The following is a 72,089-nucleotide window of genomic DNA, read 5'->3' as shown; positions in this document are numbered from 1 at the left end:
TGTTGGGAGACATCAAGAGCTTCTGTTTGTGCTAGAAAATCAGCCAGTTCCAGGTTCAGGATTTGTTTCTAAAATCTTTGCCAGATATGGGAGTAGTGCTATTGGCCGTAAATTACTCAGGTCCTGACTATCACCATCTGGCTTTTTTTAAGGGGTACCAATTGAGTTTCCTTCCATGAGGGGGGGTACTTCCCAGATATTAGAACCTCTTGGTAGATGGGAGCTAACTCTTGAGCCATCAGGTCAGGAGCTAAATGCAATATAGAGGGAGGACATGGGTCAAGAGAGGAACCAGACTTAATTTCAAGACTCCTCTTTCTAATACTGTCAAGGGTAGGGATATGAAATTACGATAGTACTTTGCCCCTTGCGTTAGAGTCAGTAGGTGTTGTGAAGGGAGGCACTCCGAGGATATCCTGTGGAGCAAAATTAACGTGTATTTATAAAATCTTCTTCTCAAAGTGCATGGCAACCTTGTCGCAGAAATCCTGAGAGTTTTCCAAATCAGCAGGCTTAAGGAGCGTAGATAACGCCTTTATCGTCTTAAAGAGTTCCCTGGGGACATTTAATGCCTCCTTCAATTTAATGGTATAAAAATTAGATTTGGCCTTAAATTGCACCGCTTTATAAGCCTTAAGAGTGGACTTTAGTACCGCCTTTTCCTCTGGGGCTGGATTAAGTTTCCACCGGCGTTCCTGTTGTCGATACTTTCTTTGGAGGAGTTTAAGCTCCTTCGTAAACCAGGGGTGACCAGGTTTCTTCCGGCTGCAGAGTCCCCGAGTTATAGGGGGCATCAGTTTAGCCATGGTCATTTCCACCCCTTGCTGAAAGCTATCAAGCGGGGGCAGAGCTAATTTCTTAGCCTTTTCCCAGCCGTCTTCTAATGCCGGGACTAACTCCTCCACTTTAACCTGCTTCCATAGCCTGATAACTTTGCTCACTTCCTCATTAAAATCAAGGGAATTCATAGAGGCAAATTCAAAATTCAACAGATAATGATCTGTCCAGCTCATCTGGACGATGGTTAAGACCAGCTGTAGAGAGGCTCGGACAAAAACCCCATCTAATATATGTCCTGCCCTATGGGGTGCTGCTGAGACTCTGAGGGTCCAATACAGGGCCTCCATAAAGTCTAAGAACTCCCGGACCACGGGAGTACATGTCTCATCAAAATGGATGTTAAAGTCACCCAGTATAATTGCCTTAGGGGACAGGACCATATGTTCTATCAACTTAGCCCAAGATTGTACAAAATTTGTAGGAGGACCTGGTGGACGATAAATCAAAAGGCCCCCCAACAGTACCTCACTGTTCTGAGAGATCTTGAAGACAATAGCCTCACAAGTTTCAGTGGTGGGGCTAGACCAAGTGCACACAAGCGCAGTCCTACAAATAATAGCCAGACTTCCCCCCCTATCCTGGGGTCTATCTAGTCTATGATAGGTATATCCTGTTGGGGAGGCAGCAATAAAATCAGGATCAGATTCTATCTTACCCCAGGTTTCTGTGATAAATAAACAATCAATCTGCCAGGTTTCAATCATTTCACTAACTTCAAGTTTATGCTTGGGAAGAGAACAAGCATTTATTAAAGCGTACCGGATAGGCTGATTATAGGCTACCTTCTGTTCCTGTACTGCCACCCCCGGCCTCTACGGCTGCCTGTCCTGGGCTCTGACCTCTTTTAGCATTTGAGGAGCTTGAGCAGCCCAATTACATATTTCACAGGCCCAAACAGCCCCACATTCGATTATTGGCTTGGGATTACCTATAGAAGTAAGCTTAAAAATAAACTTACTATAATCTTTCTCTCCCCGAGAGACTGCACAATTATGAAATGGGGCAAAATCTCGCAGTACAAGCCGGAAGGAGGGCTCTTACTGACCCTCACTTCTGGAAAATGCCAAACAGAGAAAGAAAATCCCCCCCAAAAAGCAAGAAGCAAGGTAATCACCACTCCCCCGTTTCCCCCTCCTATAAAAATATAATATCAGCAGATAAAATATATAAGAGTATAAAAATCAGAAATGCGTTTTCAAAGTTTTAAAAGGCACAATATAAAAAAAGGCAAATTACCTTATACCGAGTCAGCCAAAACACGCTCTCCTTTTCTGTGCGGCTGCTCGATACGGCTACGGATAATAGAAGAAAAATCCCGACCAACTTAGAAAATTTTTTGAAAAATGTATTAACTCATTTGAGACCAAAACAACAAAACTACAATCAGTAGAACTGGAGTTAAACAATTAAAGATTAGATAAAACTAGCACAAAAAGGCACAAAGCGCCATCTGAGGGTATTTGGTCATGCTGGACAGGGACAGAGTCAGAAGTTCAGGCTGACTGGGAGGAAGTGCAGGTTAGGCACAGGACTAAGTTTGTCCTGCTGAGGATTGGACCTTATGTCATAAGTGTGCGCTCTGCGTGGCTTAACTTTGATTTGGCTGGCATCAGCTCTGAGGAAGCTGTGTGCAGAGGCTTTGTGGGGCTTTGCACCGCTCTGCATTAGTTGCAATGAGCTGTGCGATGAGCATTGTGGGGCTTTGCGGCACTCTGTCGATTACTATGAAGCTGCCAGCTGTGCACTGAGGCATTGTAAGACTTTCCAATGTTCAGCATGGATTCAGTTGAGGTTGGAATCTGTGTGGTGAGGCTTTGCAGGGGGTTTTATTGCTTAGTGTTGGTTCTGAGAAAGCTTGCAGCAGCGTGGTGATGCTTTGCAAGGCTTCACATTGCTTCATTGCAGAGTTGGTGGAACATTGCTTTAGTCCAGACGGAGCTCTCTCTGATGGCAATAAAGGGCTCAGGACCTGGAAAGGCACCACTTGGGGATCAGGAACTCACTCCAGCGGAGGCCAGTAGGGCTCAGGCAGATCCAGTTGAAAGTCCAGGGAGGTTCAGTGCAGCATGTCAGCTGGGCAGTTGCAGGGAGGCCTCTGGAGCTTATTGTGTCTCTATAGCTCAGTACAGGAGGTCAGTCAGCTGTCCCTTGGAGTCACTTGGGTAGCCTGGGATGAATGGAGTGTGTTCAGTCTTCCTTCTCAGTCAGCAGGGAAATATTCAGACAACAGAGTAGTCCTCTGTCAGCAGGGCAGTCCTTAGTCTGTAGTATCTATACGTCCAGTAATGTACTGAATAGATGGTCAGTATGTCCTATTTTTATAGATTCTGCACCCTTTGAAGCAGGAGAAGCTTTTGGCCTCCCCCACACAGAAATGTTGGTAATGTCCTGCCTCCCTGGGACTGTCTGGGTCTGTCTGGGGCTGGGAACATAATAGGCGAGTGTGAAGTTCCTTATGGGTGTGCTAGGATAGTGCCTTTAAAGGGCAAGTGTTAGGTAATAGCTCTACCCCCTCATCCTGCCAATACTCTGTTGTGTAACTGTCGAAGAGGAATACACAAAGGCCATCTGCCAACTACGCCTAGTTGTGTGGCCCAGGAACAGGCTGTAGGCAACAATGATTAGGCTAAGAAAAAAATTGAGCTTTGCAAAAGAGCTAGTTTCAGAATTGTGACCTAAAATATGACTTTAGCATTAAAGAGAGTTTGAATTATAATTCTTTAAATACCAAATTTGAAATTCCTACCTACACCTACCCAAAGGTTATGACTTATTAAATGTAATAAGGTAGCCAAATGTTATCCTATGAGAGGGGTAGGTAATACACTAAAGAAAAAATGAACTTAAGAGTTTTCCACTATCAGGATATGCAGAACTTAAAAGTATATCTCCAACTTTTAAGTACAGTGCACCCTGTCCTAGAAAAGTTTAGTCCTGGCAAAAGGTTTATCTTGCAAGGTCTAGATGGCAGTTTAACATGGCATGCAGTTTGCAATGGAAGGCATGGGATTTGTTTTAAGGGGCTATTTAAGTAAGGGTCACAAAAATGCTGCAGGACCTGTAGTACTACTTTACTAGGGACCTCTAAGAAAATTACATGTGCCAGTTGGGTGTAAGCCAATTTTACCATGTTTAAAGGAGAGAACACAATGACTTTAGCAATAGCTAGTGGTCCTAAAGCCAACAAAAACAAATTCCACAAAACTTGAAGGGTGAAGGTGCCATATGAGGCATGAATCACTAGGCAGGGCAGAGTATTTTACAGATAGCTGAGTGAAAAGTTAGGTAAAACAGTATGGTAAGCAGAGGCCAAGGCACCCATTCCTGAGAGAGCCCCTATACCTACCTTAGTCTCACAGCAAGGACTCCTCCAACAGCAGGGGGATCCACCTGTATACACTCAAGAAGAGCCCCACTTTTCTCCCAATGTTCTCTGTGGCAGGGACACCTGATCCCACTATTGCTGGGACCTGCCACTGCTGCCTTGGTAGGGGTTGCAATCATCTAGATGAGGCAGGAGATCAGATAGCTATACACCACTGATGCATGGAATATGGATCGGGATACCTTCCTCCCAGGTACAGAAAGTCCTCTAGCTGCATGGGCAATCACTGCTGGGGACCAATGATCCGTGCTTCATGGCCTGCATCCAAATTGTCTCTGCTTCATTCTTGGGAAAGGCGGTATGTCTCTGCACCACAACTATCTTCTTCTACTGTGTATGCCTTTCAGCACCCCAGGCATCCAATACAATGAGAAATTCAGGACCACAACCACACATCTCATGGTTCATTGGCTGCCCTTCATACAGATGTCATCTTGCAACCCATCGCAATTCCATACCAGCATCAGTAACAGTCGCTTTGGGCTGCACCTCATGCTCACCCTCCTCCCTTCTGCCTGACCTGCTGTGACCCCTGCTAAACAGGGCTAAAGTGCTTGTGCTCACTCCCTTAAATCATGGTAGTACTACCTTAACCCCAACTGGCATATTTAATTTACTTATCAGTCCCTAGTAAAGAGTAGTACATGTGCCCGGGGCCTGTAAGCTAAATATGACTAGTGGGCCTAGAGCACTTGATTTGCCACCCACATAAGTAGCCCCCTAACCATGGCTGAGGCCTGCCACTGCACAGCCTGTCTGTGCAGTTTACACTGCACTTCAACCTGGCAAGATAAACATCTTGCCAGACATAAACCTTCTATTTCTATACATATAAGTAACCCCCAAGGTATTTAGTACATGGTATAAGTGTAATTCACAATCTGTAAGAGATCATGGGGGTCATTCTGACCTCGGCGGTAAAAGCCGCTTACCGCCGGTCAGAAGGCCGCCACAATACCGCCGCGGCCAGCCGCCACGGACATTCTGACCCACAACTGCAAAACCTCCAAAAATCCGCCCTCCACTGCAGTCCGCCACATCAGCGGCCAGCGGTAAACTGGAGAAGACCAAACCTCCACCGCCACGCCAACAGAAATACGCCCATCCCATTATGACCCGCAAATCCACGCGGCGGTCATTCAACCGCGGTATTCCATTGGCGGTACACACCGCCGCGGTCAAAATACACACACCTTTACAAACCCCTACCACATTGGACAATTTGAAAGGCACACACCTGAAACACATACACACACCACTCCCACACATCCAATACCATATAAAACACACACCCACATCACCCACAAACCCCTACCAACAAAAACCAGAGACGAAGGAGAGAGAGACACATCAGAGAATAGATAGCCAGACACACAGAGGCACACCACAACATCACACACACCACATAGAAGCACAAAGCACCACACACCAAAACACACATCATCACATACACCACCCCACACCTCATACACACCACCCCATGGCACCACAAAGGCACCCACGCTTTTCGGACCAAGAACTCCGGGTCATGGTGGAGGAAATCATAAGAGTGGAACCCCAGCTCTTCGGCTCACAGGTTCAGCACACCACCATAGCAAGGAAGGCGGAGCTCTGGCAGCGGATCGTGGACAGGGTCAACGCGGTGGGACAGCATCCCAGAAATCGAGAGGACATCCGCAAACGATGGAACGACCTACGGGGGAGGGTGCGCTCGATGGTCTCATGACACAACATCGCAGTGCAGAAGACTGGCGGGGGACCCCCACCCACTCCACCAGAATTCACAACATGGGAGCAAGAGGTACTAAACATCCTGCATCCTGATGGCCTCGCTGGAGTACACGGAGGAATGGACTCTGGTAAGTACAAGGCCAACCACTCCACCCCCCCCAGCATGCTAACCCCCACCCTCAACCCCAACCCCCCAGCACACATCCTCCCTGAGAATGTCTCTCCAGCACAACCCACCCAACACCAACCCCTGCATGCCATCCCCAAACTATGGACACCCATCACCTAAGCATGACCACTGCACATACCCATCCCCCCCCACAAAACACCCTCACAACACCTCCCCCAAGGGAATGCCAGCACTGGGGGACAAGGGCATCCATAAAACGCAAGCTAATGCACACACAGAAACAATAACCATACCCTCTTACCCCATGCAGGACCCGAACGACAACACACCGGTCAGGAGGGACCAGAAATGTCCATCCCACCCCCGGAACAGGCCCCTAGTGATGACAGCAGCTCTGTCGACCTGGAACCTGACGACCAGCCCGGACCATCGGGGACCTCTGGGCAGTCGGTTCCCCTCACCCAGACACAGGCCACTGCAGACCCAACCCCCTCTGGGAACAACAGCACAGCTCCCACCCAGCGGGCCCATGCCTCTGTCTCTAGGACAGGTCAAGCAGCGGTGTGTCTACCACTACAGGGCCCCCAGGGTAACCCACCAACCCAACAACAACAGGGACCTGGGGGCAGTGGGAGTGGGCACACCGTCCAGGGGACAGAGGCCCAGGGAAACAGGGCAACTCGGAGGGCTGCTGTGCGACAGGGGGGGGAGGAGAGGCCCAGGGAACCCACTCTCCAAGAGGCCCTCACCACCATCATGGCAGCCTACCACCACTCACAAGAGACGATGGCGACACTACTGGCCAGGTTCCAGGAGATCCAGGCACAGCAGGAGCAATGCTACATGGGGTTCAGCGACCAACTCACCAACATCTCAACCGCTATGGGGAGCATAGTCCAGGCCCTGAACCTTATAGAGGACACGTTTCGGGACCATGTGGCATCACACAGGGCCCCTGTCACTAGCCAGGAACAGGAACAGCCAACCACCTCCACCGGCGCTAGTGGACAGGAGGCCCCACCACAACGACAGCCCACCAGAACCCCACCTCCTGCTGAACAACAACCACCCCGCAAAAGGAGCCTGAGATCAAAAAAACCGACAGAGTAGGATGTCAAGACCCCCGCCAGCATCACATACCCCCTGAAGTCCTCCCACTGTTCCACATTGCCACCCTGTCAAACCTTGAACTGCCCCTGCTCCATCCTGCCACAGGCATATGGACAATGCACCTGTGAGACTGAGAACTGGACTCTGCCATGGACATTACTCCACCCCCACCCATCACTGTTTCACTATCATGTACAAATATCTATGCACTAATAATAAATCACACATTGCACTGAAATCAATCAGGACTCAGCCTGTCTTATTTACAAATGTATGACACATTACATATCAATTACGTATTTTTAACATTGTGAATTACACATACCTAGGTAACTTAGCATTAGTCCATGGGCCAACCAAGCCGAGGTCACGCAGTGGCTCATACAGCACAGAAAAGGGAAGGGAAAATCAAACATCATGTTTATAGTTCTGGGGGGAAATCGACAAAGTTGAGATGCAGGAGGCTTTCAGGAAATGTAAAATGGCATGGGTGATTATTACCTGTGTGCTACTGGAAATACTGTTCTATTACTCTGTCCCTGTTGTCTGTGTCGTCCTCTGAGTCTTCCTCCTCTTCACTCACCGCAGGCTCCACAGCTGCTTCAACACCACCATCTGCACCATCCTCCTGCAGGAAAGGAACCTGACGTCGCAATGCCAGATTGTGAAGCATACAGCAGGCCACGATGATGTGGCACACCTTCTTTGGTGAGTACATCAGGGATCCCCCTGTCATATGCAGGCACCTAAACCTGGCCTTCAGGAGGCCAAAGGTCCTTTCGATGATCCTCCTAGTTCACCCATGGGCCTCATTGTACCGTTCCTCTGCCCTGGTCCGGGGATTCCTCACTGGGGTCAGTAGCCAAGGCAGGTTGGGGTAACCAGAGTCACCTATTAGCCACACACGTTGTCTCTGTAGCTGCTCCATCACATAGGGGATGCTGCTATTTCGCATAACATACGCGTCATGCACTGACCCTGGGAACTTGGCATTTACATGGGAGATGTACTGGTCAGCCAAACAGGCCACCTGGACATTCATCGAATGATAACTTTTTCTGTTTCTGTACACCTGCTCATCGTCTTTTGGGGGTACCAAAGCCACATGGGTCCCATCAATGGCACCAATGATGTTGGGGATATGTCCAAGGGCATAGAAATCACCCTTCACTGTAGGCAAGTCACCCTCCTCTGGGAAAATGATGTAGCTCCGCATGAGTTTCATCAGGGCAGACAACACTCTGCTCAAAATCTTAGAAAACATAGGCTGAGACATTCCAGATGACATGGCCACTGTTGTCTGGAATGACCCACTTGCCAAAAAATGGAGGACTGACAAAACCTGCACCAGAGGGGGAATCTCTGTGGGTTGGTGGATGGGGGACATCAGGGCTGGCTCCAGCTGGGCACACAGTTCATGGATAGTGGCACGGTCAAGTCTGTATCGAAGTATTATATGGCGTTCTTCCATTGTCGACAGGTCCACCAGCGGTCGGTACACGCGAGGATTCGTCCTTCTCCTCGCAAGTCCCAGCGGACGGTGCCTAGGAAGGACAACATGGAGCAAAGAGTCAGGCAAACCACAGGTACGTACAGACAGCTTGCACAGTTAAAGAATGGCAATGGGTTGAAAGGCGTGTTTGTGTGGCAATGCAAGGCCTAGGCCTGTGTGTCGCAGTCAAAATTAAGCCATGTAGGCCCTTGAAATGGCGGCTGCCTGACCTGTGAAGTGGGACAATGGGATGTGAGGTCAATGCGCTGGCGGGGCACACCGTGGCGGTAGGCGGTCGAAGACCGCGGCGCAAACGCGCATTGGTTAACATTGAACCCTATGGGTTTCAGGAGCCAATGACGATGTGCGCCGGCGGTCGCGGTACGCACTGCCGCAGTACGCACCGCCGCGGGCGTGACCGCCATTTCCTAGCTGATTGATCACTCGAGACCTGATCATCCACAGGAGAGGACCTATACTGCAAGTGCTGCTGTGACCTCGGTCTGGAAGTGACAATGGCTGCTGCGACTGGGGAAAGGGCCCCTGCCTTCACGTCTGAAGAGTTGGAGAAGCTCGTGGATGGGGTCCTCCCCCAGTATGCGCTACTCTACGGTCCTCCAGACCAACAAGTGAGTACACCGGGTGCACATGGAATGGGCTATGCCTGTGTGGATTGGGGTGGATGTAAGTTGGTGGGGTGGGGGGCGAATGAGGGGTGCAACGCACGACAGATGAGAGCATGTGCCATATGGCAAAGTTGGTGGGGGGGGGGCAATCACATCTAACATGCAGGTCATTGATGATTTCCTCCTTTCCACCCTGTACATGTCAAATAGGTCAGCGCCCATCAGAAGATCGAGATTTGGCATGCCATCGCCAAGGAAGTCCGGAACTTGGGGGTCCACAACAGACGGGGCACCCACTGCCGCAAGAGGTGGGAGGACATCCGCCGCGGAACAAGGAAGACCGCAGAAACACTGCTGGGGATGGCCTCCCAACCTAGGAGGGGTGCCAGTCGCACCATGACCCCCCTGATGTCCCGGATCCTGGCGGTGGCCTACCCTGAATTGGATGGGCGCTTTAAGACATCACAGCAGACACAAGGGGGTGAGTATCAGCACATTCTCCTATCTTTCTGCGCAGTGGAGGCGTCTGGGTGGGGGAGGAGGGCTGTGGGTGACATTAGGCCAGGGCGCTTTCTGTAGTGTAGTCCTCTCCCTTAGGCATGGCCCTGTGCCCCCGGCCCCCACCTCTGTAGGGTGACAAGTACAGCCATTGATGGTCCAGCATCACCCATGTGCGCGTTTGACGTCTCTTGGCCTGTTGTCCTAGTCAGTAGTACTGAGTAGTGTACCCCGAAGGCTCCTGTGTCTGTCCTCTCCGCCAACGGTGTTGACATTGCATGCACTCAACCTGGTCTTCTTTTTTCTCCCCCCACCCTTTCTCTTCATCTTCTTGTGCATGTGTGCATTAGCATCATCAGGCGGAGGAGATTTGGCATCGGAGCACGAGGGAGCTGCAGGACACAAGGCCCCGGTGGGCCCAGGAACAGACACCGAGGGCACCAGTGATCCGGAGGGCGAGGGGAGCACCACGACGGGGACCGCTGGTGAGAGCAGCGACAGCGACACGTCCTCGGATGGGAGCTCCCTAGCGGTGGCGGCAAAACATCCGGGCCCCCCGCCTCTACAGGTACAGCCGCCACCCAGCGCACCAGCACCGCCCTCCCAGCAGCCCCTCAGCCTACGCTCCGTGCCCGCTCGCCCAGGAAGGCGCGCGTCTCCTTGGCCCAGGCACCTCAGCCCCTGCCCCTGTTGCCCCTGCTGCCCTCAGTGCGGAGCTCATTGACCTGGTGAGGACGCTCATTGTTGGGCAAACGACCCTTTTGAATGCCATCCAGGGTGTGCAAAGGGAGGTGCAACAGAGCAATGCGTACCTGGAGGGCATTCATTCGGGTCAGGCTGCCCATCAACGAGCGTTCACTGCTCTGGCCTCAGCACTGACGGCAGCCATTGTCCCTGTTTCCAGCCTCCCTCTTCTTACTGCCTCCAGCCTGTCTCTGTCTCCTGTTCCTCAGCCTATCCCATCCACACCATCAGACCAGCCTGCACACACCTCAACACCCAAGAGCAGCTCATCCAGACACAAGCACCACAGATCCCACAAACACTCACCCAAGCAACACCCAGATGCAGACATTCCAGCAGTCACAACCACCTCTGTGTCCCCCTCCTCCTCGTCTCCCTCCTCCCTCCCTGTGACGTCTACACTCACACCTGCATGCACCCCAACATCAGCCAGTGCTTCCATCACCACCTCACCCTCCAGTACAGTCCACACTTGTGCAGTCACCACCCCCACTGCCATTTACACGTCCCCTGTGTCCTCTCCCACTGTGTCTGTCACCCCCTCTTCCAAGACACACAAACGAAGGCAGACACCCACCCAACAGCCATCCACCTCACGTCAGCCTACAGCACCAGCACCTTCACTTCAATGACAGCACACCTGACTCTCCTACAACCACATCCTCTTCCTCCACTCCCATCACCACTTCTCCTACCCTTTACCTTGGACCTAAAAAGCTTTTCCTGGCTAATCTTGACCTCTTTCCCTCCGATGAGCTCCCCCCTCCATCTGCAAAGAGTCCCAAGAGCACCGCAGCCACCACCAGCCCAGCTTCGAGTGTCACTGTTGTGCATGGGTTCTGGAGTCCACCCTTTGCCAGCAGTGACACATCGATCAGCAGCAAGGACACGTCCAGCCCCCCCCCCCGGCAAGAGGACCCGCAAAAACAAGGGCCGCCGTGCGAGGACTGACAGGGCTGCCCCCAAGGAGCAATGTGCGGCCACTTCACCAGCCACACCATCTAGGGGAGGCAAGGGCCCGAGAGCCCCATCAAAGGAGCGGAAGGGCAGCAGGAGCGCGGAGAAGGTGGACCCCACATGTCACATCCCAGCTGGGAAGGAGGACACTAAAGAGGCCAGGAGTCCGTCCCGAAGGGTCCAGAAACGTCACAGTCCAAGGGCGACTGAGCAGGGAGTCCAGGCCAGGTCTGGCTCCGTTGACCTGCTGGATGATCACCGCTGAACAGGGCCCGCCGTGGAGAAGAGCACCGCTGAACAGGGCCCGCAGTGCAGAAGAGCACCGCTGAACAGGGCCCGCCATGGAGAAGAGCACCGCTGAACAGGGCCCGCCGTGGAGAAGAGCACCGCTGAACAGGGCCCGCCATGGAGAAGAGCCCCGCTGAACAGGGCCCGCGGTGCAGAAGAGCACCGCTGAACAGGGCCCCGCCGTGAAGATAGGCACCGCTGAACAGGGCCCGCCGTGGAGAAGAGCACCGCTGAACAGGGCCCGCGGTGCAGAAGAGCACCGCTGAACAGGGCCCGCCGTGGAGAAGAGCACCGCTGAACAGGGCCCGCCGTGGAGAAGAGCACAGCTGAACAGGGCCCGCGGTGCAGAAGAGCACCGCTGAACAGGGCCCCGCCGTGAAGATAGGCACCGCTGAACAGGGCCCGCCGTGGAGAAGAGCACCGCTGAACAGGGCCCGCGGTGCAGAAGAGCACCGCTGAACAGGGCCCGCCTTGGAGAAGAGCACAGCGGAACAGGGCCCCGCCGTGAAGATAGGCACCGCTGAACAGGGCCCCGCCGTGAAGATAGGCACCGCTGAAGAGGGCCCCGCCGTGCAGAAGAGCACCGCTGAAGAGGGCCCCGCCGTGAAGATAGGCACCGCTGAAGAGGGCCCCGCCGTGAAGATAGGCACCGCTGAAGAGGGCCCCGCCGTGAAGATAGGCACCGCTGAAGAGGGCCCCGCCATCTCAAGCACTGCTCCGCTGGGCACCGCCGTCTCAAGCACCGCTCCGCTGGGCACCGCCGTCTCAAGCACCGCTCCGCTGGGCCCTTCATCTCAAGCACCGCTCCGCTGGGCCCTTCTTCTCAAGCACCGCTCCGCTGGGCACCGCCGTCTCAAGCACCGCTCCGCTGGGCCCTTCATCTCAAGCACCGCTCCGCTGGGCACCGCCGTCTCAAGCACCACTCCGCTGGGCCCTTCTTCTCAAGCACCGCTCCGCTAGGCCCTTCTTCTCAAGCACCGCTCCGCTGGGCCCTTCATCTCAAGCACCGCTCCGCTGGGCCCTTCTTCTCATGCACCGCTCCGCTGGGCCCTTCATCTCAAGCACCGCTCCGCTGGGCCCTTCATCTCAAGCACCGCTCCGCTGGGCCCTTCTTCTCAAGCACCGCTCCGCTGGGCCCTTCATCTCAAGCACCGCTCCGCTGGGCACCGCCGTCTCAAGCACCGCTCCGCTGGGCCCTTCTTCTCAAGCACCGCTCCGCTGGGCCCTTCATCTCAAGCACCGCTCCGCTGGGCACCGCCGTCTCAAGCACCGCTCCGCTGGGCCCTTCTTCTCAAGCACCGCTCCGCTGGGCCCTTCATCTCAAGCACCGCTCCGCTGGGCCCCGCCGTCTCAAGCACCGCTCCGCTGGGCCCTTCATCTCAAGCACCGCTCCGCTGGGCACCGCCGTCTCAAGCACCGCTCCGCTGGGCCCTTCTTCTCAAGCAGCGCTCCGCTGGGCCCTTCTTCTCAAGCACCGCTCCGCTGGGCCCTTCATCTCAAGCACCGCTCAGCTGGGCCCTTCTTTTCAAGCACCGCTCCGCTGGGCCCTTCATCTCAAGCACCGCTCCGCTGGGCACCGCCGTCTCAAGCACCGCTCCGCTGGGCCCTTCATCTCAAGCACCGCTCCGCTGGGCACCGCCGTCTCAAGCACCGCTCCGCTGGGCCCTTCATCTCAAGCACCGCTCCACTGGGCCCTTCATCTCAAGCACCGCTCTGCTGGGCCCCGCCGTCTCAAGCACCGCTCCGCTGGGCCCTTCATCTCAAGCACCGCTCCGCTGGGCACCGCCGTCTCAAGCACCGCTCCGCTGGGCCCTTCTTCTCAAGCACCGCTCCGCTGGGCCCTTCTTCTCAAGTACCGCTCCGCTGGGCACCGCCGTCTCAATCACTGTTTATGGTTCACTGTGCCCACCATGCCTCCTCCTTGACCAGTGGAGACTGTCATCCACCTGATGGACTGTGGCTTTGCACTCCCCAGGATGGTACAGTGGGCAGCCCACCCACTGTAGAGACATTGAGAGACTGTGGCTTTGCACTCCCCAGGATGGTACAGTGGGCAGCCCACCCACTGTAGAGACATTGAGAGACTGTGGCTTTGCACTCCCCAGGATGGTACAGTGGGCATGGTGGCTCCTCGTGGATCTGGCGTCGTGGACTCATGTGGCTGTGGTGCCCCCCCCTTCCCTTCCCCCTGAGGTGCCTGTAGTTTTTACATCTGATGCCCCTGCAGTGTTCTCTCCAAAGGACTCAGGTCTCCTGTGTGGGCTTTGCCCTTGTTTCTCAAAACTTTGGCCCACGGACATGATGAATTCGTAGGATGTGCAGGACTTGTTACTTCAGTTATACACTGATGTGTATATCATTTGTTTATCTTTCATGGTTGTACGATAATTTTCAGGAGCTTTTTGGTACATAAATATTTATTCCAAATTTGATTATGTCATAGCATTTTTCAGGGGTGTTTTGGTGGTGTCACTGTGACTTGTTGCTCTGCATTGGTGTGTACATAGTTGGGGGGGGGTCGCATATGTGTGTGCCCGTAACCTTTCGTCCTCCCCCCTCCCGTGTGTCGTAGGTGCAGTACTCACCGTTGTCTTCTGCGCCGGACTTCGTGCTCGTGGTAGATGAGAAGGTAGACGAGAGCAGGTAGGATGTTTAATTCGGGTTCCATGCTGTCCTCCTTCCTCCTGGAGTGCGTAGTGGTGTGCGTTTTCCCGTTCGTAATCTGTTTCCGCCGTGTTTTTATCGGCGGTGCTCCCGCCCCGGAAAAGGTGGCGGATAGGTGAGTTGTGATAGTGTGGGCGGTACATTGTCTGGCGCCTGGCTGTTGGCGGTGACCGCCGCGCTGTTTGTTTGTACCGCCGTGGCGGTCGGAGTGTTAAAGTGGCTGTCTGTGTTGGCGGTTCCCGCCAGGGTCAGAATTCCATTGTTTTGACCGCCAGCCTTTTGGCGGGTTGGCCGCCGCTTTAACACCGACCGCCAGGGTTAGAATCACCCCCCATGTTTGTCAAGTTTGTGTCTCTGGACTCACAGTTTAAAATCACACATAATTAAATTGCAGTTCTGAAAGCTGGCATTTTTTACTTTAGCCTTTTGATGCCTGCTGACTGCCTCCAATACACATCTGGGGTTGGGTGACAGCTGGGCTTATGCCTTCCCTCTAGACAGCCACAAACAGAGGGACTTTAGGTGTGACTGATGGGCCATCCTAAGCAGGATGGGAGTGAGGTGCTGACACTTCCAGCTGAATGAACAGTGTGCTGCCCCAAACAAATGGCTGCACCCCCCTGTATTGAGTATGGAACCAGTGCAGGGAGGGAGGACCTACGTGCAGTTCAAATACCTTTCCTTGAAGTTTCCCCCACTTCAAAGGCACAACTGGGTATAATTACTGGACCTTTGACACCACCAACTCAGTACACGCCTGGGCCTGTGGAAACTCTGGCAGGAAGAAGGACTGCTGTGCTGCTACAAGGACTTCCTCTCTGCTGAGCTGCTACTCTGCTGGACTCCTGCTTTGCTGAGCTGACCTGCTGCCCACTTGACTGGACTTGCATCTCTACATCCCAGAACCAAAGACTTTATTACTTTTTTAATTGACGGCTCCCTTGAGCCACGGCTTGAGGTGGTGACCAATGGGTATATATTCTAGGAGCTGAAAACTCTGCAATCCATTGAGCATTAGGCCACTTTCCAAGTATTCCCAAATTATGCTGTAAGAATTATCTGGAATTATCACCCCATTAGCCATAAATGGGGAGATGCATCTGCTGTCAATAGCTTTGCACTACAGTCACGTAACACGGTTCAATACTGGTGTCTTGGCCCTTGTTTTTTTAAGTCCATAGCATTGACATAGGTAGCATTGAGACTAATAAATATAACAGGATTTTTAGTGTGACTTCAATGTAAATACGGTATAATTTTTTTAAATAAAAGTCAAATAGACAGCCTTGCAGTCACTGTCCCTGGAATTCTGCAGCATTTATGGGAGTTCCCAAGAAAATGTTTAGCCATATTTGAGAAGCATTCTTTGTAGAACCTGGAAGAACGTGAAGAGAATGGATAAAAGTTGGAGAAGTGAAAGATCATGAAAAAACGGTGGGATGATACGACCAATAAGAGAGAACCAAAAGATGATTAGAACGAAGGTGAAGACTCAATGATAAAAGAGAAACATGTCCGTGGAGAAAAGGGAAATGAAAGGAGAGTGAGAATAATGTTAGGTGGTTTCTACTTTGGTAATAGGACTGCATGTTTAGAGCAGCTGATTGTGGGAAGCTGAGTGCAATCCACACTTTTAGTCACTCCAGGTTAGCTCACATTGCCTCACCCAGGAGGGGCAAGTGAAGCAACAAACTAGAATAGAGCAGGAGAGACAGTGAACAGCATAAACACCAGCACCTGTGCCAAATGTTTACCAAGATGGAAACAACAGTGGAAGTGGCACTAGTACCAAGGATGAGGGATGCTATATTCCTCAATGTATTTGATATGAGCTGTGTTCATTGTACTTTTCAAGTTCATCTCCACTACTGTACTGATAGTTACTCATACTTTGCAGTATTATCATAATTCTTGGGCAGACCTCTTAGGTGGAATCTCTCATTTTGCCGGTGTACCTCTCTTTTGTTTTCTCTTGCAGGTAAAATGGACTGATGCAGATAGCGGTTTTGTCAGAAGTGGAAAACTGAACCAGACCCCATGGGAGGTGTTAGGGTTCCACTCAAGTGGTGGCAGCGGACAGCTAGCAATATGAAGACTGCTGTGGCAATGGCACTGATGCTGCTTCCCCTTTGGATATTGTGCCATTATGACAGTTGCATTGTGCATGTTGTTTTATTCATACAGTGTTTTATTTAGGTCCATATTGTACTTGGTGTGCCAAATGTCTACCTAGCCTGCTGACAAATGGAATTAACATCATAGATACTTTTGAGTTTTCACAGTGAATGTTCATGTAGTTCCATACCCTGGTTTGCCAAACAAAGGGACAGGATTGTTGATTCTAACTGCTAAATAAGACACAGGGAAGTGCTAAGGTTCTACGTGAAAAAGTGAATGTGTCTAACCTGGTCTCGTCTCTTTCTCTTTTCTTTGCTTCTTGTGGCTTTGGGGCAGATGAACAGGAAGATGTGCTGTAGAAAGTGCACTGAAGAATGCATGGAGGTGGAAGGATGTGCAAAAAGAGGAAAGACAAAGCCAGTGAATGTCTCCACCTGTATTAATGTATGCCTGCTTTCATTGCCTTGAAGGGACTGTTAGTCAGGCTGCTTGATACCAGGTGACAGTTCTGCATCAAAGAGTGTGAGTGGTTAGTGGCACCCTATGTCAAGGCATTTTACTTAGTTTATATGGTTTGTCACTTTAGGGCTTTCCATCATGTTACTTAACAGTTGTAATCTAAACATTTTAAATTCCTTCTGGATTTATTCATGTTATGTGCTAACACTTTGGCCCCCACTATGAGTTTGGAGGGCGGCGGTACTCATACCGCCGAGAGGCTGCCTGTGCGGTCCAAACACCACCGGCCCTGCGGTGAATAGGGCCTTAACATTGCAGCTGGCTTGTAATCGAGCACGGGGCAATGTGACGTTACAGCGGGTGCAGCAGCACATGACGTGCATTTCACTGCCCGTAATTCGGGCAGTGGAAGCCATGAAGGGGCTGTGCATGGGTGCCCCTGCACTGCCCATGCCAGGTGGCCCCCGATGCTAAAGTTGGCGCTGTTCTAGAACACAAGTTTATTTGCTTAAAAATTGTTCCATGTATATGCCATTTTAAATCAAGTGACGACATGTTGATTATATTTATTGATGCACACTTTGAAGAAATCATGTATACCTTGCTTGGTCCTAGAGAGACTGCCTATTTCTCAGAATCTTGCTGATTTCAAGCGGATGAGGCATACGCAGAGAGCCAGCATTGAATTATTAATACTGGTATATGTTATGTTTTTGGGATGACGCCTGTGGTGGCATTGCCAGCGGTCCAGAGCTGAGCTTGTTTCACAACTAGTTACTGGAGATGGGGCTGAGAGTCACCAAAGAGGGCTAAGTACATTGAAGGGGGCCAATGCGTATGTAAATGACAAATGTAAAATAGGTGTTTTTGAGGTGCTGATGCTGCAAGACTAAACCTTTATTCAAAGTTGTGCAGAATGGTGTGGGATGTTTACAACATTCGGTAAATGGCATTAGCCTGGGAGAGGCATTTATTGTGTTAGGTAAACACCCCCTATTCCAAATGTTCAACTCGAAAATAAGGCAGAACCTTCATGATTGGTATTTAACAGATAATATTCTACATAGTTTGCCATTTTCTTCACCATTTTCCCTGATAAATTGTGGAATTTTTGACTTCTTAGAATCTATCAAGGCAAGACTGTGAGGATGCGAAAACTATCTCACAACTTTGTGATGATGATACTTGACCAATCTCCTGCTAGCACAGGGATCATAAAAAAAGGCCAGAAACGGAAAGAGGGTCAAAGCAGGAACAGCAAAAAATCTCCGCTGTCTGCGGCCTGCGTTCAACAAGAGGAAGACTTCATTGCTGCTAAAGGCACAGTGACAGGAAAATGAACGTTGAACGGGTGACATTCTGCAAGATGAAGCAGCACTTCGTACTTGATAACTATATAAATGGAGAGGAACACTTGAGGATTTGCAGGAATAAGTATCTCCAAAATTCTTTTGATATTGGAGATGAATATCTCCAAAGATCTTTTTTGAAGTTTTGTCTGAAATTCTGTTTGAAACTCAGAATAAACAGTATTGCAATCTGGAGACGGATATTTCATGAGGTGTTTGATATTCAAAAATGGAAAATAATGAAAACTGTGGATGAATATCCACAAAATTGTGAATGGATGGTAAACAAATGTGTACTATGTAACACAATTGTATGTTTAGTAACCTTGTTTAGTGTACAATGTTAGCTATATATATGAAGTTTATCAAGTTTTAGCTCCTAGGCTAACCTAGTACTAAATCTTGCTATGAGGATATACGCCTGAATGAAGTACTGAAATGGAAAAAATAAAAGATGAGAAATGCACAATTTAATTCCAGACTGCATGGCCCTCAATACGAGTCTGGCAGTCATGGGACCGCCAGACTCACGGTGGCGGTCGGACCACTGCCAGGTTGCCACCAGCCTTGTGAGATAGTCTGTTTTTGGCACCCCCACCCCATGACCACCTCCTCAGATCCCCTCACTACTCCCGGGCAAAAGTGCCCCTCATCGCTCTATAGCACCTCTCTCACTTACATTACGTTTGTTTTAAATCACTGGTAAGGGCTGGCTGATCCACTCAGCTATCCACATAAAACATAGGCCTAGATTTAAAAGAGCCTAGCGCCATTCCAACACCACATTAACGTCATTTCTTTACACTAATGTGGCATTGGGAGGTCAAAAGCACTGCTCCTTATTTGCAAAGTGGTGCAAGAGATTTCTATGCATCATTTTTATCAGCATTTCTAGCACATGCTAAGAGTAGGCGTTAAAAGGAGGTTCCCATTGTTTTTAATGGGCCTCTGGGTATTTAGCAGGATTAGCATCAACATTTGTTTCGCTAATCCTGCAAGGCACCAGACTAGCATAAAAAATTATGACACTAGTACCCCTGACTACCACCATGGTGCACAGCATTTAAAATATGGCACACACATGGTGGCATTAGGGGGGGGGGCGTTAAGGGGCGCAAGAAAAGTGGTGCTGCACTAGGTGCAGCACCACTTTTCATTAATCTGTCCAATAGTTCTGTTCTTTACATCAGGCATATTAACCCTCAGTGCTACTTTATGGTGAGCCAAAACTGGCACTAGACAAAACACCACTCTCTCTCTCTAGCAAGAATATTAATCACAAGAGTTATCTTGACATTTTAATTGCTTCCTGAAGGCTAGACACACAAGCAACTTTTTTGCATGTGGTCTTAAATCACAAGTTTCATAAGTTAGTTCTAAACACAGCGCCCCCTATCCAGGTCAGCACCCAGTGCGACCGCACCAGTCTCACCACCCTAAAGCTGGTTCCGTGCTAGAACCTTAAGGTCATCAGATGCATGGCTGTATTAACCATAGTGCAGGATTAGTACATTTATTTTCAAACTAAAATTGCTGGCCTGATTACCTACTGGGGTCATGCTGTGCACCTCACTGGTATAGACCTTTCTTGTTCTTTATTCAGTTTAAAATATAAAACCATAAAATATAGCAGCAGAATACAAACATAAAAAACATAGAAATAAATAATATTAAAAATTAACTCATATAAAATCAAAAAGCCCTCATCCATGGTACTCCGAATGGACACTTAAAATACAGGTCACATTAGTTATTACCTGTTCCCATGACTGCATTAGCAGATATAAAAGTTATTTTCAGGCTTGTTTAAATCCACCCTTTTTAGGAAAGGGAACAATAAAATGAAGCCTTGGGGCATAGTAAAATTTACAAAACACCATGAAATTCATTGTATCCTGGGAGGGTTGGTATCACAAACGCACGGGCCCAGCAACTTAAAATCCTGGCATCTTCATGGTGGGGATAGAATCAGGTACAACAAGTTTAGCCTAAAACAATTTAATAGGGCTCCATATCCCATTTTATAGTTATCAAAACGTACAGAGGCCCAGACATAAGATGGCCTAGCACTTCCTTGTGCCACATTAGTATCGATGTTTTAAGCCAAAATCGCAATGCCAGGCATAATGTATACAAGGGGGTATTCCCCCTTTAGGGGGGGCGAAAAACGGTGCAAAGAAATCTAAAAGATTTTTTTGTGCCATTTTGTGCGCCATTATTAATGCCTGCTCAGAGCAGGTGTTAAAAGGGGGCACCCCATTATTTATAATGAGCCCCTATGTACTGTGCAGGGTTAGCACCAACATTTTGGCACTAACCCTGAACAGTACATCAATAGCACCAAAAGATTTGATGCTATTGCCCCATACTCTGCACCATGGTACACCATATTTTAAATATGGTGCACAGAAGGTGGCGGTAGGGGCGCAAGAAAAGAGGTACTGTTCTGGGCGTAGCACCACTTTTCTTAAATCTTCCTCAGAGGGTTTTACAAGCTCAGACTTTTCCTTGTGTAAAGTTGCTGGCTCCCTAAATGAATCTTTAACCCATTTCAAATCACCCTTGCCAATGCCCTTCGGATTGAAAGAAACACGCTTTTTACCTCATTTTGTGACTGTATACCTTACATACCTTAGCCATGGTATTTTTAAGGCATAGTCAAGCAACACGCAATCTATCATTATTTAAACAATTTAGGGCCATATGTACGAACACTTTTTCCCATAGACACAGAATGGTTATAAACCTTTGCTCCATCTGGCCCTTATAGTCAGCTCCTCCCTTAACCATATCCTAATCCAAGTGGGTGCAATGCTAGTTGGCCACTTAGGTACTTAACCCCTAGCTCCTCCTGCACAACATAGGTAGGTGTGCTCTGTGAAACATAGAGAATGGCCCTGAGAAATGTATTTTCCTTCATTTGCAGCTCCCTTGCTGAGAGGTACCCCTAAATGCCACACCCGTACATGACCTTTCAGAGGCACTTGGCCTCATACATTTTTATTCTGGCTTAAGGGTTCGACTACCTAATCTTGCAGCAAAGCTAAAGACAGCCCCTATAGACTTCCTGTATTCCTGCTTCTTAGCCTCAACCAATGCTTTCCAGCTTAATTTAGAATCAGACAATACTCCCAGATATGGAAACCTCCCACCTTTTGCTAGAGAGTGTTAGTTTAAAGAAAAAGTCTTAGACTTTAACCTAAGGGTTTAGTACCCAACACCATAATGTATGATTTAGAAAGGTTAACCAACAGATCTAAGTTCCTCATAACATTTTCAAAGGGGTTTAATAAAATTTGTAGACCATTAGCCATTATTGCCTTCAAAACCACATTATCCGCGCATAACAACACAGGCAGGGGACGTGAGCCAATTGAGGGGCATTCGGCCTTGACGCCTAATAAAGCCTTTTCAAGGCCATTTAAATATAATGTAAACAAGAATGTTTGGAGGATACACCCCACCCTTACCCCATGACTTGTTTTAAAACTTTCCATGCACACCAGAACTATAGAGTATTTCTCTGTGGACATGGTATCTGCATGGAGATCATGGAGAAAATAAACCATGTTAGGGTCAACCTTCATACCCAAAAGGATCTTCTACAAGTTGAACCAATTCACCTGATCAATCATGACTGTACGATCCATAAACCTCAAATATATAGTCTCACAATGGGCAATTGTATATTTACTAGTCATCATTAACAGATTCATACACTGATAAATGGTGGATTTACCTAGCTGAAAACCATATTGGCACTCCGATATTATATTATTGTCAAGAGCCCAGGGGAGCATTCTATCCAATACCACCTTCCCGAGGACCTTCATTACCGAGTCCAAGAGAGATAGTGTTCTGTAATATTTGGGTTTATCTTTGTCCCCCTTTTCAAATAGTTGCACAATAATGGACGATGACCGAGGAGATTGAGGGCCTAACCTTACAGTGGTGTGCAGAATCAAAGTCAGCATAGGTGCCCAAACAAGAAGGTGTAACACAAATATGTCAGCCAGAATGCCATCTGGAACGGGGGCCTTATGCCTAATAAGATTCTTATTGCACTGTCTGATTTCTTCCAAGGTAAAAGCCAGGCTTGACTTCTCCTACACCTCCCGGTCCTGAGTCCCCAATACTATCTGTTCTGAACAATTATAATTGTCCTTGAAATGTGTCACCCATTCCTGGGTTGGTATGATGATGTAAACTCAGGGCATTCTCCTCGGCAAAACAAGGCTGATTAACAATACAGCAGAAAGCAGCTTTGTTTTTTACTACACTGGACAGTACCAACTCCACCCAAGGCCTTTCCCTTAAAGTCCCCTTCCTCTTTTTAAACTCATCCTTATCAATACGTCGGCACCTGTTCACATACTCCCTATCTCTAGGGTTAGTTTTAAGGCATTTTTTAGATTATGTAAGGCTCTTGAATAACTAGAGGCAAACCATTTTGGGCCCTGATTGGGAGATTTAGAGCTAACTACATGGAGGAGCACACTTACCTTTTCCGCAATGTAGCTAACGGAGATTAAAAGATCACCATCAGAAGAAGATGAATCTAAACAGATTTCCAGTTTGTTCGCACAGTTACGAAATAGGGATTTAACAAAAAAATTGAGGCTCCATAAAAGGTCGCCTTAAACGTCTACCCTGGCTCTGAATCTGGAGAACTATCCAGTGCTTTAAGTTATTCCTTACTGATGTTCTAGGACCCCTCGATTTCGTCATTAGAGAATTATGATACCTAAAATGTTGACAAATTATATTAAAATTTGAGATCAAAGGCCTTACCATGGCTGATACAAAAACATAATCAATAATGGAAGCACAACCTCTTCCGGTATATTATGGGACAATTAACCCATTCTGAGGTTCTGTCAGCATGTTTATAGTAAATACAAGGTTAAAAACTCATCATCGCCATTAAGTCAGTGCCTTCCTGGGTATGTTCTAAATGGAGCCCCGGTAACAGAAAGCTTCTCTGGGGTGTATTGGGAAACATATTGTGGCTTTCTCCTACAAATATACCATGGTACCAGTCTCACATATATGCGTGTTAAGGTCCCTAACCTGGCTTAAATTTGTCTGCCCCCACTTATTAACTAACCATGACATATACATATTCAAACTGTGAACACTAGGGCCCTCATTATGAGTTTGGCGGGGTACGGAGACTGCCCATCAAACTCATACTGCCGAGGGACCACCTGTGCAGTCCAAACACTACCAGCCCTATTTAAAGTTCACTGCAGGGCCTTAATATTGCAGCAATCCTGCAGTGCAGCAGGTGCCGCAGTAATTCGGGCAGTGGAATGCGCGATGGGGCTGTGCATGGGGGCCCATGCCAAGTGGATGGACAGTGCAGGAGCCCCCAGGGCACCCCAAACACTCACATTCTGCCAGCCTTTCCATTGCAGTGGAATTGCTATGAAAAGGCTGGCGTTATGGGGACTCATAATCCGGAAGGTGGTTTACAACTGCCGGGACTGCCAGGCTGCGGGCTAGTGGCAACCTGCCGGTGTTGGCTGCCAAACCGTGGTGGCTCCGCCACAGTTGTAATGAGGTGGTCAGAACGTCATGACCATGGCGGTCCGACCATCTCAAGACCGCCAGTCACATAATGAGGGCCTAGATGTGACCAGTGGCCAAGTTTTCACATTGCAAAAATTTCACAAATAAGCACCCAATGACCCAGCAAATGTAATATTAAGAGCTTGTAAGGTAGGAATACCAGGATATCGGCCACTTACAAGACCATTTATCTTGACAGAAACAAATATGAATGAACAGCTGGAGTAAAAAAGGTTTTATAGCCCTTTAGATGGAAAGTATTCTTATATTCCTAAGTCCCTTGAAGACAAATCAAGTGAAAACCTTTTACAAACCTAATCCATTTTGCACCCTTAGTTTTAGAGGAGAGCCCTGCAGTATTCCAGCTGAGCAAGTGTACAACATCACTGTCAACCACGGTAAAAATGTCATACCGGTGGACTTAAGGGCTGCTTTGCATGATTAGGAGATGCTGTAATAATTGTTGCTGGAGGCTTGTGCCAATCACAAGCATCCATCTGACTTAAAGTAGCAAACCTGTTACAACACTTTAGCTGGGGAAGTATAGGCCTCATATGAGTGTAACCCGATCTCTGGGGCCCAAACAAGGACCAGGGAGTTGAAAAAACAGAGTCAGGTCTATAAAAGAAGCCCAGGGGAGAACCTGAATGCTGGAAGACAAATTCAATTTATTGGAGTCTCCTGCAGCAAGTAAATGATCTGCCATATAGCCCTGATTAAAATTAATGACTGCAGTCCCCCTCAATGACTTGGCATCCTCGCCCAGCCAGTTAACTCGTCTAACCATATTGAAACAATCAGAAGTGGCTGAATCCAGTTTCAAATAGTAACCTAGCCTGTGAGTCACTTTGTTTTTCAACTGGATATAGGGTCCAGGGGAATTACTATCCTGAAGGGGGACATTACCAAGGACAACCACTTTAGGGGTTGTTTCAGGGGCAGGGGTCAATAGTTGGAACACTCAACAATCTAGACTTCGTAACATGCCATGACTGATATGAAAGAGATCTTGAATCTGTTTGGCCTGCCTCAAGGGGTTCTTTGACAATTGCACATTTAGAAGGACAATCCTCCCTATCCATTATGATTTCAGTTGAAGATAAGTGAACATCACTAATTATAGGGTTATCCTTGGCATTAAATGTAAATACATCTGCCCTGGCCCAGTTGGGCAGATCTGGGGGCAAGGACCTCAGCTGAGGAAGGCAAAGGGGTATGCACAGAATCCTGGGAGATCACCCCTTTTAAGCCCAATACATCTTGCTTTATGTTTTTACAATGTGTTTCAATGGGGCTTAGTAACCCCTTAATAAAGTCCTCAAGACACTTATTCACAGGCTAAACTTCGGTAGAGAGGAGAGGTCCACAGGCGCCATCTGGGTCAAATCATTGCCGTTGGTTTCTGTATAAGGGAATAGGATCCCCTCCCAGCTCTGGGCCAGTGATAACCGATGTTGAGGCAACCTCGATTGGTGGTGCAGCAGCACATTGAACCTGGGTTTGTACTGAAACTCTAATCAAGGTGGGCCCTCCCATTTTTTTAAATTAGCTCATCTGGGGGTACTGATTGAGAATCATCCCCCCCCCACACTGAGCCAGTTTGTCCTCCACACTAATAATGTCTTTTTCCAGGGCACCCACAGCGGATGAAGAAAAGGACAGGATACTCGCTTTCTCCTCGCATGCTTTGGAGGCAGCTGGTTCAAGCCCCTTGAACATGGCCATTAGCCTTGCATTTCCTCATCAGCACTGTGAGGCAAAAACCAAAAATCTGCACAGAAATGTTCACTGTGCCCCGGTAGTACGGCCTTTTACCTGGGAATGAACTTCCCATCGTTTATGCCAAACCAAGGTGGTAACCACAGTAGGACAAAATGGCACAAGAGTGCTACTAGCTGACCATGGCTGCTTCTTCCACAAGGGAGCCTGACAAATGAGGCACAGTCCCAACACTTAATAACCGAAGCACCAGTGGGATATATAGCACAGTCACCAACAAGAATAAGGGCGATCCAAGTTCTAACCGTAGGCCTCTTCCATGATACTCCTTAATTTTGTAGGCACACACATGGCCACAACCTGTGCCTAATTGCCAGACAAAACACCAAGAGAATGGGCGCACACCAGCCTTGTCTGGCCATGGGCGGATGCAGACAAGCCTGTTTTTCGACCACTTCTTGGCCTGGGCACGCATCTGGGTGCATCCTGCCTGTGTCCTGTGCTGTGTTCAAATCCCCCCCTCCTGCGGAGAAAAGAACTCTGGGGCTTGTAGTTCTCCTGCCCAGCCTCTCTAACAAAGTGTCCCTAGAGCTAATTAAGTTTAACTGAAAATGGTTCATAGATGAACATGGCTACTGCCCAAGATATTTTCAAGCCTCCTTCCTGTGTGAGTAAGCAGGAACTAGACAAGGATGTCTGTTAGAAATCGGGTTTCTGGTTGGAAGACATGCATCCTGTCCAAGCAGGAACCACAATCCTAGTCAGGGTAAGTCCCCAATGTATCCTAGGTTACCCTGTGCTCTCCCTCTGGTAGTTTGGCAGAGAGTAGACAGGCTTAACTTGGGAGGCAATGTATTAAGTATTTCTGCAACACATCAAACAGTAAAACAGTAAAACAAAAAACACAAAAAGATACTGCACTCTGTTACAAAAAATGAGTATAATTTAATGAATGAAACAACATCAAAATAATGAAAATCCAATTAGTAGAACTCGAGTTATGAATATTTAAAGATTGAACTTCAAAATAGTGCTTAGAAGCACAAAGTCCCAACTGGGGACATCTGATCATGCTGGGCCACGACAAAGTCAAATGTTCAGGCTGGACAAGATGGGGTATGGGCTGGCTACACGGTCCAGGTCTGGACCACCGGGCAAAACTTTCTTAATTCTGGTTGCTGCGATGTGCAAGTGATCAAGGTCTTGTTTTGCTGACCTTGTTTTTTCTGGCTTTGGGACTCTGGGCACTTTACCACTCCTAACCAATGGTCAAGATTATGTGCTATCTGCTCAAAAGATAGTAGCATTGACTTACCCACAATTGGCATTTACTTAATTTTCGTATATGTCCCTCGTAAAGTGTACTACATGTGCCCAGTTCCTGTAAAATAAATGCTACTAGTGTGCCTGCAGCATTGATTGTGCCACCCACATAAGCAGCCCCTTAGGCATGTCTCAGGCCTACCACCATAGAGCCTGTGCGTGCAGTTACACTGCCATTTCAAGGTAATACCCCTACACCTTCCCTTTTAATAGGTATAGGTCATCCCAAAGGGAGGCCCTAAGCAACCCAGAGAGCAGGGTGCAATGTACATGACTGGTATAACATTTTCTGAGTGTAATTTCCAATTGGGACAATATATATATTTTTAGTTTGGTGTCCCTGGACTTACATTTTAAAATCACAACTTATGTTTAAGTTGGATTTTAATTTGCAAGTCTAAAATGCACTTTTAGAAAGTAGACATTTTTCTTAATTAAACCATTCTTTGCCTTCGGCGTGTCTCCAATACATGTCTGGGATGGTTGAAAGCTGGGCTTTGTTAATTCCCTACAGACATCCACACAAAAAGGGAGTTTAGGTATGTCTGATTGGTCCATTCACTTCCTGATGGCCCATGATCCTGGGCTGGATGGAAGGTAGGAGCTGACACTTGCACCTGCAAGGGCTTGGCCTGTCCATACACAAAGAGCTGCTTACCCCCCTGTAGTGAGTCTGGAGCCAGGGCAAGATGGGCATGGGCCTTGTGCACTTCAAATCGTTTCTTTTCAGTTTCCTTCACTTCAAAGGTACAAGTGGGAATAAGTCCTGGACCACTGACACCACCAGCTCAGTACACTTCTGGACTTGTGACTATTCTGTCAGGAAAAGAACTGCTGTGCTGAAAGGACTGCTACTCTGCCGGACTGCTCCTTTGCTAAATTCTGCCTTGCTGAGCTGCCCTCCTGCCTGCGGTCCTCATGCTTGGGTGAGAAGGACTGGGCCTGCATCCCTTTACTGACGAGTGTCTCCAAGGGCTTTCTCACTTGACTCATGTTGTCTACATCTCAGGGACACAAAAGACTTAGGGCCATATGTAGGAACACTTTTTCCCATAGACACAGAATGGGTAAAAACATTTGATACATCTGGCCCTAAGATCCCTCCTGTTCAAAACCTTTGGCTCATCTGCTGGTAAGTCTGCCCTGCCAAGCGGTGCCACACCAGTTATGTACCCTTGGAAGTGGACCTAGGGGTTTGTTCCAGTGGAACTGATGCATCCTCTACTGTAGAATAGATGAATAGCCACTGTTGCGAGAACCACATCAGTGTATCGCACTCGGAAAAACTGCATCACACTCAGAATCAATGCTGTGGAGCCAACCCATCACCGCTGCGTGGAGTAGATCAACGCATCACACCAATAGCAGAGATAAATATGACGCTTTGCATTTGGACCCACCACACTTCAGATCCAATACTTTGATATTGGACCTGACGCATCACCGTAGTCGCGTGGAGAAATTAGGTGCAGCAAACCTCATCTGCATGGGCATCAACAACGCATCTAGCTGTTGGGACCAGGATCAAGGTTCTTTTGCTCTGGGGCCTGAATGGGTCATGTATCTGTCTCTATCTCTATCTCATATGGCCTGAGCTCTTGACTTTGTCCCGGTCCAGCATGGACCAGTAATTCTTGGAATGCTATTTGCTTCTAAGCGCACTACTTGCTTTAAAAAAATAAAAATTCATATCTCAACTTCTACAGGATGGATATTTGTCATTTTGGTCTTGTTCTATTTTTAAAATCATATTCAAACTCTGTAACTTGGTGTGGACTTGTTTTCTGGTGTTTTCACTGTGTTACTGTTTCTGTATTGCACAAACACTTTGCACGTTGCCTCCTAAGCTACACCTGACTGCCCTGGGCCAAGCTAGTAAAGGGTGAGCACAGGATATATTAGGGTGTATTGTGACTTACTCTGACTAGGATTGTGGTCCCTACTTGTACAGGGTGCCAACTGGAGGCCCAGTTTCTAACATCTCCCTAACGAACTAACTAATTTCCTTGTGACATAGGTTTTTATCACTTTTTCGTTGTACAGTCCCCTATTTTGTGATTGGTTTGGGGTTGCGCCCCATTATCTCTAACCAATAATATTGCAATTACTTCATCAAATTTGTCACCCCATAACAGTTCTCACGTAGTTTATTGACGTCTTCAGGGGGTAGAATGTCCGGTATGATTTCATCCTCTCGTGGTTCTTTGCACATCTTCAGTCAGTAGCTCCATTGTCTGTACCGGTTTAGGCGACCTTGTGGCAGGAACAAGTCTACACTGTTGCATTCAGCTAAAAATGTTTCTACAAGCACGTTGAATTTCATGGGAACGGATCTACTACAGTTACATTCAGCTTCTAGTTTGGAAAACAAGAGTTCATGTCCTTCAGCGAGTCAGCACACTGCACGTTAGAAAAACACATTTAATGTGAGAGTCAGGCAGCTAGGCATCGACTCATGCTAACTAAGGCCTAGTGATTTATTAGCAGAACTTTAGCAACATAACCTATAATCATTAGTGTAAAACCATCTTCTAATATATTATTTCAACATTATTAGTCATTTTCATTAGTCCCCGTATACATTGACGGCCACTCTCCGTGGGCACTATTCAAGCGCACGTTTTAGCAAAATATATTAATACATTTTCTATGTAACATTATTATACATTAGTTCATATACATTTCATGTTAATATTGATTATATACGCTACACTCCCTCACTATCAACACAATTCCCAGCAGGAAAGAGGTTCTAGTGGGGCTCATTTGTGAATCAGTTACCGCCCCAACTCAGGGGTCAGTGACTCATCAGTGGTTTGGGATCAAAACTGCAGTCGTAAACAACTGATACATTCCTCTTACAAACAGGATGTAGACGGGGGACACTCCTTTCTCACCTCCTCCTATTTCCAAATTGGAAAGGGTCGCAGAAGTAATTTTAAGAGTCAGAAATAGTTTTCTGACCCATAAATGGGCTTCTGTATATAAAGAAAAGCCCTCTGCCTCACAAATAGATTGTGAATCGAGGGAACTGTGATTTCATAATAGGTTTGTGCAGCAGGCCTTTACTTATGTGCCCATATCAGTGTTACTATTCAAGAGGTTTGCTTTGTTTAATTAAAATTACCAATTTATAGTTCTCACCATACAGGAACTCTCCTGCCATTCATGCTGTCAAAAGATAGACATTTTCCCTTCTGTGAAAGTTCTCCTCTTAACTCCTTCTCGGAGTTATACTGACTATTAACTTACTCACTGATTGGAAATGATTATAGGTATTTCAGTATATGATATCGCTTGACTTTTCTGTCAAATGTATCGACTCTAAAGTGTTTCACCTAAGCAGGATGGATTTCAGAAGAAAGAAGAACAGAAAGAACTGCAAACTCTGCTTTGAAAATGAAGGTCTAACTTTTTCATAAATAACACTCAAACGAAAATAGAGTTTAATGAACCACAGTCAGAGTTCGGAGTATGATAATCTACCATGAAATGAAAATTACTAATTTTGTTGGGAGATCATTGAAGGGTGCAATCCCTACCCTCTGTTGGGGATGGTATCTGGACCACTAAAAATATGGGACCCTTGCAAATACCACCGATTTGTTTTGTTTCACCCAGAGATTTTGGCTGCTGAGAACAGCTGAAATATCTGGGCGAAACTGGTGGGAAAAGTGAGGAATAACCAGTGGAATTGTACTTGAATTACCAATTAATGCTGGCTATTCCCAATTTCTAGGTGCCCCATTATGGTGCTCTTATCTCCTCCAGTATCTCTGCCATTGAGGTACCATACCCCCTGTTTTGTTATTTCCAGCATCAGGTTTACCAAAAGAATAACCAAAAGGATTACCAAGGTGCTCATTATGGTCTCTAGGTGTCATATGGAACCTGTAATGTAAACCATGCTATAATGTCTTGCTTGATTAAGAACTGAACCTTTCTGTCCCCCTGCTGACTCCATATCAGTGTGACCTAATCGCTAGAATGCAATGTGATGAAAGCTTGTTTAGAATGGAGGGTTCACAGGTACACACAGAGGAATAAAGAAGTGTGGGCTGCTAGTTCAGTTGCTGCTTCAGAGATGTTGGTGCTGGACATTGCTGAGTCAAAGACAAAAGGCGGAATATAACACTGTTTACATATTTCATCCTGAGGAAGCTCTGGTGCACCACCAAATCTGCAGTTATTCATGTAATATGTATCTGCAAACACAGCACTCATTTATTTGTTCACATAAATGCATTTCACAACACTAAACATCATTTTCTCATATCAGTGCACCTGTAGTGTGCAAAAAATGACACAGAACACTAGGATCAGTACACTCAGTATTCCTTCTTTACATATTTCTCTATTTCAATTATCAGAAATGTTATGTAAAGGAAACATGTTCTCTTATTCATTTTTTCTACTTAATACAACCACCCAGAGGATTTCCTCGACTCTGTTACATAGTCATGGACCTATGTAGTCAAGGCAGCATTTTTGGCCACCCATGTCAGACTGGAATGTATGTAGAGCTACAATAAGTAGGACATTCCCGGGGCATCCATGGACAACTACAGAATTCTCCTCCAGCCTATTGCTCAATTTGTACAATAATCCTCCAAAATAATGAAAATCAAAGGCTCCCAGTTTCTCCCGTGAGGTATTGAAGGAATTAGAGATAGATCACTTCAAATATTACCTGTACTGGGTACCAAACATACAGCTGGGCAATGCAACATGCATGGAAGTAATGTGAGGCACTTCCAGGTGCTTAAAAGTTGTGGGTATTCACACTTATAGAGCCAGACAGTTCTGTAAGAAATGGGGGCACCTCCGTCGTTGGACATAACAGAAGGGGCAGGACGTGCTGGGTGTATCTCGTCAGCTCCATTCATGATACCCCAGGTTCTCTCCGCTGAACCGGAGAGACCTAGACACAATGTGACCTCCACCGTTAGCTTATCAAAGAGTATTACCATGAAAACAATGTAATAGTTTATCTGCATATCGAATATTGTGTGCCCACATGTCTCATGCTTAACGTGTATTGTTATTTCCAAGTTTTTTGTATTACTGTTATATTCTATATTGTGCAGCTGTGACGGTGTTGTCAATGTGACTATTGACTAGATTGAATATTTGTTTTAACGTGAAAATCTTAACGTTGTATCATTTGTTAGCATATTGTTTTGTATCACATGCATCATATTTTGGCACATATTGTGGCACACAGGAACTTGGTAATGATAAATCATGTTTCGCTTTTATGAAGAATGTTTCATGCCACCATTTTTATAGATCTTTACTTCCATAACGACATTATATTGATATATTCACATAATATCTATGCCCATGTTTGATTCTATGAGGTCAGTTACAGTTCAATGTAAAGGGCTGTTCTTTCCCATTTTGACATAGTTACACCAACAAAATGGGAATTGTAAAGTCATCTACATCCAATGTATACCTAGACATATCCAAGACGATGCGCACATCATACACATATGCTGCTCAAAAAAAGTAATTCCCTTTTTGCCAACAGAATCATGCTTACTTTCTAGTTTGCCACCTTGAGGAAATGTGAGGGTACTGTGGATTGAGGAAGTTAAGGCATCCTGAGTGCTATGGTGACATTTCTTTCTATTGATCTTGGACCAAGGGTTTAATGTGGAAATAAGTGATAAGTGATTCAGCTGCTACTTTGCTGGCCTTATTCATCACTATTAAATATAGGATCATTGAATAATACCGTTGTGTGGGACGGGACTAGGGTAAATGAAAAAAATGTCACTGTCTATAACAGTGAATACAGTAATAATGACATCTGTATTTTAATGCAAAGTTGCGGGCATAGGCACCATTTGAGGATTTTATTTAATTTATTGTTTTCAAATGTTCTTATCAGTGGGCAGTTACGCTGGAATTGGAGAAGAATGGGACCGTGGACAAAGTTGGATCTTGGGTGTTGTAAGGAATGAGGCAACAGGAGGGAGGGTGCGTCCACCAAAGGAGTTCATTTCAATTTAAATTGTTGTTGACTCTTTCGGCAGGAGGCCTTCAGTGATCAATAAAATAAAATAACATAAAGAAGGCAAGAAAAAGAGCTAGTAATAATTTTATAATTACTAATTTCTGTCTTTCACCCTGAAGTTACTACTTGTCATCAAGGAAGCAACCAGTTTGTGTGCTTAACTTCCTCAGTGTTCCCCAACAATAGGAGTAGAATTACCAAATAAAGGCCCAGATTTAAGAGGGCCTAGCGCCTCATGTGCTACATTAGCATCATTCTTTTACGTTAATGTGGCCCAACAATGCCAAAATCACTGGACCAGATTTAAAAAGTGGCATGCTTTGCTTCACTTTCTGACCCCTTGCGCCACGTTATGCCAGCATCAGGCAAAAATGTATGAAAGGGGCTGATCAATAGTGCAAAGAAATCTAAAATATTTCTTTGCATCATTTTTTGTAGCATTTTTAACCCCTGCTCAGAGCAGGCATTAAAAGGGGACACACAATTATTTATAATGGTCCCCTATGTACTGTTCAGGAATTTCGCCAACATTTCTAAAAGTGGCATTTTCAAACACACAATCTTAAAATCAACTTTTCTAAAAGATGTATTTTAAAATTGTGAGCTCAGAGACCCCAAACTCCACATGTCCATCAGCTCCCAAACGGAATCTTCACTTTAATCAGATTTAAAGGTAGCCCCCATGTTAACCTATGAGAGGGATAGGCCTTGCAACAGTGAAAAACTAATTTAGCAATATTTCACTGTCAGGACATGTAAAACACATTACTATATGTCCTACCTTAACCATACACTGCACCCTGCCCTTGGGGCTACCTAGGGCCTACCGTAGGGGTGTCTGACATGTAAGAAAAGGGAAGGTTTATGCCTGGCAAGTGGGTACACTTGCCAAGTCGAATTTTACAGTTAAAACTGCACACAGACACTGCAATGGCAGGTCTGAGACATGATTACAGAGCTACTTATGTGGGTGGCATAACCAGTGCTGCAGGCCCACTAGTAGCATTTTATTTACAGGCCCTGGCACTTCCAGTGCACTTTACTAGGGACTTACTAGTAATTAAAATATGCCAATCATGGATAAACCAATCACCAATACAATTTACACAGAGGGCATATGCACTTTAGCACTGGTTAGCAGTGGTAAAGTGCTCAGAGTTAAAAAACCAACAGCAACAGGTCTGCAAAAATAGGAGGCAGGAGGCAAAAAGATTGGGGATGAACCTGCATAAGCAAAAAAGTCCAACACTGGTAGGTAAAAAATCTCAGGGGTTTGAAGTAATTGATGCATAAAATAGTGTTCTGTCAAACAATAGATAGTGTGTGAGTCAGGTTGTTCCCTGGAAGACCTGTTTAATGTAGGTGTTTTTGAACACATTGAACTGTCACTGTGTTTGAATGGGGGCACATTGCATAGCAAAGAGGTGAGATGTGGCATGTGTACTGGAAGGTAGCCAGAGCAATACACATGCATTGCTGTGTTTGATAGTGTGACACATCTGTTGCAGCTGGGAAGGGATGAGTTAGAAGAGGGCATTGGTGTACGACATTTTACATGTCATGTGCACCATGGGGAGGATGGAAGAAGAAAACTCATACTAGGATACATATGTCAAAGCAGGATGATGACAAACCGGGAATTCAGAAATTACAGGATGTGTTAGGTTGCCTTAACTATGGGCAGGAATCATTAGGCATACCATCATAAAAAAAGTGCCAATCACCAAACTCAATGTCTGCCTTCAACATATCTGCTCTGGAAGGGGAGGCCAGCAAGTTGTGTAATTATGTTGCAATGTGTGGTATGACATAAACATACACCCTTGCCACACAGTGGCATGTGAAAAATGCACAGACACTGCCATCTGAAAGGCAACGACAGTGCCACTTACCCTCAATATATACAAGTCACATAGCTACCACATATCAATGTTGAACTGAAAGCGAATGAGGAGAAATACTGTATGTCAGCCAGAAAACTACTGTCAACATCTAGCACTTCAACATTGACATACATCCATTTGATTGCAGAGGGAGAAACAACTCCTCATGATCAGCTGCCTGTCCAGGATGACCAACCTAATGCCAGTGACATCCTGCTACTCATCGATGAAGACATGTTTCAATAAATCCTGGACTACATTGTCTCACCTTCTCCTGGAGTGGAAGGGTCTGAGTGTGTCAATGGGTCTCCAGAGGAACCACTTACAACTCAACCTGCCCCATCAGCAAGTTCTGGACTTTGAGGACCCACAGGTTGTATTTCAACACATAGTGATAGAAGTCCAGTGACAGATGTTATATGAGGTGCAGGTGGGGATGGAGACCATTGAGGACACCCTAGAGGGAATCTCTAGGGGTCTCAGTCCCAATAAGGACACCTCTGGTGTAATTAGAGGCACCTGCACTCTGCTCCAGAAGTTAGAAGAGTCCCCGGCTGACATTGATGGTGTTGTGAGGCTGAGGCAACACCAAAAGCCCTGCTAATATGATACCAGTGAGGTTGCCTCCCAGCTGGGTGCTACACATACAATCCTTTAACCTATGGAGAGGATGCAGGACTAAGATATTACAACAAGTGGGTGCATTCCACTGGACATTGTTGCTGAGCTGACAAACCATCAGGCCCTTCTCAGCACTGTGCTGCCTTCCTTCTTGTCACTGTAAATGCTACTGGGTATGTGTATGTGTCTCAGATGCCTCATTCACAAACACTGCCATTCCCAGGGGAGGCACACCGCAAATCAGAGGAGGAATAAGTGGATTTCCCCACTTTCAGGTAGATAACTTCCCAGTACCCTTTGTCTGTAGCTGTTGGCCAGTTTCCTATTGGACCTGTGTTGAGTAACATGCCACAGCCCTTGTCACGTGGCACTGTCTACTTGTGTTTGCCTACCTTTTTGATTTTATCAATTTGTGGACTGACAATATGCCCTTCTTCCTCTAATGGCAATTTGGATCTGCTCCTCACTGGAATACTCCTCTTCTCCACATGTGTCATGAAATGTATCCTCCATGGGCTCTGTCTTGACATCCTTTAGCTCTAATACAATGTTGGGGTTCTTGCGGAAATACTGCAACTGTGATCTTTCATATTTACATAGATGTAAATAAATGCACTATCTTCAACCTGTGTGTTGTGTGTCTGTGGATGATTGGACTAAGTAGACCATGGTGGATGTGTTGACTCTAAAGACACTACCTACTATCTAAAATGAATTGTGTTTCATAGAGCCATGAACAAATCTCCACAGGCCAAGGGGAATAGTTTATGTGAACCCTATGTGTATCTAAACTAGCAAGTAGTTACCCAAGGTCACAAGCATGAAGTGCAACAATTAGCAATCAGTCAATGGTAAGGGTGAATAGAGTTTCAGCAGACGCAAGGGCCCCCTTCATGGATACTAGCCAACAAACAAAAGTACTGTGAAAATAAAATGGCACAAGGGTGAGTGAATGAGTGGCTGGCATCAGTGAATGGCCACAAACCTCCTTGATTAGTGACAATTGTTTGATATAATCATCCAATCAGTACACGTAGCATAACTCACACACCCAATGCAATAGTATGTGAATACCTTTTTTGGGTGGTGGGTCCATTCACAGCACCGGTGCCACTTACATTGTATAATCATATCTGAAGATTGCAACCTTGACAGGATCTTCTCCATAGATGTTTCACTTAGTTACACATGAATACAAACACTGCTGGGGAATCCCACAGACTGTGCCTAGCACAAACTAACAATATATGACAACTCCTATGCAGCAAACCATGAAGAATCTCGAAAGTAGAAAATATTCTTCATTGTTATCTATATAAAACCCATAAAGTCTACACTAACTACACTACACTACCTTACTTTTCCAATCTAAACTAAAACTAAATTAAACTATGCTACCTAAGCTACACTAACTTAATTAAAATCAATCTTAACCTACCTAAGCTTAACATGTACTACTCCACACATATACCACAATAGACATGTTAATACACACTTTCACACTATACCAATATATACTCTACCTATAACCAAACTATCTAAACATTGAAACCTAAATAATTATATTTACTTTTTAAACGTATCCTAAACATCAACCCCCACCCACTTAACAACCTACCCACCCATATCCCCACCTAACAAATCACTAATACAAATGTTAAAATTACTATTACTAAACTAATCTATCTCTATACTACAACGTTTCCTTAGCTATGATAAAATACTAATCTCTAAAACAAAATATAACAAACAGGAGAAAGGAAGAATATTCTAGGGAGACCTAAATCTGTTCAGCAATCCAGTCTACCAACTGCTGTAAATTGTTCACCATCTTCATAAGAGTGGCTGTCTGTAGTTCCATGCTAGACACACATAGTATCAGTTCTGAGAGGTCTTTAAGGGCCTGTTGTTCAAATGAAGAGGGCTGTCCTAAGGTTGTGATCTTGGACTGTGGTGCATGTGTTGTCTGTGCTGTAGAGTTTCCTGGAGCCTCTACTGCTATGCCAGCCTGGGGCACATCGACTTCCTGACTGGTGCTTGCCTTTTATGGTCCTTGGAGCCCCTGAGGTCCAGACATCCATGTCCCGGCTGCCTTCCTCTCAACCTACATAAGGCCCATCTGTTGGTAGGCATGAGCAACATGCCTGAGGTGGCGGTATCGTTCCAAGTGGACACAATATGCTTTTTCCTGGGCAGGCATCTTGTTGTCTTTTGAAGAGGAAGAAAATACTTATCAGACAAAGCTGAATATGTACATTTTGTAATCAATGATAGGCTTAAGTTACATCAAATGTGACATGCCCTACCAATAAAAAACATTTTTAATCTACAAATAACAGACCCTGATTAGAAACAGATACTTCCCCTAATGTAGCAATGCTAAGGTATTCATGTGTCAGCATTGTAGGCATATGAAATGGCAGTGTATGACCAAATAAATGTATACCCATAATAATACTAAGAGTGATTAGGAACTGTGATGTTGTATACACATAGAATGGTCCACCTAGCTACTCCCTGGAGGTTGTCATGCCATATGCAAGACAGCATATTCTATGGCCAATAATCTATGTGAAATGAGTAATGTCTAGCAAGTACAGGTTTTGTGCCTCAGCTTTGCATAATTGGCATGGCAAATGCGCAAGGCCACACACATTTCAACAAAGACTGACTGTGCGCCAGGTATTGAAATATAGATGGAGGGTGGCTAGTTATCCTCAAATTAAACTGCCCCTTGGATACTTCTTCAATATTGACTCATGGAAATACTTGGAACCCTATGACATAGTTCATGTAATGAAATTCAAGCAATGCCATGTGGCTTTTTTTACATATCCTTGTGCCTGTCCATACATGTCAGTTTGGAATGTTATCTTGAGGCACATAAACTCAAACCATATCCATGTGATGAGTGTGTGCATGAATGCTATAGTTCTCATATGTATGTATGCATGTATGTCTTGTGCAGTACCATGCAGTTATTTGCCAAAAATGAATGAAGGGTTTTTTGGGGGAGACAACATGGGTAACACCACCTGTAGGTGGACTGTGCAATGGGCTGTATTCTGGCAACACAGTGCAGACATGCATGTGGTACTTTACACATTGACCTTTTCCTTCACAAAATATCACAAAGGTAGTATCATGTGTCAATCATGGGACGGTGGGTATATGAGGGAATGAGTTAGGCCTTTAACTGCAGTACCGTGTGTGGACTGGTGGCATGTTCCATATCTAGTTATACCTATTCTGTCTTCACTTAGGTAGGAATCCTTAGTGAACACACCGCCACACAAAATGTCTGACAGTGCCATGTGTACAATTATACTAGCAATTTGCTTTACACAGGTAGACCAAAGTTGAACCGTCCAAAGGCCTTATCACATTGACTTTCTCTCCAATATCCTTAACAACAATATGGCATTTTGGAAATTGCTCCTCTGCCACCCTGTTGTCATATGTCACTGATATGCAGCACTCTGAGGGATGCCCAGGTATCCATGATGCCAGATGACAGTTGCCACATATCATGATAAATGTGGTCCAAGTAGTAAACCCAAATAACTGATTGCTATGTACAATGTGCTTGCAAACTCACAGCAACACACAGGTATATGCCATATGGCCATGGGATTTGCTATGATGGATGATACATATTAACTTTGCCACATCACAAATACATTTGCAGCATCTATATTAGTAAGGAATCTTGCTTTGTGATGCCTAGCCTGCTCACATGGTCATGCAAGTTCATTGGATTACAGACTTTTGCAAGTCGCTTAGCTACTGGTACATGTGCTGATCACAAAACACGTTGCTGTTTGAAGGGAATGAATGTCTGAACATGCATTAAATTCTTCCAACTGTACCATTTGTACAATGCAATGACAAACATGTTCTACATGTATGAGTGTAGTATGATGTGAAAACACATTAGAAGAACTATTAAATTATAAAAGGTGTTCACTGGGTATTGTTTCCCTTAGGCATGTATTGTTGACCATTGGTAGTGTTGACTGGGATATATGTTACACCCAACCACACCTGTGTCCTGCTCAAATTTGAACTTGGGCAAACATTTTGTGTCTTGAAAATCTCATCCTATCTCAAGCAACTTTCTGTCACATGATTTCTGAAAATGGGATGGGTGAGAGACATTTGAAATTATGACCATCTTTTGATCTTGGGGCTTGTGATGGCACATGAGCCCTAAGCATCCACATGATAGCTGGCCAAACATTAACACATCAGATTCTGAGCCATCATCATGTGTGTCTACATACAATAGGACATGTGTCATTTTCAAAGTTGACATGGCTTAATGATGACCATATGTATGCCATGTTGCAATGTTTATGGATAGTGTCAGAGAAATCACGTTTCAGGTGCACAGAGTGCAGACAAAGGGGGTCATTCTGAGCTTGGCGGGCGGCGGGAGCCGCCCACCAAGCGGGAACCGTCAGAATACCGCTGCGCGGTCAAAAGACCGCTGCGGTTATTCTGAGTTTCCCACTGGGCTGGCGGGCGACCGCCAGAAGGCCGCCCGCCAGCCCAGCGGGAAACCCCCTTCCATGAGGATGCCGGCTCCGAATGGAGCCGGCGGAGTGGAAGGGGTGCGACGGGTGCAGTTGCACCCGTCGCGATTTTCAGTGTCTGCTTTGCAGACACTGAAAATCTTGGTGGGGCCCTGTTAGGGGGCCCCTGCAGTGCCCATGCCATTGGCATGGGCACTGCAGGGGCCCCCAGGGGCCCCATGACACCTGTTACCGCCAGCCAGGTTCTGGCGGTCAAAACCGCCAGAACCAGGCTGGCGGTAAGGGGGTCGGAATCCCCATGGCGGCACTGCTTGCAGCGCCACCATGGAGGATTCCCTTGGGCAGCGGGAAACCGGCGGGACACCGCCGGTTTCCCGTTTCTGACCGCGGCTGTACCGCCGCGGTCAGAATGCCCATGGGAGCACCGCCAGCCTGTTGGCGGTGCTCCCGCGGTCGTTGGCCCTGGCGGTCCATGACCGCCAGGGTCAGAATGACCCCCAAAGTATCAAACCATCATTCTTTGATACATTGTACAAGGGTGCCTGGCTTTGATGGCTATATAACAGAATACATTGACAGATCACACTCTGCAAGGTATTGATTTTGCTAGCACTTTCTCAAATCCGTACATGTTCTGAACAATGCTACACACACCAGACAGTAGCCATGCTTTTTTCTACATAAGGTCCTTACATGTTACTACCTCACAATAAACACTGTCCATTCATTCCTGGTACAGACTCATAAAGGAATTGTGAACATGTTCCTAATAATATGTATAATAAATTGTTAGGGGCACACAAACAGCCTGTCCAACCTGTGGTGTGATGACATGTGAGTGTGCTCCCCTCCACCATATATGGCAGGTGCCCCCCACAGTTTTGGCTCAGTAATGACCTAGCAGGCCAGGTAACAGCATTCCCTGAACAGTGCCAGATGGGTCCCCAAGCACCTCTAGGCCTCCACTTCACTGCATGGTCTATTTGGGCTAGTGCTAGGCCACTGTGAATATGCCATTGTCGCAGGGTTCTTTTACTTAAGAGAGATAGGCTGTATCATGACATACTACCCTTAAAACAGATATGACCCTTTCAGTTGAAAAGATAATAGCAGATTTTTGCTAAAGACCCAACTTCATGCTCATTGAATATAGGTACTTACCAATAGGCTCACCAACTTCCATTCCGACATGATCAATAAGATCTGCTTCCTGGCTAACCACACCTACTCATCTGTGCTTCAGTTGGTTGACAGTGTGTTGCATGCCAACAACACGGCTCATGTGGAAGCATACCCACCACTCCTTCCTGTCTCAGGGAGGATAACCCCAGCTCACCCTACCCCTCATGCTGATCATTTTGGGCAGATAATGGACCAGGAGCCAGAGGAGGCCCCCAAACTCCTCCTCTGACAGATTCTTTGATCTGCTCCTAGCAAAACAAAACACCCTTACCTACAGCTAAACCTAACCTAACCCTACCCCAACATCTAAAACTAAAAACCTCTAAATAGATGAACACCCAACAATATAGTGGACAAAACTATACCAAATACAATAACAATGCACAAAGAACACTTTGCAACACAACAGGGACCTCACAGACACCAACAAGACAAAGATGCAACCAATCAACTGAGCACACACTAAACACCTCCACCAGCCAGCACAGACAAAAAGACTGTAAGTGAAAGTGTACGTAAGTTCACACTTCCTGGTTTGCAGTAAGGCAGAGCCATTGCATTACTTCCTGGGTGGATGTGACAGGTTTAATTAGGCAATGCGTGATTTACTCACAGCACATGCCAATACAAAATGCATTCTTTTTGTGGCATTGGCATCAATACTTGGCTCCCGAGCAATGCACTGGTTGCAATGCATCATGAAAAGGGCTAATGCATTTGTTTTTATTGTCATAACTAGTCTATGGTGTGTCGCACAATGTATTGAATTGTGCAATACAGGCAAACACTTCCAGGGATTACTTGTCTTGGTAAAGTTTTCTTACCTGACTTGCTTGACGACTTGGAATGTGCTGCATGTGTATATTAACAGTGCACATATGAGTGACTCATTGCATTAATGGACGCTAGGACACATACTATATCACTGTGTAATACACTGACATATTGTGAATTGTTGGGACCCCGGCATTATTTATATGTCTTACAGTTTGTATCATGCTTTGATGAAAGCAGAGAGTTGCATAGTAGTTTTTTTTATTTTTATTACACAGATATTGCAGTCCTATGCAAATGTAATACACAATACAATACATGTTTAGGCCAAACAATTAGGAACCTCTTAGCTGTCTGCATTCCTGACATAGGTTGTGTTATGGATGGAATGCACATTCAGGGAATGACATACACTGGCTGCTTCAGCCTGTCTACAGTGTACGTGGCATCCAGTTCACAGATTGATGTCTAGATATGTAAGGTACGTGGCTTGGACTATATAACACCAGTTAATATGTGTGAGACAACATTTACATGACAGAAATACCCAACAACCACCATATAATTTTGTGGGACACACATATCTGCTCTCAGGGATTGGTGCCTGGAACAGTATGCATGGCACTTCCCCATTACCCCTGCAGAAAAGTGTATGCCTAAATTGTTAGCCTATATTTTGATCATCACAAGTCTAGCTTCAGTAGACAAAAAAAGTGTGATGACTTCCAAGTAGGAATATGTTTAGCATTACCCTGCATCAAATTATTTGGCAACAGAGAGAGCTTATGTGAACTTAGAATGTGGGTAGGCATTCACAACAGATCGTCATATGTGCATTTACTGACACATTACGCCACTCTAACCTGGAACGGGTCGGTGCATGCTACCTTGGCAGAACTGATATTTAGTTAAATACCATCTATTTTTTTTTTTTTATCTTCTTTGTGTCCTGTTTTAATTATCACACAAAGATGGAGGAGTAGGAGTAACAGCATAGTTTGTATCAGAGTAAGATACACCAACATGGTCACATCCGTCCCTCCAGGTAGCAGTTGCATCCTTGCCTAATGGGGCAAGTATGTCAGCATTGGGCTTAGTAGCCAATCGAGCACCATCGCAGTTAAGGATTCAACATTTATATGTGTCATGTGAGATGCCACACTGATTTTGCTGTGTGCTTGCAAACGTTGATGTTGCATATGGTGACTACCTGGGTTGCACTGCGTGTCCATGTACATCATATGAGCCTCTCTTCATAGTCATTGGACGATGTAGTCACTATACTGGTCTATACAAGTATAAGGCTGTTAAAATGGCTAGTTGCACAACACAGACATGCAATCTTTGCACACTGTTTACATTTAAACTCCCTTTGAATTGTGGTAGGATTTTTGACTGTCAGTACACTGTAGTAGCTCACAACATGTCCACATCATTTCACTTTTCTAACTTTGTTTGGTGTATGTCTTCCCTAAGCACATGTTTTTGTCACATGTTGTTGAAATGCACACATATTTTGGTCCACATGATGTTGTCCTGGGGTGAGATGTGAGTGTCATGATGTTTACAGTGACTGTGACAGGAGATTGCGTACAGAACGGTAATGCTCATTCATTTATTTACATTTTTGAACACTCTTGCAGAAAAAGAAATATATTTATGACCATCAAGCTACTTCTGGCATCACTGAAAAAGTTCTGGACAATGTTGTTTTCCGACAGGTGCCAACAATGGTGGCTTCATTTTGGCCTCTGTCCTCATCTTCTTTCTTTATTTTCATCTGGTGCTTCCTGGTCCTCATGACCCATGTTCCATATCCCATGTGTCATTTGTCCGCACACATATGTTGTGCAATGTACAACACACAAAGATAATTTTGCATACCATGGGGTGGAGTATATCAATCTGCTCCCGAACCTTCCAAGCAGCAGAATCGAGGATTCAGTACCCCGACAGGCTGCTGCACTATACCCCTGGTCTTGCCAAGTGTGTGTTTTTTTTTTTTTTTGTGTCCTCATATGCCGTATGTAATTCCACAATGTTCCCCAAGATTTTCCCCTGTAACAACCGAGGATCCCCCTTTGAAGATCAAGGTTCACAAAAATGGAATACAGGAAAGACCCTCCAGGGATAATACGGTAGTGGGAATCCCCTCCGTCACCCAGATCTGAAACCTTCAGGTCTTAATTTAAGGTCACCCACTACTAGCCCCTCTCTCCATCTTAACCATGAAGTCCACATTGTCACCTTCTTTTTTGTGGACCTTCTATTTAAATCCATCTTGCATATATATTGCACAGTGATCATCCAATCTGTCCTCGCCGGAGCCTTCGTTGATGTCCATTGCCTACATGTTTCTCCCCGACCCAGTAAATTAGGTAAAACAATAATTTTATGTCTACCTCACATAGACCTGCCAATTCGGTGACCACCCAAAAATACGTGACCGGATTTATTTTAATGTGTTGCTGAAACACCTCCTTCACCACCCTACTAACCTCCTCCCAAAAAGGTTGCTCAATGATCATGGTGACTGATCAACCCACATTCACGTACATGCTAGTTATGTCTACTGAATGACTCATACACATTGCAACCAGATTTGGCCACTATTGGCTATATTTAGATTAGCACTTTTAATTTCACAGTTCTTTTCCTGTTCTCTGAGTCATATCAAAACATGTGCCTGACCTGCTACTTTTGACAGTGACACAATCTGAAAATCACATTTGGGAAGTAGTTTAGTGTGATGTGGGATTTGTAGGTTCATTTCCACTGTGACACAATGTTGTTCTCAAAAGGGGAATTTTTTTCATCCCTCGGTAGGCTGTACCAGTATTAACCAGTTTCACTTTTGCACATACATATGTCCCTGTGGAACCACTGATGTTTTTGCTGCAGTACCTACCAATGATGTCGACTTTAAATTGTTCACTTCCTTTAGTGAGTGATGTCTGGTTAGTATGTGTGGTGCATTCTACACCGGTTCCCTGGATATTTATATGATTTATTGTCAGCCTTCAGCTGCTGCTTTTCATCACTTCAGTCAATATATCATGGTGCACTGGGATTAACAAATTGGCATGCAATGTGGGGGCATCTTTAGGTAGGACACACTGGTGTTGTAGTTTATATCTATCTACCACAGACCTGTACACAATACATTGGTCTTCACACATATATGTTGTACTGCAACTTGGTGTGGTTTATGTGCCTAATTGCAATGGTTCGGCCATCATTGCTGTGTCAAAGTAATATTGAGAATGGTATCCAGAGTTACAATCTAGGTTAATGATTGTTGAATGCCATATTTGGATACGTTGTTTTAGTGTTTGTGACTTGCACATTGCTGATTTACTGTGGTTTTCCATTGGTCAATTTGCCACCAGAACAGGTGTACTAACACACTGTTTGCATCTGTTATGTTGGATGTACATGTGAGTGTGTGTCCGTGCGTGTACTGCCAGTATGGCTGAGAGACATGTTATTTTAAGACTGTTGATGTCACTTTGTGAACCTGTATAGACAGTTTACCATGTCTGGGGCCAACACTGACATTGAATGGAACACATGGCCTTTCTAAATTATTATTTCTGACACTTTAAAAAACATGCATTTATACTGACATGTGTGACAAATTTACTGATTTATAAAAATGCATTTATACACTAGCCAGAAAATGATGAGTCTTGACTGGCAGATCGAGAGTAGTTAAGCCAATGAGAAGACACCTATCTCACACTTCTTTATTGTGTTTGTGAGAACCCATATTGGCTTTTCTGTCCTACAACATGGTTAATTGTGCATCTGTTGCCCAGTGAAGATCATGTGGTCCCATTGATTCACAGAGATGGAAATGTGACTGTAGTAGTCACTGATGTTCAGTGGATACTGCTATTGCTAGAGTAGTGAGTGCATTTCAATTTGGAACTTCATTGTCTACACATTGCAGTGCATTGGGGCAGCTAAGTGGACAGAAGAAAAGGGCCCAGATATGTAGAAATGTGGCACTGTACCGTGCAACAAGTAAATTATCAGCACTGCATTGGGTCACTGAGAATGGGCAGTATAAGACATTTTTGATGCCATACAGCACAGTCCTGAGTTTTCAAGCTGCACTGGCAGTGTAGCACCGAGACAGGCACAATTGCAACATGGGGATTGAGTGGCTGCATTTCATGTGAAATTTACTTTGTGCATGAGTGACCACCTTCATGCACCACATGAACCTTTTGAGGCCTGATTGACAATGTCTGTGTTCCATGGACAGCACCTTACATAGGTGGAAACAGTGTGTTGGATGACTCAGATATTTTTCTGGTGGGACACATCAACTGGGGAGGGCAATTGATTGGATAGATTTCACAGTTCACCTGGTGTGGGATACATGACATGCCTTATGAATCATGGGAGGTAATGGGGACACAACAACAGCCATGGAAGTCAATCCTTCTACACAGTGATGCAATACAGAAGAGATAAAACAGAAGTTTGCAATTTTGGAGAGGAATCAGGAAAGAATACAGGGGGCCTTTGAAAGTCTGGAAAACAAACTGGGGGAGCTCCTGAAGAGTATGTGTAAGATGGAAGCATCTATTGAGGTCTTGAATAAGGAGATTGACTCCAACTGTAGAGAGATTCAATCATCAAAATCTGGGGAAAAGAGCTTCGTCACAAGATAGAGACACTGGAAAAAATGACATAAGGAATAATATTAGACTACTGAATATCCCAGAGAGATTGGAAGGAGGAGAGATAAAAGGTTTTCTGATTGATCTGATAAAAGAGTACTTCCCCTTAGTAGCGTCAGAGGACCTGGGCGCAGATATTCAGAGGGTCCATCGAGACCCCTTCAAGAGGAATCCAAACAGGGTAAAACCTAGGAAAATATTGGTGAACTTCAAGAATTATTCTATAAAACAACAGATTCTATTGGAAGCCCTGAGAGTCAATAGCTTTAAGAAGGGTGAAGTATCATTCCATATCAGATCAGGCATTTCCAAGGTAACACAAGACTGACAATGGGAACTAGGGAAATTCATACCGAAGCTCAGATCGCTTGGGGCCACTGTCAGCTTGAAATTCCTAGCTATCCTTAAGATTATGTGGAACAATAAAATGTATGATATAAGGGATCCCACTGAGGTTCAGAATATAATTCAGTAAATGAAAGGGAATCATGAGTAGTTACCGGGGAAATGGATCTCAAGGGCTTCAGAGATACCCAATAAAGGAAGAATAAAGGGTTCTCCGGGTGGCTGAGATGGATGGAAGGGGAGGGGCTACATGCGGATGATTTTGGGGTTAAGGCATGATGCACGAGGTTGGGAGCATGTGATAAAAAAAAGAAAAATATATTCCTTATATTAGACAAAGGCTACAAAGATCACAAAGATTGGCCTCGGGTAAACGGGATAAACAAGTTGAGATTTGGGGCCAGATGTACAACCCCGAGGTTGCAAATTGCAAGCCACAAAACCTTATGTACAACAGTGTACTTTACACTGTTTGTGATTCGCAATGGGGTCCCAAATGACCTACTTCATGAATATTCATGAGTTAGGTCACAATTTACGACCCCATTGGGAATGGCCGCCCTCACAGGGATGGTGGCCTGCTGGAGACAGCTGGAGACAGCAGACCACCATGTCTGTGACTGCTTTAAATAAAGCAGTTTTTTTTTTTTATGCAGCCATTTTACCTTAAAGTAAAACAAGATGCATTTCAAAAATAAAATGAAATTTTTTTGCTGCCATTTACAAAGGAGAAGGGGTACCCTTCCCTTTTGAGAATTGGTTAGCACCAATTTGAGACTGGTGCTAACTGCGATTGTTTTGTGACTGCATTCTCGGCCACAAAACAATCATACATCGTACTGGGACTTGCAATTAGGAAGGGAACGCCCCTTCCTAATTGTGACTCGCAAACCCTTTTTGCGATTCGATAAATAGATTACCGAATCGCAAAAATGGGTCTGTACATGCCAAAAAGCATTTTTCTCATCGCAAATGGCCCGATTCTGTGAATTGGGCTATTTGCGATGAGAACAAAGGTACATACATGTGGCCCTAAGTGTCCTGTCTTAGAATATAAAAGGACTCACGCTGCTGGGCAGGAGGAGACATTTTTTTAAAATATTTAATATATTCTGATTATGACGTTATAATTTTACAAGAAACTCACCTACTTCAGGGAGGATGGCCTAAGATTTTAAAAGGGCAAAAATGGATTAGTCAGTTTACACATACATACTAGCACTCCAATGTGAAAGGGATTGCTATTTTTCTCTTTAAGTCTGTACAAATTAGGGTAGAGAGCTATGTTGCAGATCCAGGCAGGAGGTGGCTGGTAGTAAATGCTAAACTGCATGGGGCAGGTTATACTTTTGTAGGATATTATGAACCCAATCGATGACCCAGCTCCTCTGCGGAAACTGCACGGGCAATTAGTGGAGGCAGCGATGGAGTAATATCTAGTGATCAGTGGGGATTTTAATGTGCTAATGGACTCCATCCAAGATAAATCTACGATTTAAATATCAGGGTCGGATAAAGAAAGTGCATTATATACAGACCACCTGATGATCTATATGTAGAACTGCAGAGGGTCTCTTCCTGCTAAAAAAAGCAAAATGTCAAGAGTTTGGGAGTATATCCGAGTATCAAATAAACCAACAGAAAACTGAATTGACGTCCTAGAATACCATGTCCTTTAGTACCCTGGAGAAAAATGAGATCAGATATTTAGGGGTAGAGGCGGTCAAGGAGTATATGTAGCATGAAAAAAATGGTGGAAGAAAAAAGTAGATGGAGGGATTGTATTGCTTGATTTCCAAGATTATAACTGGGCCTGACAATTGACTGGGGTAAGCCTGCTGCTGCGAGTTGACTGCCATCAGATATCCACTCCCTATCAAGCATTAACTAAAAGTCACGAGGCAGGAGGAACCCATTTTCTATTTAAATTTGGTCACACTAAATTTTTTAAGAAGATCAGGTTAAAGACCCTGAGAGCAGCATGTAAAGTATGAATGCAAGCCAGGAGAATATTGAAAATGTCATACTACAGCGAATTTGTCCTGATTGGAATTCACCTGGCACACCCGAATGTTTGCATGATGCGATAGCGTGCCCTTTAAGGGAAGCTGGCATTATACGGTGGGGGCAATTGTGAGAAGAGAGAACACTGATAATGTGGGATACACTCCAACAGCTCATGGGAAAGAGGATCTCGAGGTTTAAATATTACCAGAAAGCAAGATGGGTAGGAGCACATTGAGACTTTGGTTCCGGTAAGGTAGAAGGGGAAGATAAGCTACTGGGGCTGCTCTTGCAGAGGAAAGAGGTGTTCAAATGGTACTGGATGTAGGTGCAGGGGGAAGACGGGCCGCTAACATTGCCAGAGGAGGATTGGAGATCGGACCTGCTGGAGCTGGAGTTAGCAAACCTGTGGCAATTATCAATGTCTATACTTTGGCACGTAGTTACATCTACACCACTGAGGAGAAATCATTTACTTACAGTTCACAGGGCATGCTGGTCTACAAAGAGATTGACAAAGTTGAGAGGACCAAGGAAAAGGAGCTGTTTTAAGTTTGGACGTGAAGATTGGATGATGTGCATCTGTTGTGGCAGTGTCTGAAAGTTCAACTCTTCTGGTAGGAGGGTCTGTTACTAAACTGGGGAAGTATCAGACACGTTTAAATTTCATTTTGGTGTTAATTTCACATTGGGAAATTTGCATGAAGTGGTTATCCCCAGATGCACCAAATGTTGTAGAGTGGGTTAAAGCAGCAAGGCGCATATGTAGACTGGACTGCAGAAAAGAGCAATATTCTGCGATCTCTTAGAAAAATAATTTTCGGAGGAGGGTTCCAATGATTAAAGACAAAAAAAAATGGAGAGGAGCTCAGAGTTTAAACTTTGGAAACTCGCTATATTTTGGAAGAGGTTTGGTGGCAAGGTCGGGACTCACTGGAGAATATGGCCCATTTGAAACATCGAGCAGTCAATGTTCCTCTTGTCTCTTATGAGGACAAAATAAAACAGCATTTTTCCCAGTGTCGCATTGCTCAGGTTCTTCTCACTATTTATAGGCACACACAGGGGTATATTTACTTGGAATTGGCATAGGACAGTGCTGCACGCCATTCTGCTGTGCTGCCCTACTCTAATTCAAAAGGGCAGAAGTGCACAATGTTTAACAGATCCAGTGCACTTCTGTCCTTTCCCCCTGCGCTGGGGAACAAAGCTGCCAAGTCTCAACATAAACACCCTTGCATCATGGTGCAAAGGTGTCTGTGTGTTGGCAGGATTCTTTTAGTACAGGCAGGGACAATTTCCTGCACAAAATCAATCCAGGGAGGAAACAGCAAGGAGAAATAAATATATTTCTGCTTGTTGTACCTGCCCTGGGGAGGTTACAGGTTTGCCACATTCCCAGGTTTACACATTTTTTAACATCTGGGAATGCGTCAAAACCCATGGGTGTTGAATGGAAACACCCACCGCAACACCCACAGTACACCTCCTTGACGCAGTGTAAGGCAACGCAAAAACATGTGCTGTGTTGCCTTACATCACATCCATGAGGCCATGGAACCCACACAAAGTGGCATTGCGTGGCCTTGTAGATGTGGGTCTGTACTATGTGCCGCCAGTGCATCACAAAAAGTGATGCACTGGTGGCGCATGGGGCTTGTAATTATGCCCTACAGTGACTTAGCATGTCTTAACATGTGTGACTTGCGGGTTTGCGTTGCACATTTGCCATGATGTATGGTTCTAGTATCAGACACAGCCCTCAAACACATACACTGTCTCAGGTACGTAACACAGAGATGGCTATTTGTCATACATTATTACTGTTCTTAGGTTCATAGGTATGTCATGTACTTCAGATGTACGTACCAACCAGTAGGCCATTCCCTTACCTCCAATTCTGAAGATATAGACATCTTTAGCACTCCCAGAGTACTTTGCCAGCCCATTGATGAACATCCCCGGATGGTTCACTATTCCCTGTACATTTATTGAGTAGGTGTGCTTCCTATTGCGGTACAGATGGGATGTTGCAGCACGAGACATCAGTTGCACATGTCTGCAATCCATTGTCCCCAAAACATGTGGGAAACCAGCTATGGCATAAAAGAGCTTGCTTTGGATCTAGTTATTGCTGCTGCTGTGTCTTGGGGAATATGAGGTACTGGGGTGTCACGCTGATGATGGCATCTAGGCCGGAGCTTCTAGCTGAAGTATTAGTACCTCTATGGTGTAGTTGAGCTTGACAAAGTGCTTTGAGTATGTTCTGTTTATATACTAGTGTCAATGCATCATTTCTTATGCCTGGGTTGATGACACAGAGGAGTTTTGACGCATTTCAGGCTCTGCACATCAATGTGCCACTTTTCACTAACCTTATAAATATCACTGAGTTGGTTTTACATTTGATTTTACTAAGGACCCCCTACCATGCATATATTTAAACTTGCATGACGCAGCTGGTTCAGGCACTTGAAAGTTCCAACTCAGACCTATGAAAAGTGATGCATTGCCCTAGATGTGTCGCCTTGTAATATGGAGTACTGACAGTGCCGCTGATGAGTAAAAAAAAGAAACATGCATCTGGGTGAAAGCTCCTCGTAAATATGACACTTTATATTTTTCATGTTAAAACCTTTTTATATACTACATTGAAAGCCAATACCTTTACGGATCATAGCTTGGCTTTTTTATATGTACAAACATTTGGAGATTGTGGAACAACTGATGTTGTTGGTACCTTTTTAGTGTTGAGCGCAAAGCACTCTGTCCCTGGTGTAATCTCTCTGTGGGGTTTTAACCACACCCATCGGTTTGGCTGATTCGTGGGCTTGCCTTTTAAAATTTGCTTGATTTAATTAATGAAAGGCATCCATACGTCATGCCTTTTCCTTTTTTTAGCCCACCTCGAGCGCACTGGCCAACTACTGAAAACATAAGAGTCTCCATGTTTTCAGTATGGTTTCTGGACTACTTTTTCCCTTTATTTCGTAGGCAGCGTGATCTCTCTGGGGAGTAGCCGAGTGCTTTTCATGTAAAACTGTTTTACTTTTCATTTTCAGGTTATGTGACAAGAAAAGTCCGGTTAGTTATGAGAAACTTTTAGTTTAATTTTCAGTGTATGTGGCAAGAAAAGTGTGGTTAGGAGTTTACAACTCTAATAGCTTTAACTAGAGCAAATGTGAGACCCATTGCATTGCAAATGCTTGTTAAAACTGTGTCCGTTGTCGAAAAAGTATGATACTTTGATGTTTTTATGTGACTTTTTAAATTTTATACGCACTTTTTTATGATGTTTGATTATAATCATATAAGGGTTATTGACTGAGTGACGAAAATATCATAAACGTCAGGGTTCAAGCAATTCTAATCAATCATGTACAGAGTGTTATGGATTCACCCAAGATCGCTAAGCCTCAGAACGTGGAATGGATGGGCGTTTATTTATTTCCAAAGCTTTTGAAGGAGCGCACATATATTTTGCATATATTTGATATTTAACAAAGGACAATGCAAATAAATGCCTGTAGGGTTTCATTGATAAGGAACTTCGAAATTCGAATTTTTGAATATAGAAATGTGAGTTCTCACAAAGTGTGAAGTGAATTGGGTCTTGCTATTTGAACAGAGACAATTAAAGGAGCAATTTAGATTAGTAGAATGATATAAGACTTTTAGAGAAGTTGTGTCACCTTAGTAAATGAAGAGTGTGTTTGTTCTTATGAGCCTCTGTTGATTGAAAGGGACAAAGGTACAAACTTTCAAGGTCGGAGGGCTCCCGTTGACTTTCCTTATTTGTTATTATGCATCTGTGATTGGACTTTTACTAGGACACTGAAAGACTGAGGAGATTTCACAGAAAGTGCCGTTTCAGACTAAGATATGAAAAATGCCAAAACAGATTTAGTTCTCTGCACGTAATACCATTAATTCTTTCAGAAGCTAGTTGTGTTACAAAAATGTCCCCTTTTTAGTCTTTGGTGCTCAGAAAAGTCGCCTGCCATGCGTGTTGTTGAAACAAAATAGTTTCTTTCCGTCTGTGAAAATTCTCCCATGCCGCTTTAAAGAATGATTGCACAATGGGATACTGACTTAATTTACCGATAGTAACCAATTAAGTGAATTGCACTATATAGTCTCACTTGATTGTTGTGAGAAATAAATTGACTCTGAAGTGTTTCAAGTATTCAGGACGCATTTTAAAAGAAAGAGGAAAAGAAAGAAAAGCGATACTAAGGTTGTTTTTTTAAATGAAGTTCTATCCCACGTAATCTTAACACCTTCACATTTAAATAAGAATACGATTTCAGGAGTCATGTAATGTAGGGCTCGATGTATGACCCATTTTTCTAGTCGCAAAGGGGCTGAATCGCAGAATCGGCCCGTTTACGACTAGAAAAATGCTTTTTGGGATGTACAAAGCCCAAACTAATCACAGTTTGGGTTTTGCGATTCATTATTAGGAAGGGGCGTGTCAAGGGCGTCCCTTCCTAATACCAAATCTAAATGGTATGTATGATTGTTTTGTGACCGCGAATGTGGTGGCAAAACAATCACAGTTAGCACCAATTTCAAATTGGTGGTAACTCATTTGCAAAAGGGAAAGGGTCCCCAGGGGACCCCTTCCGCTTTGTGAATGCACGCAAGAACATTTTTTCATAGCAGGCAGTGGTCCCACTGCCTGCTCGGAAAAAATTTAAAGAAAACTTTTCATTTTTGTTTTCGAAATGCATTCCATTTTCCTTTAAGGAAAATGGGCTGCATTTAAACAAATAATACTGCCTTATTTAAAAGCAGTCACAGACATGGTGGTCTGCTGACACCAGTAGGCCACCATCCCTGTGAGTGCCGCCGTTCCCAATGGGGTCGCAAATTGCGACCTACCTCAGGAATATTCATGAAGTAGGTTATTTGCGACCCCATTGCGAATCGCAGACAGTGTCATTGACATTGTTGTACATCCGGTTTTGTGACTCGCATATTGCAAGACATTAAGACTCGCAGTTTGCGAGTCGCAAAACCGGATCATCGTACATGTGGCCCATGATCTCTTCCTTACTGTGGTGACCCTAACTTCCTCACCCTGCAACTCTTGTCCACGTTCTTTAACTTTCCTCCACCCACCTCCAGTCCCAAGTGGTATTAGGGGCAACTAAGCTCTTATGAGTTTCTGTTTTTCTTTTGTGCCACCTCTTAGAAGCATTGTCTTGCTCCAGCATCAGGGCCATCCTACAAAGAAGAGGATGGTGGCACAGCATGGATCAATGTCTTGGAAAGAGCAAATCATCCTTCCTGTTCTCAGTTCTCCTAGATGCGTGAGCTCCCGAGGATGACTGGATGAAAGGTAAGGGAGACCATGTTGTCAGAGTCAATTGGTTATCTCGCCCACACTATGAGGTCCGGATTAATAGAATTAAAGTAAGTGTGTTGCCCTGAATTAGAAGAGGGGGGTATGAGTAATAATTAAGTCTAGTCTACTTTCTCTCATTATCTCGAATAAGTGTCCACAAGAATATCACTCAGGATCTAGTGGTAAAAGTCTCTGATTCTCAGCCCAAAGGATCAAGTCTCACTGACACCCCTGTCCTATGTTTTCTTAAAAATCTGACTAGTCACAGAGGGTCATATTTACAAGAAACTGGCCCATCAGTGCTGATGCACCATTTTTCTTGCGTTGCCACTGCCCCACCTAACGACACCATAGGTGTGCCGTATTTACAATACGGTGCAGCATGGCAGTCATTAGGACAATAGCGTTCAAATTTTTATGCTTTTGTGGTGCTTTGGTGCACTAGCATAAAAAAAGTACGCAAATGTGAGCAAAGAAGGCACTAAGGGCTTGTAAATGTGCTCCAGAGTGTTTTAAATATTTTTCAAGGTGCTGCAAAAACAAGAGAAAACAATGACAGTGTTGACCCAAAAATGCGCCAGATGATTCCTGAGAAGAGGCATGCTATTACAATTAAAAAAAGAGAGAGTCCTTAAGACTTGTATATAAGGCAGCTTGTGACTGGAAATGGTTGTGAATTTTGACAATGGGAAAATACATACTGAAGTGTTGTCATATCTCTCCCCTATGAACTAGAAGAAATAGTAGCCAGTAATAGGACAGTGATTCCCATTCTCCAATGTCCCATTGACAAACTCAATTACGTGCATTGGGTAAGTATTTGTGAGCAGTCCTAGACAAAAGTCAGAGATTTTCACAATATTTATGTGCCATCCTCTATCTTTCTGCTTCATTACGTCATTCTCGTCTCCTTTCTTGTTGACTTTTTCTTGGACTTGACCGTGAGTATAATGGGAAGGCTGTTGAGCCATTCAATGAGGGGAAATAGATTCACAAGTGGAATTTGCACAGCCTGGTGTGAAATCTCTGTTCTATATTTCAGTTACCACCAGATTCCTATTAGCTGGGTCCCAGTGGTAGTTTTTGTTGCCCATTCATTGGCTACATTTCCCAAAGCTATGTCTTACGTTAGGAGTTTGGTATAAACTGTCAAGTCAGAGAAAGGGTCCTAAAAGGGATTCTGTCCCTATATTAATAGGCTGTCTCTATTCATTGACTACGAGTGACTTGGATATTTTAAAGTCTTTGATCCTGTATTTTCAGATGTTGGATTTGAAGTGTGATACTGCAGTTCTTACAAGTGTAGTTTTCACCATATGGAGTGGATATGAAAACTCAGAACACATTGAAAAGGTCCCACGGTGGGATGAGTGTACCCTTGCATTCTGGTATATATGGTGTACACACATAGCAATCCTTGTTAAATGATTTCCAACCTCTGTCCTTGGTTTTTCAGAAGGGGGAGGTGGTCTTGAAAGTACTAGTCAACATGGAGACCACTTTGAAATGTTTTTTCTGTCACCGGCGTGAGCTGTCATGCTGTCATGGTTAGTACAAAAGGACTGTCCCTCACTGGGGGCTTACAACACATGCAAGGCAACATGGAGAGTGTTGGTCTATGGTGCATTCTTATCGTTCACTATAAGGCATTTGGAGCTCTTACCATGATGTTTTGCTCTAGGCTGCATGTATTATCCCACTGCCGGGGCACACCAACATTTGGGTCCTCTCATACAACCTATGATGCATTAGAGGTCTACTTCAAGGGGTTTCAAAACTCATCTTTCACTGTCACATCTATCTTCAGAGGTGGTTGATGCCTTTTAGGTTGACAATGGGCATTACTTTTCACTCTCTAACTCTTCTTATCCTTAACCTTGCCACATATGTTGGTGAGGAAGGGCACTGGGGCATCCCACTGTTTAGGACAATCATCTAACTGGAGGGAGCTTGCAGCAGTACAAACAGCCTTTCGGGTAAGATTAGAGGGAGATGATTGTGGTTTGCACAATCACTTGAAACGTTTTTGTTGTTGAAAGTACATGTTTTCTAGTGACAATTCCACCTGTTAGGTGGCATGATGAGTTGGAGTCACTGCTCTCTGTTCCTCCTTACCTATTGTTTTAGAAGATAGAATGGTCCGATGGTTGGGCAAGGTTCAATTGGTATTGTCAACTTTGCCTTTCACTGGAATCAACAGGTGGTCCTTCAGTCCTTTTCCTCATATCTGTACACTGAAGAAGAACATGAAGAAATTATATATTTCTCTACCTCTCTACCTCATTTAGAGGTCCAGCAACCACATGGTTTCTTCATCTAGAGCCTCAGCTGGCTCCACTATGGGCAGCCCTTGAAGGAGTTCCCTTTTATTCTATGTGGGCTTGTTTGCTAGCCCTATATGTTAGCTATGTGGAATCATAATCAATATAAAACAAAATGAATAATGACAAATTGTTCATTTTATTCTTTTGCTGTATATATCTAAAAAAATCCTGCTACAAAACATACATACAACATATTAAAGCTATTAAATGATCACTTTGGGAAATATTAGGTTTTTTTATGCACAATGTGATTCTTGAGGTGCTTAATTTCTGAATGATCACTCAATTGCATTGAAATTAAAAATGGTTTTTTTTCAGACTGGTCACAATTTCTGAAGTCATCAAAGTCGTCATTGTTAGTTATGACACCTACGGTATTAGCATAACTGTTTGTTATTTATGGTTTCAAATCCCTATGTGTATAGACATATGTATCTACTGTAAAAGATTGCAATGTTTAGAAAGATTACTGTAGACTCTTTTACTCTGGGATGAAAAGTTAGTGATAAATCAAATAGTGGCATTTTAATCTATATTTTTATGCTCAATTCCTCTTTCAAATTGCCTTTATTGGTTATAAATGTTACTTTAATGGCTTTATTGAATGTTTAGTGTTGAAAATGGCCTTTCTGCAGGGTCACCACCAAACCTTTTTGACTTCCTCCTTCTCTTTTTCTGACCTCATTTTTGCTGGCTTTAGGACTCTGCACACTTTACCACTGCTAATCAGTGCTAAAGTACATATGCTCTCTCCTTAAAACATGGTGACTTTGGCTCATACCCAATTGACTTATTTAATTTACTTGTAAGTCCCTAGTCAAGTGCACTACATGTGTGCAGGGACTGCAAATTAAATGCTACTAGTGGGCTGCAGCACTGGTTGTGCCACCCACATAAGTAGTCCTGTAACCATGCCTCAGGCCTGCCCCTGCAGTGCCTGTGTGTGCAATTTCACTGCCACTTCGACTTGGCATTTAAAAGTACTTGCCAAGCCTTAAACTACCCTTTTTCTACATATAAGTCACACCTAAGGTAGGCCTTAGGTAGCCCATAGGGCAGAGCGCTATGTAGGTAAAAGGCAGGACATGAACATGTGTGTTCTATATGTTCTGTTAGTGTAAAACTTCTAAATTTGTTTTCCACTGCTGTGAGGCCTGCTCCTTTCATAGATTAGCATTAGGGCAACCCTAATACACTGTTTGAGTGGTAGATCCTGATCTGAAAGGAGTAGACAGGTCATATTTAGTATGGCCAGAATGGTGACACAAAATCCTGCTTAATGATGAAGTTGGATTTTATATTACTATTTTAGAAATGCTACTTTTAGAAAGTGAGCATTTCTCTACACTTAAATCATTCTGTGCCTTCCAATCCATGTCTGGCTAGGTTTAGTTGACAGCTTCCTTGTGCATTCACTCAGACAACCCCAAACACAGGATGCTCAGTCACACTTGCACACATCTGCATGTTGAATGGGGCTTCCTGGGCTGGGAGGGTGGAGGGCCTGACACTTACATGTCAAAGGACAGTAGCCTGCCCTCACACAAAGGACTGCCACACCCCCTACTGGGACACTGGCAGACAGGATGGAACTGAAAGGGGAACTTTTGTACTTCTAAGTCACTCTTTGATGTCTCCTTCACTTCAAAGGCACATTTGGGTATTTAAGCAGGGTATCTGACCCTCCCAATTTAGACATTTCTGAGGTAGACACTCTCCTTCATCAAGACACTTCATGGAGAAGAGAACCGGAACAAGAACCTGCATCCTGCCAAGAAGAACTGCCTGGCTTCTCAAACGACTCACCTGACTGCTCTCTGTGAAGGACTGCTGCCATACTGTTGCCCTGCTGCCTTGCTGCTCTCTGGCTGTGGCGAGAAGTGCTCTACAAGGGTTTGGATAGAGATTGTCTCATGTTCCCTGAAGTCTCAGGACCAAAAAGACTTTAGCCCTCATTACAACCCTGGAGGTAAATCCTGCTTACCGCCGTGCAGAAGACCGGCAACATACTGCTGCGGCAGCGGAATTCGGCTACAGGTATTACGACCCACAGCCCAGAATTTGCCACAATACAGACACCCACACAAGTCCGCCACACCAAAGGTCAGTGATAAACTGGCAAAAACAAAACCGACACCGTCACGCCAACAAGAATACGCCCACACTATCACGACCAACGAATCAACGCGGCGGTCTTTCAACCATGGTAAACCATTGGCAGTACACACCGACAATTTGAAATACACACACCTGATCCACATACACACACCACACCCACACACCCAATCCAATATAAAACACACACCCACATTACCCACAAACCCTTACAACCAGAAATTTGAAAGCAGGCCAGAGAGAGACACCACCTAAAACAACACCAGCATCCACAGACACACAACACCATCACTTACACAACATCCACGCACCTCAAACAACACACACCAACACATCCCCTCACACATCACAACAGACAACACCTCATACATCATCCACACCACATCATAGCACCTCAACAACACCCCAGGTTCTCTGAGGAGGAGCTCAAGGTCATGGTGGAGGAAATCGTCCGGGTAGAACCACAGCTATTCAGATCACAGGTGCAGCAGACATCCATTGCAAGGAAGATGGAGCAATGGCGCAGAATCATCAACAGGGTCAACGCAGTGGGACAGCACCCAAGAACTAGGGATGACATCACAAAGAGGTGGAACAACCTTCAGGGGAAGGTGCGTTCCAGATTGCTGTACAGAGGACTGGCGGATGACCACCACCTCCTCCCCCACAACTAACAACATGGGAGGAGCAAGTCTTGGCAATACTGCATCCTGAGGGCCTCGCAGGAGTAGCAGGAGGACTGGACTCTGGTAAGACAAATCTTTACTACCTTATCCCCCCACCTTCATGCCATCACTTACTCCCACCCTTACCTTCTCACCCATCACTCCAACAACCCACAGATACCCCTCTAACACAACCCACACATCCCAAAACCAAGTCCTACATGTAACACCAATGCATGGACACCCATCACCCAAGCATGTCCAGTACAGAGACTCACTCATGCCCCAAAATCACCAATCACAGAAGGACCAAGCCAATAATGCAAGCACTGGAGTAGAGGGTCACTCACCCATTGCACACGATGGCACACACAGATCAATAATTATGCATTTAGACCCCAACAGGACCCCTACCCAATGTACCCAGACAGGAGGTGCCAGACATATCCAGTCCCCCAACAGAAGAGGCCCACAGTGATGACAGCAGCTCTGCACGCCTGGATCAAGATGACCAGCCAGGCCCATCAGGGACCTCGGGACAGTCGGTTCCCCTGCCACTGGCACAAGCCACCACAGAGCCTCCCCCTCAGGAAACACCACCACAGTACCCACCCAGTGGGCCCATCCCTCTATCCCCAGGACACGTCAATCAGCAGTGTGTCCACCACTACAGGGACCCCAGGCAACCCCACTAACACAGGACGATCAGGGACCTGGGGGCAGTGGCAGTGGGCACACTGTTCAGGGGACAGAGGCACAGGATAACAGGGAAGCTGGGAGGACTGCTGTGTGACAGGGGGAGGACAGGCCCAGGGAACACACTCTCCATGAAGCACTCTCCAACATCATGAGAGGTTACCATAATTCCCATGAGACAATGGCAATGGCACTGGCCAAGTTTCAGGAAACCCATCGGCTGCAGGAGGAACACTACCTTGGGATCAGGGAGGACTTGAAGTCCTTTAACACCACCCTGGTCACCATTGCAGGGGTGCTGGAAGACCTTCTCAACACCAGGAGGGACACAGTGGCACAACAAGGGGCCCCTGACACTAGCCTGGACGATGAACAGCCCTCCACCTCCACCAGCGCTAGTGGACAGGAGGCACCGCCACAGGAACAACAGGACACCAGCACCCATGCAGATGCAGATGGAGAACCACACCGCAAATGGTCACTGAGATCCAGGAACAAGACAGAGAACATTGCCAAGACCCCCGCCAGGAAATGAGACCCCCCTGAATGTCACCATTCTGTCCCACTATGTCACCCTGTCCATCCTTAAACTGCCATTGCTCCACTTCCTATGCCCCTTTGGAAAATGCACCTGTGAAACAAATAGACTGGACTCTGCCATGGACATTCCTCCACCATCACCCCAGCCCATTTTACAACCCCCTCCACTTATTAGCACAGGAATAAACACACTTCAATCACAAAACAATCTGGAGTCAGTCTGTGCTTTCACAAATGTGTAATTGCAATAACTATGGAATATAGCAATGTCAATGTACTTGTTCACCTCTTCTTCTGCCTCCTCTTCTTCACAGTCGACAGGCTCCACAGCGGCCACAAAACCACCATCTGGCCCATCCTCCTGCAGAAAAGGCATCGCAAAGCCAGGTTGTGCAGCATACAGCAGGCCACGATTATCTGGCACACCTTCTTCGGTGATTAGTATAGGGAGCCACCTGTCGGATGGAGGCACCGGAATCTGGCCTTCAGGAGGCCAAAGGTGTGTTCGATCACCCTTCTAGTTCGCCCATGTGCCTCATTGCAGTGTTCCTCTGCCCTTGTCCTGGGATTCCTCGCTGGGGTCAGTAGCCATGACAGGTTGGGGTAACCAGAGTCACCTGCAAATGTCGAGGGACAACTGTTAGACACACACTAACCTTTAGGGACAGCCCCATACCAGACACCTATGTCAACTCTATTGGGACCTTGGCCTCACCTATAAGCCACACACAGTGCCTCTGGAGTAGACCCATTACATAAGGGATGCTGCTATTCCACAAAATGTAAGCGTCATGTACAGAGCCAGGATACTTGGCATTCACATGGGAGATGTACTGGTCTGCCAAACACACCATCTGCACATTCATCGAATGGTAGCTCTTCCGGTTTCTATGCACCTGTTCATTCCTGCGGGGGGGTACAAATGCCACATGTGTACCATCAATGGCACCAATGATGTTGGGGATATGTCCCAGGGCATAGAAATCACCTTTCACTGTGGGCAAATCCTCCACCTGAGGGAACACTATGTATCTGTGCATGTGTTTCAGCAGGGCAGACAACACTCTGGACAACACGTTAGAGAACATTACCTGGGACATCCCTGATGCCATGGCCACGGTTGTTTGAAAAGACCCACTGGCCAGGAAATGGAGTACTGACTGGACCTGCACTAGAGGGGGGATTCCTGTGGGATGGAGGATAGATGAAATCAGGTCCGGCTCCAACTGGGCGCACAGTTCCTGGATTGTTGCACGATCAAGTCTGTATGTGACTAGGATGTGTCTCTCTTCCGTTGTCGACAAGTCCACCAGGGGTTTGAACACCGGAGGAGGACGCCATCTCATCACCTGCCTCAGCGGACGTGCCCTATGGAGGAGAACAGCGAGCAGAGAGTCATCCAACACTGAGATATCACAATGTCTTATTTTCAGAAACGTTATTAACACGCAATGTGCTGGTATCTATATTCCCATCATAGATAGGTGTGACGCAGTTAACATCCATCCCATGTGGCCTCCTAAATTGGTGGCTGCCTGACCTGTAAGGTGGGACAAGGGGATATGAGGTAACTGCGCTGGCATTGTACACCGTCACGGTGGGCGGTCGAAGACCGCAGCACAATTCTGCATTCATAAACATTGGGCCCTATGGGTCCCAGGAGGCAATGATGATGTACACCAGCGGTGACGGTACGCACCACCGCGGACGTGACCGCCATTTTCTGTATGTTCACTCACTTGACACCTGCCCTTCAACAGGAGAGGACCTACACTGCAAGTGCTACTGTGACCTCAGTCTGGAAGCGACAATGGCTCATGTGTCTGGGGAAAGGGCCCCTGCCTTCACTTCGTAGGAGTTGGAGAAACTAGTGGATGGGGTCCTCCCCCAGTACACTCAACTGTACGGTCCTCCAGACAAACAGGTGAGTACACTGTGAGCATGCTGCATGGGCAATGCCTGTTTTGAGTGGTGTTGATGGAAGATACATGGGGGGGCTGAGGCCTGCATGTGCAGATGGGGGGGTATGTGCGTCAGGGCAGGGCTGGGAACTGGGGGGCAATGAGTATGAAGGTCCGGACGGGTAAGTAATTTCCTTTCCCCCTGTACCATTCTTCTAGGTCAGCGCCCACCAGAAGAAGGGTATTTTGCGTACCATCGCCAAGGACGTCCGGACCCAGGGGGTCTACCACAGACGGAGCACCCACTGCCGTAAAAGATGGGAGGACCTGCGCCGCTGGAGCAAGAAGACGGGGGAGGCCCAGCTGGGGATGGCCTCCCAACGTGGGAGGGATGCCCGTCACACCATGACCCCCTGATGTTCCGGATCCTGGCGGTGGCCTATCCGGAGTTGGAATGGGCACTTGAGGGCATCACAAGGGGGTGAGTACACTCTCATTCAGCAGACTCAGGGGGTCATTCTGACCCTGGCGGTCAAAGACCGCCTTGGCCGCGAATGACGGAAGCACCGCCAACAGGCTGGCGGTGCTTCCCTGCCCATTCTGACCGCGGCGGTAAAGCCGCGGTCAGAAAACCCGGTCCGCCGGTTTCCAGCCGGATTTCCCCCGGCTGGGCGAATCCGCCATGGGGATTCTGACCCCCTTACCGCCAGCCTGTTTCTGGCAGTTTACACCGCCAGGAAGAGGCTGGCGGTAACGGGTGTCTAGGTGCCCCTGGGGGCCCCTGCACTGCCCATGCCACTGGCATGGGCAGTGCAGGGGCCCCCTAACAGGGCCCCAGCCTGCTTTTCACTGTCTGCCTAGCAGACAGTGAAAAGCGCGACGGGTGCAACTGCACCCGTCGCACACCTGCAACACCGCCGGCTCCATTCGGAGCCGGCTTCAGTGTTGCAGGCCCCCTTCCCGCAGGGCCGGCGGGCGCTAACAATGTTAGTGCCCGCCGGCCCAGCGGGAAGGTTGGAATGGCTGCAGCGGTCTTTTGACCGCGGAGCGGCCAAATGGCAGTTCCCGCCAGGCGGGCGGCAACCGCCGCCCGCCGGGGTCAGAATGACCCCCTCAGTGTGCAATATGAGGTGTCTGGCTGGGGGAGGTGGGCAGTGGGTTCCTCTAGGCCAGGGCGAACTTGGTAGGCAAGGTCCCTTGTGAGGCAGGCCATGTGGCACCCCAAACCCACCAGTGGTAAGAGCCATCTACACCTAGTCAGGCTCCTGTGACATCCAGGTGTGCAGCAATTGGTCTTAGGCCTCGTCCCCCACGGTCAGCTGAAATTTCTAGGAACTGTCAGTGCATGGCGTAGTGCAGAGGGTTGCTCCCTGTGTGTTGTGTCCGCCAACGGTAGTGGTGTTGCATGCACTGAACTTGTCTTTCTTCTGTCTCCCCCCCTTTTTGTGGTCTCCCTGTTCTTGTGTGCAATAGCATCATCAGGTGGAGGAGCATTGGCACCAGAGCAGGATGGAGCTGCAACCCACTTGGCACTGGAGTGTGAAGCAACAGAGTCTGAAACTGTTGGACTTTTGCTTATGCAGGGTCATCCTGAATCTTTTTGCCTCCTGCCTCCTATTTTTTTCTGACCTGTCGCTGTTGGCTTTTGAACTCTGAGCACTTTCCCACTGCTAACCAGAGCTAAAGTGCATATGCTCTTCGTGTAAATTGTATGTAATTGGTTTATCCATGATTGGCCTATTTGATTTACTAGTAAGTCCCTAGTAAGGTGCACTAGAGGTGCCAGGGCCTGTAAATCAAATGCTACTAGTGGGCCTGCAGCACTGGTTGTGCCACCCACATAAGTAGCTCTGTAATCATGTCTCAGACCTGCCACTGCAGTGTCTGTGTGTGTATTTTTACACTGTAAATTCGACTTGGCAAGTGTACCCACTTGCCAGGCCTAAACCTTCCCTTTTCTTACATGTAAGGCACCCCTAAGGTAGGCCCTAGGTAGCCCCAAGGGCAGGGTGCAGTGTATGGATAAGGTAGGACATATAGTAATGTGATTTATATGTCCTGACAGTGAAATACTATCAACTTCTTTTTCCACTGTTGCAAGGCCTGTCTCTCTCATAGGATAATATGGGGCTACCTTTAAATATGATTAAAGTGTAGATTCCCCTAGAGAGTAGATGGACATGTGGAGTTTGGGGTCCCTGAACTCACAATTTAAAAATACATCTTTTAGTAAAGTTGATTTTAAGATTGTGCGTTTGAAAATACCACTTTTAGAAAGTGAGCATTTTCTTGCTTATACCATTCTGTGACTCTGCCTTGTTTGTGGATTCCCTGTCTGGGTCAGTTTGACAGTTGGGTTGTTTTTCACCTCGCACTAGACAGTGACACAAAGGGGGCTGGGGTGTAACCTGCATTTCCTGATTAGCCATCTCTGCTAGGAGGGAGGGGTGGAGTGGTCACTCTCATCTGAAAGGACTGTCCCTACCTCTGACAATGCCGGCTCCAACCCCCTGGTGTGTGTCTGAGGCCTTGCCTGGGCAAGGCAGGATTTCACAAGTAGGTGTGAGTCCCCTTTGAAGAAAGGTGACTTCAAAGACTAAAATGGGTATAAGAAGGGCGCCCAAATCTACAGACTTTAGAAACACTTCTGGAACCAAGAGGAACCTCTGCCTGGAGAAGAGCTGATAGCTGAAGAAGAAGTGCTACCCTGCCTGTGACTGTGCTTTGTGGAGCTTTCCTGCAGTGCTGCTTCTGCCAGAGTAAGAGTGCAAAGACTGGACTTTGTGTGCCTTCCATCTTGTGAAGAAATCTCCAAGGGCTTGAGTTAGAGCTTGCCTCCTGTTGTTTGAAGTCTCAGGGACAGCAAAGACTTCTCTCTGCCAGAACCTGGAGTCTCTGGAGAGACTCCTGCCCCGACAAGTGGTACCCTATCCAGTCCCTGGGCCCTTGAAAGGAAAGCTGGTGGAAATCCATGGAAATTGACTTCTGACGACTCGGGCCGACGCCGCTGCTGAATCGGGTAACGCTGCCTGCACCTGACGCCGTGACCTTCGCTGGAACGCAATGCTCTTCGCAGGCCCGACGCTGCAGCAGCCCCGCTGAAGTCCGCGTCTCCGTGGAAGTCGCCGCACCACGTCGTGACCGACGCCGCTCGAAGTGCGCGGATTCAACGTTTCGCACAGACGCCGCGATCCCCGACTTCGCGCATCGGCTTGTTTTCACTCTTCACCAAAGGTACTGTATTTGGGGTTCTACACGACTCCGTGTCCGGCGCCGCTGGTGTCGGCTTGTTGGGAACGACTCCGTCACAATGCCGTGTTAACATCTCATTGAAGCATTTTTGTTTCTAAGCGCTATTTTTGAGTTTAATCTTTAAAAATTCATAACTTGACTTGTGTATGTCGGATTTTTGTCGTTTTGGTCTTGTTTTGTTTAGATAAATATTTCCTATCTGTGTCATTTTGTAGGGTTTTCATTAAGTTACTGTGTGTGCTGGTACAAATACTTTACACCTAGCCCTCTGAGGTTAAGCCTACTGCTCTGCCAAGCTACCAAGGGGGTAAGCAGGGGTTAGCTGAGGGTGATTCTCTTTTACCCTGACTAGAGTGAGGGACCTTGCTTGAACAGGGGGTAACCTGACTGTCAACCAAAGACCCCATTTCTAACAGAAACCATAAGTGGGACAGAGGGCGAGGGGAGCTCAACGGCGGGGTAAGGAGCAGACAGCAGTGACAGCGACTCCTCCTCTGATGGGAGCTCCCTTGCGGTGGTGGGCACCTCTGTGCCCACCGCATCAACAGGTACAGCCGCCACCCCCCCACCAGCACCGCCCTCCCAGCAGCCCCTCAGCATGTGACCTGTGCCCGCTCACCCAGGAGGGTGGGCATCTCCTTCGCCCGAGGCACCTCAGGCCCTGCCCCAGTCAGCCCTGCTGCCCTCAGTGAGGAGGCTATTGACCTCCTGAGATCCCTCACTGTTGGGCAATCTACCATTGTGAATGCCATCCAGGGTGTAGAGAGGCATTTGCATCAAACAAATGCATACCTGGAGGGCATTCATTCTGGGCAGGCATCCCATCAGAGAGCATTTCAGGCTCTGGCCTCAGCACTGATGGCAGCCATTGTGCCTGTGTCCAGCCTCCCCCCCAACTTCCTCCACCCAGACCCAATCCCCTGTACCTCAGCCTATCCCAAGCAACCATCAGACCAGCATGCACACTCATTAACATATAAGAGTGGACATGGCAGACATAAGCACCACACCTCCCACAGGCACTCACACAAGCACCAGACCCATGCAGACACACCAACATCCACTGCCTCCACTGTGTCCACCTCCTCCACGTCCTCCTCCTCCCTCCCTGTCTCATCTCCACTCCCACCTGCATGCACTACATCCTCAGCCACTACCTCCATCACCATCACGCCCATCACCACACACCGCTCATGTGCACTCACCACACACACTACCATTCACACATCCCCAGTGTCCTCTCCCAGTGTGTCAGTGAGCCCTCCTCTCAAAGTACACAAACACAGGCACACACCCACCCAACAGCCATCCACCTCACAACAGCCTCCAGCCCATGCACCTTCACCCAAATTCAGCAGACGTGCACCTCCTACAACCACTACGTCTACCTCCACTCCCAAACCCCCTCCATCTTTCTGTCCCAGTGTGTGTAAAAAACTCTTCCTGGCTAACATTGACCTCTTCCCTACACCCTCCCATCCTTCCCCTAGGGCCCTGGCTTTCCAGGTCCCAGCCCAGCACCTCAGCCATCACATCCCCAGGCACAGTGGTGCCAGCAACTGGAGGGTCATCGACTGCGCCACACATCAGGGCTGCCAGTGCGCCACGTAGCAAGGGCAAGGACATTCCGCCACCTGGCAAGGTGAAAAAGGTGCCCACATTCCAGAGGGAGAAGCTGAAACTACCAGCCACCAAGGGCTCAGCAAAAACCAAAAGGGATAGTGGCAAGACAACTGCGGCACCATCAAAGCTGGGGAAGGCCCAAAAGCAGAAGAGCAGATCAGGAGAGGGCATGGTGGCACTGACTGAGGGACCAGTGTCACACTTTCTGTCCACGACCACGACAACCTGTACGGCAGCGAACACCGCTAGCTGCCCCGCCACCACAACAGGCACCTGCACTGCCACCTGCACCGCCACTTGCACCGCCCCCGGCACGTCTACAGCCTCAACAACAGTCCCCAGCCTCTTCCCCAGTGGGCAGCCGTCCGAGGCTGCAGGAGACATCCTGCTGTGTCCCTCAGCAGGTGCTGACCCATGCACCGCTGCCAGAACCCCTGCCACAGACACCGCCGCAAGCACATCCGCCACAGACACCGCCGCAGGCACCGCCGCCACAGACACCGCCACAAGCACCGCCACCGGCCCTGTGGCATCCTTGGACACAGGCATTCATCACTGTTTGCACCTGCAGGTGGAAGGCGCAGCCACAGCAGTGTGGGGCATGTCGCTGCCTCCATGGTGTATCATGCTACCTGAACCTCGCCAATTTCGTGGCACGCTCACCCAGGTGAGGGAATTGTACCGGCCACACTGCACGTGGAGCACTCTGGGCACCATGCCCCGACCAGAACCAGTGGAATATCACATCTACTACCTCAGTCCTTGGCAGGATGAAGCACTCTGGGCACCAGGCCCCCTCCAGAACCAGTGGAGTATCCCATCCACTACCTCAGTCCTTGGCAGGATGAAGCACTCTGGGCACCAGGCCCCCTCCAGAACCAGTGGAGACTGTTATCCACTTGAGAGACTGTACCTTTGCACTCCCCAGGATAAAGCAGTGGGCAAACCACCCACTGGAGAGACTTGAGAGACTGTGGCTTTGCACTCCCCAGGATAAAGCAGTGTGCAAACCACCCACTGGAGAGACTTGAGAGACTGTGGCTTTGCACTCCCCAGGATAAAACAGTGGGCAAACCACCCACTGGAGAGACTTGAGAGACTGTGGCTTTGCAATCCCCAGGATAAAACAGTGGGCAAACCACCCACTGGAGAGACTTAAGAGACTGTGGCTTTGCACTCCCCAGGATAAAGCAGTGGGCAAACCACCCACTGGAGAGACTTGAGAGACTGTGGCTTTGCATTCCCCAGGATACAGCAATGGGCATGGAGCCCCCTCGTGCAGCAGTGGTGTTGTGCGTTCATCAGGCTGAAGTCCCCCCCCTCCCCCTGAGGTGCCTGTGTATTTTCGATCTGATGCCCCAGCAGTGTTCTCTCCGTTTCGAGACAGGTATCATGTGTGGGCTTCGCCCATGTATTTTGGGCCCAGTGGTCCACGGACAATGCTTAGTACACTATCCAGACTTGTGTAGTTGGTGTACATATGTGTATATACTGAATTTGGAGTTTTGACTAATGGATTTTTCATGATTACAATCGTTACAATCATTTCCTTTTGTCCTTGTATTCTTCCAGGGGGTGGGGGGTGTATATGTAATGTTGCTGCATGTTTTTGTGTGTATGTTGTTGTGGGTGAGGGTGAGGGTGGGGGTGTTGCCTGTTGCGTGTGTGTGTCACTCTCTTTCCTCCCCCCTCCCCTGTGTTCTAGGTGCAGTACTCACTGTGGTCACTGCCGCCGCCGTTCATACTCCTGGTAGAAGAGGAAGTAAACCAACATGGGTAACACCTGAAGTTCGGGCTCCATGGCGTCCTGGTTCCTCATTGGGTGCCGAGAGGTGAGTGTTTTCCCTTCTGTGTACTGTTTCCGCCGTGCTTTTGATAGAGTTGGTTCCGTCCTGGAAAAGGTGGCGGATAGGCCTCTTGTAATACAGTGGGCGGTACTTTGTCTTCCGCCTGTCTGTTGGCGGTGTCCACCGCGCTGTTCGTTTCTACTGCTGTGGCTGTCAGAGTGTTAAAGTGGCTGTCTATGTTGGCGGTTTCCGCACGGTCATAATCCCATTTTGTTTACGCCGGCATGTTTACGGTATTACCGCCGCTTTAAAACCAACCGCCAGGGTTGTAATGAGGGCCTTTATCTCTACAAGAAGGACTCCTTGTGCTGTGAAAACCGATGCACAGCCTGGCAGAAATGATGCACAGCCTGCACCATGGTGAAAATATCACTGCACGCTGAACCAGAACAACGCAGCCCGACTTTGCAATGAGAAGATCGACGCAGCGCCGGCATCGCAACTCAAAATCCGACGCAAGGCCCACTGGATCGACGCAGCCCCTGTGACTTCGTCCTGTCAGCGCAAGAAATCCACGCAACATCCCCGGGGCGTCGCAATCGACACACAGCCGACCCTGTGTGAAAACTAAACAACGAATCGCCGTTTGCAGCCCGAGAAATCAATGCACAACCCCTAGTTTTCCATGCATCTCATCCTCTGTGGTTCTTTGCAGAGATTTTGAATGCAAACCAGGCACTTTGTGCTTGTAAGAGACATGTATTGCTTTTTAAACACTAAAGACACTTTATATCATTTTTACAGTGATATCTCAACATATACTTATTGGATTTAAATTGTTTTGACCTGCATCTTATCAGATAAATATTATATATTTTTTTTAACACTTTGTGGTGTACACTACATGTGACATGCATGTGGGGGCATAGGCCCGGGAGAATGCTAATATTAATGATAGGAACAATGAACAGGAACCAAGATCACAATGTGCAACTAATAGGAATTCAGGCATGTCACATTACAAATGCCACAACACAGACACACTAATTGTACAATCTCATTGCAAAGTACAAAGGCTCTCCAGGGGATATGCCTGTCCTGGAATTCCCTGATGACATGGATGACAAGCTGACAAACCTCAGCCAGCAGACCCTCCAAGATGTCCTTGGAATCCTCCAGATCCCACCTTCAGTCACAAGGAGGACCACAGAAGTAGCATCCATCACAGAGGACCCACAAACCACCACAATTGTTCAACCTGCCATCTTCAACCCAGCTGAGGACTCTGACGACACTGGCACCAGCTTTGAGAGGACTGTAGTTGGAGTACAGTGGGAGCTGGCCAAGGAGGTGTGAGCGGGAATGCAAAATATGGCAGCCAGCCTTGAGGGGGTGTGTTTGTGCATAATGTCATCTGCAGAACAGGCAGCAGCCATACAAGTGCGAACATCTATCCTGCAAGAACTTCAACAAAGTGTAAAGGAAATCAGCACTGTGGTAAGGGAATTGCCACAATACCTCACACACCAAGACTTTCACTGCATGCACAAATGCAATAATGACACCCTCAGGGCTGACCTGGCTGCCTACCACAGTGATGTAGCTGCTATACGTGAGAACCAGCAGCTCCTCCTTGCTGCAGTACTGCCCTTAATTTCCCCACAGTTGGCAGCTACCGGGATTCCTGACTCCCCGTCTTCAAACACTGAAGTGTGTGTTGCCCCTTCAAACCAAGGGCAGAGGAGACGACACACACATCAGAAGAAGAAGATGTGGAACAGATCATCTTCACCTGTAAGAGTACCTGGTAGCAGAAGTCCATGCTAAATGGACAATTTTATCCTAGGTCCTGTGCTTGTCGACATGCCAGTTTTGCAACAGCTGCACACATGCACTGTTCTCCAGCCCACTGTTTGCTTTGACACTATGCTCTGTGATTGTCTCTCACTACCTCATTGGCAAATCTTGTTCCTCTGCACTGTATGATACTTCACCCCAGCATGTCCAAAGACATGTCCCATTGCACCTGTGTCGTATCACAATTGAATGCATCACACTAATGGACTCACAATCCAGGACTATGTAAATATTGCACTAGAGCACTTTAAAATAAATAGCACTTACACAACCACTTTGTCTCTGTGTAATGTGACACACCAATCTTGTAGGAGAATATTGATGTATGTCACATGACAATGGCCATAGAATGTCAAGGCAACTGCCTTGAAATATTGTGGGCTGAGAACTATGCACTGGGGTCTGGATTGTATCATCATCTGCACTTCCTGAGGCTTCTTTATGAAGTAAATATAAAACTAGCAGTATAATGTTGTGGTGGAATGAAAAAGTTTGCTTCAAGGGATGTTTAAGCAGAAAATCAATGTGTTATAAATTCCCTTCTAGACAATCTTTATGTCTGTGACATCTGACTATAAACCGTCAACACACACACACACACCATACAGCAGGAATGGATGCGTACGAGTGTATGGACAAATGTGTGACCTGGGAGAACAATGTAAGAAATCATAGCCGGGAGTTATGCATACAATACAACATAAGATTATAACATCACTCACCTTATCATGGTTCACATGAACATCATGCTGCAGGCAGACGTACCACAGTGCCCAAGATTCCAAATCAGGTCTCAAATGATGACTGACTGAAAACACACATCCAAACTTAACAACACATTGGGAACCATAGTAACCTTGAGCGGTGGGTGCAATGGATGGCAGATGCATTGAGAAGTAGCTTTGGTGTAGCTGCCAA

This window comes from Pleurodeles waltl, chromosome 12 (genome assembly GCF_031143425.1).
Source record: "Pleurodeles waltl isolate 20211129_DDA chromosome 12, aPleWal1.hap1.20221129, whole genome shotgun sequence".
Lineage (NCBI taxonomy): Eukaryota > Metazoa > Chordata > Amphibia > Caudata > Salamandridae > Pleurodeles > Pleurodeles waltl.
The sequence above is the reverse complement of the archived record's forward strand: the minus strand, read 5'-3'. Positions refer to the sequence as shown.